The 69,946-nt window shown below is 40.3% G+C and overlaps 1 protein-coding gene across 1 annotated transcript; it reads right to left on the minus strand.

The window, feature by feature from the left end:
- Nucleotides 1–7,960: 7,960 nt before the first annotated feature.
- LOC134437733 (C-type lectin domain family 4 member M-like) lies at nucleotides 7,961–58,550 on the minus strand. Its single transcript, XM_063187251.1, has 14 exons — nucleotides 58,511–58,550; nucleotides 58,128–58,160; nucleotides 33,103–33,144; nucleotides 32,879–32,932; nucleotides 32,124–32,165; nucleotides 31,378–31,461; nucleotides 31,156–31,239; nucleotides 27,624–27,707; nucleotides 25,499–25,582; nucleotides 18,662–18,745; nucleotides 16,264–16,347; nucleotides 15,667–15,827; nucleotides 15,069–15,175; nucleotides 7,961–8,868 (listed from the first exon to the last, which is right to left on the minus strand). The coding sequence occupies exons 6-14, from the start codon at nucleotides 31,415–31,417 to the stop codon at nucleotides 8,703–8,705; spliced, it is 894 nt and encodes a 297-aa protein (XP_063043321.1). The 5' UTR covers nucleotides 31,418–31,461; nucleotides 32,124–32,165; nucleotides 32,879–32,932; nucleotides 33,103–33,144; nucleotides 58,128–58,160; nucleotides 58,511–58,550; the 3' UTR covers nucleotides 7,961–8,702.
- Nucleotides 58,551–69,946: the final 11,396 nt, after the last annotated feature.

Consider the following 69,946-nt stretch of genomic DNA (forward strand, 5'->3'; position numbering starts at 1 on the left):
TATGTGTATGTATGAATTTATATGGTCTGCATTCCTTTGTCCATGCTTCAGACAGGGTAGAATGGTAATGGTAAATGGTAATGGTGTCAACAATAATCGCTTCAACGAAGCATCGCAATGCAAGGCTGGACAATTCAATTATCGACTTGCCAAATGCCATAATCGATGCTGCATATTTGTTCAAGTTTCAGGTTCTTCCATGGGCATTTCCAGAGCAAATGAACTTTAAAGCATTGAACACTGCAGGACTGAAACACACAACAGCTAATAAAATGTTGTTTTCTATCTGACTACTTGTATTGCCTTATGACTTCCGAAAAAATTCCCTTGCTTTTAGTAGAAATTTAATACATTGCAATGCATCGTAGAATCGGACTGAATCGATTCGAATGGAATCGCTACCACCCGAATCGTAATCGAATCGCAAGGGCAGTGCCAATGCACACCACTAGTGAATAGTAAACTTTGATGGTACGTACATCACTGCATTTTCTCTGCGTGTGTGTTTTCTCAGTCTTGTGAGCCAAAGATATGGTGATTCAAAATGGTGGATTTGCAGTGCATATACATGTCAAAGGTATAGTACATGGGAAAGATCCACTTATGCTGTAAAATTCAGCTGGTTCGTGGGGAACCCAAACGTTCCTTGACAGACCCTAATGTTTTGTCAGAAGAACTAAAAAGTTCTAAAGAGAACACTTATTCTTCCACAGTGACAATCGAGGGGTTTCCAAAAGAACCTTTAAAGGGTTCTTCAGTTTGCCACTATGCAGGAACCCTTGAAGGTTATCTCAGGAAACTTTTAGAGAACCTTGGTGTTCTTCCGAACACCTATAGCTTCATCAGAGAACCTTTGAGTGCCTACACAGTGGCACCTGAGATCCCTTTGAAGGAGCTTTGAATGCATTTTTAGTAGTGGTGTCAACAATAATCGATTAGGCGATGCAATGCAATGCGGGGCATGGACGATTCATTTCAATGCGGCAAGTTCCAGAATCGATGTGGCAATTTTTTTACGTTTCAATTACTTCCGTGGATATTTCAGGAGCAAATGAATGTTAAATTAAATAAAAGCACTTCAAAGCATTGAAAATCTGAATCTTATGTATGTTATTTAGGCTATGTTATACACACATGTAAATCTATTACATGTGTGACAGTGACAGGAGAGTGGGACTGAAACTTACATTGGAGCTCGGTCTGGATATTGGACCTCTCTTTTTTGATTGCAGTAATCAGAGTTTGTATATCGTTCCAGTCTTCCCTGGGTTCTATTTGAACACATGAACATTCAAGTTTTAATATCTACAGTTAAGCCAGTGTGTCCGCCTTCCTCTATACTGACTCTGACACATCAACCCAGTCTCACTCTATCCGTCACATTTTGCCTTCTGGTCATTCTGCCCAGATGTCAAGAACTGAAGTAGAGGGTGATCCCTTACCGTCGTTTGACAACAAATCTTGTCCAATTCTTTTTAATGACCAAAACGGAAAAAACTCTATTGTTTATGTCGCCTTAACTTAAATCTGTTCCTAATGCAAACCGTCCATGGCTAATTTTTATTGTCACAACATTAACCCGTTAAGACACTGCTTTATAAATCTGCTGTTACCAGAATGGCAATGACCAAGTCGTGTAGTGCATTACTTGAGGCCCAGTGTTATGTCATAGTATTGTAGTACTATGGTAGTTAATTATTCAATGACTATTACAGTGTGCCACTGGAGGTACGGTGTGAATTTAGGGGATTTTTGTCGGGAAAAGCAGTGAATGAAATCATGAGAACAGCAAGCATATTGTATATATCAACAATAACCCTTTCTATACTATCTGACTTGTGTGGGGATCTTCATTGCTTGTGAATGGAGGACCAACACACGTTGTAGAAATGTTACTGTAATTTCATGTCGGTGGAGACAAACCCTTCAAGTGTCTCCCAGTCACCCTCCATGATCAAAAGTGAAAAATCAGCGGATTTAGTCATGCTAAGTTAACGTCAGCTAAATTAGCTTAGTTTAGCATAGTCGCTGTAATCTAATGAAACCAATTCAAAAATTCTGCCAGATTCAAGCAGTGGCTTGGTCACCTGTAAAACACTCCTGCTCACTTATCAAACTCTAGGGACTGCGGAGAGTGAATCAATGTTGCCTGGAGGTGGGCTATCCCTTTAAGCCTAGTGTAAAAAGCCCAGCATCAGGTAGCGCCAAAGTGTTAAAATGGCCAAAAGCCTACAGCATATAAGGAATTATGTTATGTCAGTATTAAACCTTGTTATATATTGATATATAATACTTATAGGCCTATACTGATATTATATACTTAGATACTATTAATACTTCTCTCCACTAGTTGTTGGTCATGCTCAGACTTACTACATCCTCTTTGTAAATTTGTCAAGCTATTTGGAGTGAGCCACTGAGGCCGAACCCATGTGGTGACCCATGTGGTTAAATTTGGGTGGTATATCATGCTGCATTTTGCAGCTAACCAACAACTGATTGACCATCAAGTTTTAGAACTTTAGCCATTCCTGTGTTCCAATCAATTGGGCCAGGAATGTGCATGTTTAGCTTCTGATATCTTGAGCTCAGAGCTGGCGACTCTGCCATTGAAGGTCACCCAGAACACTTTGTTCTTGATACCAGAAGTATCCTAGGCTATTTTTTTATCCTTAGCGATATGGGTTTTTATGATTCGTCACCCCTGGGGACATGGAGACAACATCTTTCCTAACTAAGATCATCCTTGCATACTTGTAACCTGTTGACATGAGGAAGACGGTATAAAAAACATTGCCACCATTTTGTCAGCTGTCGGTTGATTTGTCTGTCATTTGCCAGAGATAGGATGCTGCCTAGTTAGTGAGACGCTGTGAGATTTGGTCTCCTTTTTTATTTCTTTTTAACCTTTATTTTTCTTCTGCTTTTACTTCTTTTATTGTCTTCTTATTCTTTTTGTAATCTCACTTTTTCTATAATAAATTGTATCCTGATCGATCCTTTTAATTACGAAGTCAAGACTTATTTTATTTTTGCAAGTGAATCAACTAAAACATAACGCAGAGCATTCATCCTTCAATTTCTATTGGAATAAACTCCAAAATGCACCCCAAAGGTAAACTGTCATGTTATAGTTATGTTTATAGATAACATATTTATCTCCTAAATGGCATTATAGGCTATGTAAAGGAATGCATGATTGGTTTCTTATCTTTGCCAAACATGGAGATGCACAGCGATGCAACTGAAACGCAACCAGAACTAAACAGACCAAAACAGTGTTTTTTCACTGTATGCCAAGGTTGAGGTTTTACAAAGCAGGACAAAATCTGATTGGTGTAAACGTGTTGATCAATGGCAGGAGGGTGGTCAGAGTGGCTGTGGGAAAGACACAGATGTTAGATATGACCTAAGACTATACGTGTTTTTGGTTGAATCATGCTGCTGTGCCTTTCAAAGCAACCATTGGTAAGTTTTCCTGTTGACATATTATATGTAAAGCCTTGATTCTGGGATTTTGGAAGTTGTACATGAGTTTTTAGAACACCTGAAGTTAAAAATGACTTAATCTGATGTTGCAAAATGCAGTAACATTTTAGCAGTTTCTGCTCAATGAGATTCTAGCAACAACGTTAGTGTTACCAGTTACTTCGAAAATGTAATGGACGTTACTTCGAAAACGTAGTCAATACTTCCTCATCCAAAAAAGTAACAGTTATTCCACGAGAGAAGTAGCTACTGTAGTTCAAAGGACCATTAAGTATTGCGCTACATTTTGTATTTTTTTGCTTACGTTAGTACAGTATTTCCTACTTTTAACACTGTTATTTCCATCACTGACTGTTACACAATATGGATATGTTTTGCTTGGTTACGTTTAGGTCTAGGTAAATTAAACAATAAATGGAAATGTTTAGTGAGTTTAGATTTAGGAATTCATATAGGTCAAAGGGACTTAACCAATGAACATCACAGTCACCAAGCGGCCATTGACAAAACCGTGGCAACAACATTAATATTATGCAATAATGCTATATTTTGTTTGGTCATGCTAATGGCACAGTTAAGGTCTTGGCAACCTAAAAAATAAACGTGTTAAGTGAAATTAGTTGAGTGGTGTTGTTGATTCAGTCTGGTTTGTGTTTCCATTACAAACCGAGTATGGTTGGAATTACGTTTTTGGCGTTGTCACGTAGCATTACTTTACGTAGGCTAGTTGACTACCGTAAGGCCGTAAAATATCTAATCTATCGGTTCAAGGCTTTACATAGTTTGAGTGACATCATACTTGTATACTACAATGCTGATTTCTGACTTTTATTATAATATCAAAGTTATAAAGTGTCAAGGTAAAGAGAAGTCTAACGGTAGGGACACATAAACACGAATTTGGCCAAGCAAAGTGTAGCAGAGTGGACCTCACTTGTTTAATCTAATAAGACCATAAAGATTAATTTCGATCTTTGTAGCACCGACTACGCCAAATGTAACCGAGTGGAGGTACACTGAGCAACTAATTTGATTAGATATAGTGAAAAGTGACTACGCCAGTCTCATTGTAGGGCGAGACAACCCAGATGCTTTACATGACACAATTTTCCCCGAGAGGTTCGGAATGATCTTGTTGGACACAGCTGTTGGTTTTAGAGCTCGAGTTTTTTTTCTTTTGTTTTGTGCTTGGGGAAGACGGTGGCTGCCCTCCCTGCAGCGATCAACGCCACAGCGGACACCCAGGCTCAACACTGCTGACAACTGTGCAGTGAGTGCAACATGGAGGGGCTGTCAGAGCTGAAAGAGATGGCTGCACATCAGCAGGGCCAGCTTGAAGTTCTGACTCGTTGGCTGGATGCATCGCAGCGGCCTCAATCAGGGTCGTATGGGGCTGACGTTACTTGCTGGCGCTGCCAGCAGCCGGGCCACCTGGCAAGAGACTGTGATGGACCACGGGTCCCTGCTGGTCAACAGACCTCGCCGACAGCCCGCTCAGGGGGCAATGGACGTGCCTCCACTCGCCGGTCAACCGGAGGACTGCCATCTACTGGGCTAGGAAGCCACAGTCCGGGCAGAGGGTTGCCGGATTCTTGGGGACAGTCCATGCCCATTCAGCCCAGCGTGACTCCATCCTGTCTCGTCCTCCACTGTCTGTCTCTATGTGTGTACATGTGTATGTTAATGTTGCTGAATCTGAATCTGTTGGGCACATTCTAGTGGGGGTGCGTGCGCCTGTGGGGGTTGCTCAGCTTGCTGGGTGTGTTCTGGTGTGTACGTGTGTGTGCCTGAGTGTTGATGGGAAGAAAGAAAGGTAATGATGACAATGTGGTGAGGTGACTTTGGATTGGCACCGGGACGGTGCCATTTTAAAGGGGGGATGAGTGTAACAGGTGGGACTGTGTAGTCCTTAGAGTTGCAAATTGATGGTGAATTCTAGACTCTTGTTTCTCCTCTGGAGGCATGACTGGCCTGTGGGCTTAGCAGAGCGGGGCACTAGGACCCAGCGAGCTGGGGTGGGCAGGGGCACATCTCTAGCGGGTAGTATAAATTGCACTTCCGGATTAGCTGGTGAGGCGAGACCGGTGTTTGCTCACCTGGGCTAACCGGAGCTGTGGGCTGTGTTCGTGGACGCCTTGATGCTGTGGGTTGAAGAAAGACCCTCGGGGTGTTTATTAGGAGCGTTGAGTTTACTGGAGAAGCTTGCTCGCTTCCAAGGTCCAGGGGGAACGTCTCCGAACTATTCGCCCGCTCTGCTATGTCAACAGAGGTCGGAGACACCATAACAGGTGTTTCTAGTGGAGCTTTCCATTGGGGGTGGGTGGGGACACCACCGTCTTCCCTACGTGGGTTTTTTATTTTTGTTTTATAGAAAAAAACTACGAGCTGTTTAGCCAGGCGGATCACGGTGCACTGTAGTTGGGAGTTCTGTGTTGGAATAGTGAATGGTAATGGTAAGCCTGGTAGTTACTGGGCTGATCGGTAACTTCTTGTGTAACACTAATGGCCTGATTGGCGCCTCTATATTGTGAACCATTAGGCCTATATTGTGTGCTGTGATTTCCTTTTGTCAAGTTATTTATATTTATTTTGTTTTAGTGTGTATTCTGTTTATTTTTGTACTTTTGGTTTGGTTTGCCGTGCTTTAGGGTTCACAATCTAAGTAGTTTCAGACTGCTGGTTGGTTCAACCAAGTATCAGTGTACACTGTTTAACTATCCAGCCAGTGGGCTAAAGTGGCTTACTGTTGTCAATTTCCCTATAGGCCTACTGAGTTGCCAAGATCCGCTTGTGCTTGATTTTTATACAAATGGAATATTGAGCATGAAAAGAGAAAATAAAGAAAGATTTCTGTTGAAACAGCTGTGTCCTCAAGATCATTCCGAACCTCTCGGGGAAAATTGTGTCATGTAAAGCATCTGGGTTGTCTCGCCCTACAATGAGACTGGCGTAGTCACTTTTCACTATATCTAATCAAATTAGTTGCTCAGTGTACCTCCACTCGGTTACAAAAGCAAACTTTGGCATTCATTCTTATGAGGGAGGTGAAAGCAAGTGAACTGGAGCGAAGCGAAGCAAAATGATTAAACCAGGCTTAATATTATGCAAATGAGGAGCGAATTTTGCCTGCGGCAGCCAATCAGATCCACACCATATCTGTTTCATTCCATTTGATTCACCATGACAACCTGATGACGGTTGAGCTGTCAGAATGGAAAACTGAATTTTGCCTCTCTTCGCCTCCCTCGTTACCAGGGTCGGATTAAGAAGGCCTGGGGCCCCTAAGCTATGGTTGCTGTGGGGCCCACCAGAAAACAAATTTTGTGACAAATTTACATAGACAGTGACATATTTACGTGCTAGGAATTAAGGATAACACGTCTACCAACTCTACTGAACATGACAGATGAAGTTTTCAATATTGCATCTTGTCATAATTCTGCAATTTTTCACTTTTTAACAAACAGGGGCCCCCTGACAGGTGGGGGCCCCTAGGCTGCAGCCATATCTAGCCTGTGCATTAATACGGCCCTGCTCGTTACGTCTACTATGTGTCCCTAGCGTAAGGTAGTTGATCGGATGGCCGCCATGATTGTTTTTTGATTCACCATTGAGGGCGAGCTGACAAATGCCATTCTGGGTAATAGGCAGCGACAGTACCTACTCAGCTTAGTCCAGCGGGCATAAATAACAAGGGCTGGATGTCGAGCTGTGCCGTGCCACATGAGGCATGACTAACCAAAACGCAATAAACAGCGGCCGAGTTGTGATGTGTCAAGCTGTACCGGGTACAAAACGGGCAGTGGAAAAAGGCCTTAAGAAGACATTGACAATTGTTTGCATTATGAGGCGACACAAGTGGGAGACCAATATTTAGAAACCTTCAACATATGATGCATTGATTACGAGACTGGGTTGGTATCTGCCCAGAACACTGTTTTTTAAAAATCGTACTTGGTGTTTCGGATTTGAACACAGCTAATGGGGGGGCTGAGGTGACTCAATGAGCTAAGACGCCATAACATTATGCCAGCAACTTGGGCTCGACTCTGGCCTGAGGCCCTTTGCTGACCCTTCCCTTCTCTCTCTCCCACTCGTTTCCTGTCATTCTCTTTCACTATCCTGTCCTGAATAAAGGAATAAATGTCCAAAAAACACATCTTTAAAAAAAGAATACAGCAAGTGTTTGGAACTAAACCACACTTATCCTACAAACACCCCTGGGCAGAATAGGATAAAACCTAACTACTTGTTAAACTATATCTAGCCATATTGTGTAACAGCATTGTATATCATGGTCACATCGAAAAAGCAATAGCCAAAATATCGTTTGATAATAGTTCTCTGTTGTTGTTATCGTGACTATCGGACAATACTATACATTGTCAAATGGCGGAAAGGGAGTGCCCTTTCAGGACCAAAGATTTGTCCGCAAACAGCGAAACATTGAACAGGCAGAACAACAAAAGGCTAAAGGAGTGACAAAGCACAATTCCTCCCTTTATTGAAGACACAACAATGGAAAAACACTGAAACAATACTCATTTACAGTATTTACAAAAGTTTGAGCTTGTATAAAAAATACACAACATCAACAGTAAACAGAGGTAGGGAGTGTATCGTTTTTTTGGTACAAGTGGTTGAAAATCATGGGTGGTTGCAATGACAAGTTAATACAAGAATATGATAACCATATCATACAAGACAACAGGATGCATTTCAGAACCACGCAACACTGCCCTCTGCAATTGTTCCATTATGAAGATTGAGCTATTTTCATTTCAGTTGTGCATGTTCTGTCGAAATGAGCTGCTTCATCAAAAAAACTACCAGCTGCAGGTCAACATAGCCCAAATCATAACCATTGATTCTGGGGTGCGTTTCTTGACAACATTGGTACTAAAGTTGGCAACTTGTTTGGTTGCAATGCAATTTTCCATTAGCAACCTATAAGTTGCTAAGCTGTTAGCAACAGCGCTTTAAAGAAAGGTGGTCCAGGAATAGTTTGTAACTCTGTTTGATGGGTAGACCATGAGTGTATCTCAATTATCCTGGCCTTGCTAGGACACAAAATGCACAGTGATTGGATAATCCGCGGAGTTCGCCAAAGAGTATCCAATCACTAACAAGGCCAGGATCCTTGACTTACAGCCCATATCGACAGAACAACTGGTCCTAAAATGCCCAACTGTTACACCAGCCCTCTACCGCATCTAGTCTACCGCCTTGCTTTCACATATCCTCTTGTGCTGGGCCGTGCAAGAGATATCGTCCCAGTCTTTATTCTTCCAGGTGATCATCACGCAGTCGTTATCGTTGTCGAAGTAATCGGTGTATTCGCCTTCGTAATCCTTATGTGGCTCCCCCTCTTCCCAGAATCTATGTGGGAACAGAGCCAAGAAAGTATCTATTAGAAATTTTACTTTATTTTACTTTCTTTTACCAATTGAGGATTCAAACTTTTGACTGACTGCAAGTTACACACATTTGCCTTTTGAGGCGAACACTGCAAATGCTGTTGTTTAAGTGTTTGGTTCGGTTTTTAACGTGTTCACTGAAACTTTGTCATACACATATGTGATTCGTAATCAGAAAAAGTGCACAACAAGATCCTATAGTGTGTAGAACATCAAGAACTGGGTGACTACGACTTACTTGAGACAGAAATTGAAATAATAATAGTCTCGGCAGGATATTGGAAAATGTGCTTATCGCGTTGCGCAATTCTTGGTACACAGCAAAAATGTTGAACGGGTATTCAAGGGTTCTGAATCCAACTGCGTTGCATACAAGGCTAAAAACAATGTCCCTTAATGTGAACCGTAACCAGAGCAGGATGAAGGCTCAGGCTAGATATGGCTACAGCCAAGGTTCCTCCACCTGCCAGGGGGCCACCGAAGGGGGAGGGAATCTGGTATTGAAAAATGTCTGCCATGCTGACTAGAGTTTTAAATTATTAATACTCATGTTATCCTTAATTCCTAGCCAGGTTGTGCCCTCCTAGTGACGCAACACTTTCAGCATTGCAACAAGTCAGGTCACTAGCAAAGCAAGTTCTTTCTGAGTCCCTGCAAATATGGGAACTCCTCCCACTTTGTCGATAAGCAAACCAAGGGAGGCAGGACAACCATGCCGTTTGGGAAATGTTAATTGTACTGTAAATGCTCTTAGTCAGACCAAGTCTCGAAGAGATTTGAACGTCGATGATAATCAGGCTACTTAATTCCTAGCTCAAGACTCTATGCAATTTTGATGCACTATTAGTCGAATACGTCTATGGCCAAAACCTACCCAACCCCCAAAAAATTGATACATAAGGTTTTTCAACTGATCTCAATACATCTAGGTGTCCTTACTAACATACTAAAAATCTAGGAAAATCTAACTTCAGGAAAGGTGTCATTTTCAAGATGGACATTTTTAAAATAAAGGTTATTACGTGATAATTACATTATTAGCTAACTCCAAAAGACCTTTTCTTTCATATTGGAAACCCAGAAATGTTATGTATGTTCATATGTTTTTGTCAGCAATATATATTTGTCAAAATTGCCAGATGCTAACTTCCTTGTACTCCCTATGTCATGCTATTTGCACTATTGGCATGAATTAACATAATCACCTGTATGGCCTGTTTTCATGATCTGTTTGGTTGGAGTGCTCTTAGGCTGGATAAAGACACTATTGCTTTGGTAATGTCCATGTACTGTTTGTCAGGGCACATCATCAGTGATGAATCATGGTGTCCTTGGGTGTTTTGGGTCTTTCAGCAGCTGAACTGAACAGACAAGAGCCACTACTTGTGTAAGTAAGGGCAAGGTGAAACGGTTGGTACTGGAGGAAGACAATGTCCTGGAAGGAACATAGGGCTTTCATACTGTAGCTTTCAGGTACGCCAGAGTAGGGCCTGTTGTAACTTTGTAGGCAAGGGTCAGGGCCTTGTATTCAATTCGGGCATGAAAAAGAGGAGTGACATACCGTGACATTTGCAAAGGTATTATTGCACAAGCTGGAAGACCAGTTAGGAGGGAGTTGTAGTAGTTGAGGTCAGATGGACAGTACCAGTCGTTTAGGTCAGCTACAGTCTGATGTTATGTAGGCCTATATTGAAGTTAGTGAGAAGCGACATGACTGGGAAGTAGTGTTGCTGTCGTCAACGACAACGAGGACGACATATCTCAGTCAACGAACATTTTGCAAGCCAATTGTCATGACGAAGACGTTGACTGCTTGACGTTTTTGAAACCAGAGCTGACTTAAATGCATGGCCACATGAGGAAATCTTAGAGGAAACGCAACGCAAATACTTGCTGCATGACGATGACTATGACTAAACATGTTGTCGAAATAAAAAATCACGACGTCATCTAAAACAAAACAAAAAGAGAAACGAAACATTTTCATGCACCATTGCGCGCCCCACTTCTGAGACTACCGCTGCTTGGATAGACGTTTTCTTTCCGACAAGGCTAAGTAATCTGTGCACAAATACAACGGAGCCCAGACACATTAACATGGCATTATGTGAAATGCTCATTAATGATACGAAAGTATTGTTTGTGTGAGAAGTCAGCGAACAGAACAGCAGAAAATAATGCATTACGCACGCAGTGAACAAGTGCGAGAAGTATTTTTTCCCGATGCTCCATCTGACCTGTCAATTAGTCCATCCGTCAATCTTCCATCGCCAATGAATTATTTGACGTTGATGCAGCAACATTGGAAACCCAACCCCACAGAAAGAGCGACTTCTAGGCTATAAGAATAATGAAATAATTGACAACATTCCCATGCAGATGGCGCAAAGTGGCACAATCAACTTATCTTTGAAAACGTAGCCTATAGTGAAACATGAACCTTTTTGCCGTAATGTGTTGTGCGTTATGCGGCTGACACGGGGCAATAATAATTTGAATCTGGATTAACCTCCAAAGAAGTGCATATCGTCGTATTATTGAATGTTTGGAAGACAGGATCTTCTAAGAAACGTGCGTCTCTCTCCCCCCCCCTCTCTCTCTCTCTGTACTCCGAGACAGCAACAAGTCCACGTTAACATGAAACTGGTCCGTCATTCTGTCGAATTTCAGTTTAAGTGCATTTAGACAAAGGTTAATATTTCTATTAATTATTGCAGTCATGGGCATGTCACAGGCACCGGCAGCTCTGCGCTTATCGTTAATACATTGGAAGGGACACGTCTTTCAAACTGAAAGTGAACTAACCATTTTATTGAACAAACATAAAATATGTCCATCAATATCATTTTGATAAAGAACAAGATTGCCTGCCTGCATTCTCCTTCGCCACAATATGATGGATTCAAGTTGATGTATAAGCTAAGGCCAGACTGCTATTAAGACATTTCATAGTCAAAAAAAAAAATCCCATGGCTATAAAAAAAATCCAACGCCTCGCGGGCTGCATTGTTTCCGCGATGTATAGGGCCTATTGACGAATTAAAACTAGGCCTACTATTACGCATAGCCTACTATCATTTTTATTATTTTTTATTATTATTATTATTATTATTATTATTATTATTATTATGATTAGACTAATAATAATGATGATGCCAATTCGAATCGTGCATAACTGAGTAGGAAGGTGTCCATATTCAGCAGACCGCACTAGCCTACATTGTTGACGCAATGCACCTGCTGACGAATAACACTTCTCCTCTACTCTTACCAAAGATTCTCTGTTCATTAAGAACGTCTCTGCTCTTACTCCTGCTTCTCATTATTAATGATTCATACATACTTGAACAAAGTTCATTTAACTTCTGTTAGTTGTGTTGATATAGCCTAAGCTTTGTCTGTACACACAACATTCAAATTAATTTGATTCCTGACCTGCAATTGGTGTAAGGAAACCTGCCCCCCCTTCCCTCCCCTCTCCTCCCCTCCATAACTGAGGTAGCCTACCCTGATCATGGTTCTGTCCCCCCTCCCATCCCTCACCGTGACTGAAGCACTCTTAGCATGGAACCACTCTGCCACTGCTCTCTTTAGCTACTTTTCAGAGCTGTCTCTCACCAGCATGAGATCTTGATAATTTTATTGGAGACTTGTGCCACAATCATAATAAGTATTGGTCGGACTTGATATCACTTTGTCATCATTAACATTGTCGGGAGGGCCGTAAAACCAATTGTCTGACATGCAGATGGTTCTTCCTTTAGAACCTCTCACCTACATGACATGTGCAATGCAGCAAGCTAGTTAATAAGTCATGCTACAAGCTAGCTCACAAAGCAATGCATGATGTGCCTAGCAAGTTAACAAAAGCCATGAGCTAAAATTGCCACAGGCTGCCTCGGATAGAATACCCACAAAGCAGTCAAGCAAGCACTTTGCTGAACCATGCCAGTAGGCAGTCAGGTAAGCAACTCAGGCACTGTGGCAGTCCAGCTTTATATACAGGTGAAAGCGTGTCATGTGACCAGAGTGATGAGGAATTTGCAGGTGCAAGCAGTAATTGATTCATGACCTACCAGTCCTTAGTAATCAGGTGCCAGGCACTGATTTAGAGATAGGTTGGGATGAGGCTGCTTGATGCCGGATTTTTTTTCTCAAAAGGTTTCAATGTATCATTTTTGTTATGACACGTTGTGTTGTGTGACAAACTTTAAGATCAACCCAACAAAGTGAAGTTAAATGAATGGACGGTTGAGATTTTTTTCCTTGATGCTAAATGTGCTTGATTTAATCTGGTGGAAATATTTTCCACAATTTTCCAATAAATCTTTTTTCGTTATATCCTCGTTATGGATACTGCCAACAACGATGCTGTTGTACTGTTTGAGTGGCAAAAAGCTGTCATTAAATAAAAAAAGGAAAAAAAAACTCAATGTCAAATATGTTCATTGGTGCATCTGCAAGATAATCATTACTTAACAAAAACTAGAACGCAACTGTAGTCAGTTCTCATCATCATAAATGTATGACAAAAAGCAGGCTATGCAACATTAATTGTGAGGAAAAGTATGTGACATTTTAGTCTAGCCATTGTAGTCAGAGGAACATTTTAGTCTTACTAGCCGACTAAAATGTTTAAGACTAAAAGGCCCTGTGACTTGACTAGACTAAAACAAGTAACAACAAAGCTCTCAAAGACAGGACTAGCTAAAGACTAAAAGTCTTGTGACTTGACTAGACTAAAACAACGCAACAAAAAACACTGTCAAAACAAGACTAACCAAGACTAAAAATAAAATGTGCTGCCAAAAGCAACACTACTGGGAAACTGTGGGAAACTGGGAAACATGACTGTGGTCAGAGAATGATAGATGGTCATCAATAATGACACATAGGTTTCTCGTGACCTTATTTGTGGCAGAGTCTATGTTGAGTTTGATATCATAGCAGCCAGCAGATAATCTTTGCCTGGGATCACCAGCAGTGCTGTTTTAGCGAGGCTCAACTGAAGGTGGCATTCCTTCATACTTGTGGATAGTTCAGAGAGGCAAGTGGTAATAGGTCTGTCCGTAGACCGTGGAGTCATCTGGCACAAATTACAGATATGACTGTGCTTTATCAGTGTTACAGTAGTATGAGAAGCTGTGAGAACAGATAACATGGCCCAGTGACGTGGTGTACATGGCAAATAGGAGCCCCAGCACCAGCCCTTGGACACCCCTGTGGAGAGGCTATGAGTTGAGGACAGCTGCGACCTTACCATGATACATGCTAAGAATGTCTGGAAGAACTTCAGAAACATAAAACTCAATCATTTCAATCTAAGAGAGGAGTTATATAACCATGTTTTGAAAAAAGAAATGTAGTGGCGTGTCTGCACAAAGATTTTTAGATTTACTACAAAACAAAAAGAGATGTCCATAACCTCTTCTGAAGATATCTTTTGTCTTACTAGAAACAAAATAAAGGAGTAATTTTGAGCCTGTTTTTTTTCAGATTTTGAGTTTTTGCATTTTTAAGTGTAATGGCTATTTAATTAGATATAGTCTAATTAGCATATTAAAACATGTAAGTAGTGAGTAGTGAGTAATCACCGGGTTAAGTTTCATGGTGATATGGGCAAGCTAAATGTTTTGGCATATTCACCTGGAATGTCTCTCAGCCCTTATAATAAGCCTATGGTAGGCATGTTGAAAATAACTCATTTCCCAAAGTCAGATTTTACTAGATGTTTAGTATGTCATTTAGCAGGTCCAATAGTAATAGAATCCATGAAAAAACCTTTTGTATCAATTTTTTGGGGGTTAAACCCTAAATGTACTTGCCTATATATGTGCGGGCCAGGGGGGGCAACAGCAAGTTGTAGCCTGGGTTCTCTTAATCAGGCCCTGACGTTAATGGTGAAAAATCCAATAGCGCTATTGCCATCAAAGCCAACATTTCATTAATGACATTTCTTTTTACAAAACGTCTACATGTTTTGTACATGTTTTTTTTTCTTTATGTTTTCTCACATAGCCATTCCAATGCTGCCATCAGCTGCTCAGATGTGAAGAAAATCCTTAATCCAAATGAAACAATGCAAGATAGTTGGTAGTACTCAAGATAGGCATAGTATAATGTAATACCATAGTTTGTGTGAAGTTCAGGGATATCACCTACAATGTGTCTTCACGTATCTGTGTGTTGTCCATCCAGCGCCAGTCACCCTCGTTCTCCAGGTCACTTAAGCCAATCCAGAACCCCCCGCCAAACTGCCTCACAAGATCCTAGATAGATAGATAGATAGATGGATGGATAGATAGATAGATAGATAGATAGATAGATAGATAGATGGAGGATGGATTCACTTATTGATTTTTGAGGCTCAGTGACAAGGACCCAATATTTGATATTTGTTTGACACCTATGATTTTGAAGGAGAAAAAAAATATTGAGCAGAACATGATCAATTTGCTGTTAGGCCCCTTGTTTCGTAACTGGTGCAGGAACGGGCCACAGCACCTTTCTGGGGTTTGTATCTCGACAGCATCGTTGCAAACTATGTAAGCTAGATTCCAGGTCAAATCAGAGGAAAGGAAGTAATAACTAAACAGGGCTCTGACATGGAACACACAGGGAAATAGAAGGAGAGGAAGACTGGGAACCACCTGCAGAAGAACTGAAGATGAGCAAAGAAGAGCTATCATGGCAACAATTGGAGCACAAAGACCTTTGTTCCTATGGTAATTTAAAGGCCTACGTAATTATAATACTGTACCTGTTCTTCCTTCTTGTCTATTATCATAAGATGGCCACCTTGGGTCACGCAGGCGTCTCTGCTGGCCGTCCAGTTCAAGTAGTCATTCGAGAAGTAGTAGCACTTCCCACTGAAGTACTGCCAGTCGTCTGGACAGTTCTTGTTTTTACCACTTAGCACTGCTGATGGCGGAAAGGCAAGAATGTTCACAATTGGGGTAGGCCTACTGTATGCGGTATATTCATATTCAGACATAGGCTACTACAGGAAGTTCAAAGAGTAATGGTAAACTTTGACATGGTTATGCATCACTGGATTTTCTTTTTCTTTTTAATCTGTTGTGCCTTTGAGTGCCAGTAAATGGTAAGTGGACTGCATCGAAATAAAGTGCTTTTCCACTTCTTCGACCACTCAATCCCACTCACATTTATACACCGGTGGTCATGGCTTCCACATGACGCAGGGTAGCACCCTGCCACCAGGAGCAATAACAGTAGCAGTAGCCAATAACAGGAGCAGTAACCAAATTAACCAGATAAGTAAAAGATTGAAAGCATATTACATACTTCTCTGCTTTAATACAGTATATTATATGTCTGTCAAATGATTGGAACTTACATCGAAGCTCACTCTGGATAGCGGACTTCTCTTTTTTGATTGCAGTATACATATCTTGTACATCATTCCAGTTGTCCCTGGTTTCTATCGGAACACAATGATAGTCAAGTTTAAAGTGTACTGATCAGCCTTTGAGCCCCTTAGAAACTGTCTGTGTTACATCAACCCAGTGTCATTTCCTATTCACCACTTTCTGCTTACTGGTCATTTTGTCCAGTTGAGATTTTACGCTGAGGGCAACCCCTGTTTCACCATCCTCTCGTACTAATTTCCTTCGTACAGACAGTCTGGACCTGGAGTTCTGGGAGGGGGTTGGTGGTCTTACCACAACATTGGCCAAGTACTAACCCCAACTCCGATGAAGTTGGGACGTTTGGTAAACAGTGAATAAAATCAAAATGCTATCATTTTCAAAACACTCAATCTATTCATTAGATGGAGAATAGTGAAAAGACAACATATTAAGTGTTAAAACCGAGAACAAATATTGTTTTGGGGGACATATGTACTCATTTCTAATTTGAAAAATCCAACACGTCTCAAAAGAGTTGGGACGGGGACAATAAATGGCAGCAAATGTCGAGGAAGACTAAAAACAAAACAAAAGACAACACTTAACAGTTAAATACATTAACCGATGAGATGATTTTATATAAAAAACAGTGTTAATTCCTATCTTGGACATGATTTCACCAGCTTAAATGGTGGGTGTATTCCTTGTCATGTTTTGCAATGTTTTCCTTTCTGTAGTGCTTACAGTGTGACAGGTCTTGACCAAAAACCCACCATTTTATCACATGCTGGTCCTTATGATGGAGCCAAACTGTTAAAACATAGTAGAGAATGCAATTTGACCTTACTATGTGGCATTAATCGAAGATCTCCCTTCAAAATATAATGCATGAGTGGCTTTTCATGCTGTTTAAACCCCATTTATACCATTCATCACTGTCTTTAACTCTACAGATGAGTGAGAACATCTTAACCAATGCACTACTGCATCCGCATGCCATCATGGAGGCTGACTTTTGAAGCTAGCACTAACACAAGTTGGATGGTCCATTTTCACTGTAGCACAGGATGTGCAATGCTCTATTATTGTCAAAAAGAATGGACTTCTACAACTTCTGCTGACTTCTGTAAGCAAAGGACAGTTTCCCATGTCTTCTGGGTCTATTTCAAGTGAGCTCAGGTGCTTAGGAGAATGTTAAACCCCTGTGTCATTTTCATGCATTAAGCATTCTTAATATGGTCAATTTTCAATAGCTCTAGCACTCCAGGAATTAGAGTGAGACTACAGCCAATATATATTTCATGATGTCATGAACATATACAATGATTTTATTAACAAAAATATGTCTTATATACACTCAATCGTGGTAAATCAAAGGGAATTCAAAAATGTATGTAATAACTATGGTAATTATTCCCTTTGCATCTTTAATTCTGAGTGACTCAGCCTCTCTGTGATGATCTTATACCTGGACACCTATATTGTCCGTCAGTACAATTCATTTTGAAATGTTCTTCTTTGTTGTTTTATCTTATTTGGATGTTTACTAAATTTCACTGATCCCCGTCCCAACTCTTTTGAGACGTGTTGGATTTATCAAATTAGAAATGAGTACATATGTCCCCCAAAACAATATTTTTTCTCGGTTTTAACACTTAATATGTTGTCTTTTCACTATTCTCCATCTAATGAATAGATTGAATGTTTTGAAAATGATAGCATTTTGATTTTATTCACTGTTTACCAAACGTCCCAACTTCATCGGAGTTGGGGTTTGTACAATACTAGCACATGACATTACATAGATGTTACAACAGTTATTCCATTGTCCCTAATGATGTTGCTAGATGTTGTTGTTACTGAAAAAAAAACTAAAAACCTTAAAAGAAAGCCCCAAAATTTGATTCAACCAGTGCAGAATCAGACACATCTCTCTGTTGAATTTACAAAATACTCTTTACAAATTAGTACCTTAAATTAGTATGAGGGGGTGGTAAAACCAGGCTAATCCCTTACCATCGAATATATATATATTTTTTTGTAGATTGTTTTATGTCTATCAGATGACCCTATAAGTTGTCAAATGATGGAAAGGGAGCGTCCTCAAAATGACATCTCAACGTCTGTGAGTCTAATGACCAGAAGGTAGAATGTGATGAACAGGAGGGTCAGATTCTGTTGCACATTGTTATGTCTCAGATAGACAGACAGACAGACAGACAGACAGACAGACAGACAGATAGACAGACAGACAGACAGACAGACAGACAGACAGACAGACAGACAGACAGACAGACAGACAGACAGATAGATAGATAGATAGATAGATAGATAGATAGATAGATAGATAGATAGATAGATAGATAGATAGATAGATAGACTTACCATTTAGCTGTTTTTCAAGTACTGTACTCTCTTCATGCAGCTTTGTATGGTTTAGTTTGAGCTCTTCCAACTCCTTTTCTGACTCTGTTCAATACAGACACAAGTGTGGTGCGAGCAAATCAATACGGTAACCAAGATGAGGCGTGCAACGGGGTTCACCAATGCAACACAGTGGGATCAGGTCCACTCTCCCAAATGGGCCATGACTTTCTCATTGAACTCTGTTCATTCTCCAAGTCTCCTAGTCCACCGAAGGGGCATGGCTGCCATAGGATATCAGCCTTACATTACATCACATTACACTTACACTTAGTAGATAACATTTTTATCCAAGTCAACTTACAGTTATTTACAGGGTATTCATTACAGTCCCTGGAGCAGTATGGGGTTTGGTGTGCCTTGCCCAACATCACCTCAGCCATGGAGTGGGGTGGGGAGTGGAAGGGTGGGATGCGAACCTGCAACCCTCTGAGGTAAGCCCATCTCAACCATTAGGCTACTTCCAACCTGACGTCGTATTGATTCTGGAAGAAACTCCTTCTGAATCGCCTCTTCCTTATCAATAGTCTCTGGTGCAAGCTGACTATCTGGGATACCTGCCTGAAAATGTATTCTACACGGCAGGCACGTGCACTCCAATACGGCAGGGGAGGCACGGCCTCACCAGCCACCTGAGAATGATGAGCTGCAGTAAATGTGAATAATAGTAACAATAACAGCTATTGTTTTCGAGCATCTGCACCAAAACTACCATTTGAGCAGTATTTAAACAGTTTCACACATTTTCAATCATTTCCGTGGCCAAAATCGTAATATTTCATATATTCATGTCAAATTGCTCCGAATACGCTGAATTTGGGGCAACTCTGAACTGGCCTCACCCCGGATTGCGCAATCCCTCGTTATCCCTCGCATGCGCCATTTTGCTCGTTCTGTGAATGCAACCTGGTAATATTGTATTAAACGTTTTTATACACTTAATAGAAGTATGTATGGTGTGCCCTCAATTCCTGATAATGTTCTACTATTTTCTACGGGTGATTATCATTTCTTTACTCTGAACGCTTTGGCATAACGCCCACTGAAAGATACAGTTGTGAGGCGAGCAGTAGCCTGGCCGCAGACTCCTTCTGGCGTTGAGGGTCTTGCTGGCCAGTTACGTCATAGCGAATCTGAAGTTCACAATACAGTCAGTCGGTGTTGTTGGCTAGCTTGTTCACTTTGACTGCTACAAGTGGATTTCATAACGAAACTATAAGAGCATTCTCAAAGTTGGATTTCTAAGGGGAATATATGTGATAAAGAATGGAGGACCGACAGAGCTGAAGGGTTTGCTACTGCAGGTGACCGGTCAGAAGATTAGAACTACCCGATCATTTCAAAGTGAGTGGTAGGCCTACAACAGAAAATATTTTTTGTTTCCCCTGTGTCTTGTTTGCAACCGGCGAGAATGTGTGGAAGACCATACGCATGGGATTTTACGACTTAACAATTCACTAAGGAGCCTCACGAAACACAAATTCTCGCGGCTACTCATATTCAATGCCAAATTGCTTTGGAGACGTTTGGGGCGTCTCAAACAGATGTGGTTTTGGATGAACAGCACCGGCTAAACTAACGTTAGCATGCACAACGCCAAAGTGATGGAGAACCGTGAAAGAGCGGCGCATGGACCCGATTTACGAGTTAAGGTAAGACCAGTGTTTCCTATGTGTGTGAAGCCTGTGTTTGTGAGACCCGTGGGGAGAGAGAGAATCCGCCGTGATTCTGTCCGGTGTGGTAGCTTTTGTGATAGGCACCGGATTCTCATGTGCCCTGTAACTGTTTGTAAAGTTGAGTAGGCCTACAGGGTACCGTTGAGGTAAATCAAATATACCCGTGTAACTACAAGACTCTGATTTAATTATATCCCCGAAACGCGGAGCGTCGGGGATGTAATGGTTTTGCGTGCACCGCCGCCGCCGCCGCGTCCGCCGCCGCCGCCGCGTCCGCCGCCGCGTAAGGTCTTTCGTGTTAACGCGATAACTTTTGAACGGATGTTTGGATTTGTCCCAGATTTGGTGTGTGAATGCTCTAGGGCAGGTTCATGAACTGATTCGAGTTTGGAGGTCAACAATTTCAAGATGGCCGAATTCAAGATGGCCGAATTTTTGTTTGGCCCATTACTTCTGACCGGGTGGATGGATTTGTCCCAGATTTGGTGTGTGAATGCTCTAGGGTGGGTTCATGAACTGATTAGAGTTTGGAGGTTAACACTTTCAAGATGGCCGAATTCAAGATGGCCGATTTTTTGTTTGGTCCATAACTTCTGACCGGGTAGATGGATTTGTCCCAGATTTGGTGTGTGAATGTTCTAGGGTGGGTTCATGAACTGATTCGAGTTTGGAGGTCAACAATTTCAAGATGGCCGAATTTTTGTTTGGTCCATTACTTCTGACCGGGTGGATGGATTTGTCCCAGATTTGGTGTGTGAATGCTCTAGGGTGGGTTCATGAACTGATTACAGTTTGGAGGTTAACACTTTCAAGATGGCCGAAATCAAGATGGCCGAATTTTTGTTTGGTCCATAACTTCTGACCGGGTGGATGGATTTGTCCCAGATTTGGTGTGTGAATGTTCTAGGGTAGGTTCATGAACTGATTCGAGTTTGGAGGTCAACAATTTCAAGATGGCCGAATTCAAGATGGCCGAATTTTTGTTTGGCCCATCACTTCTGACCGGGTGGATGGATTTGTCCCAGATTTGGTGTGTGAATGCTCTAGGGTGGGTTCATGAACTGATTACAGTTTAGAGGTTAACACTTTCAAGATGGCCGAATTCAAGATGGCCGAATTTTTGTTTGGTCCTTAACTTCTGACCGGGTGGATGGATTTGTCCCAGATTTGGTGTGTGAATGTTCTAGGGTAGGTTCATGAACTGATTCGAGTTTGGAGGTCAACAATTTCAAGATGGCCGAATTCAAGTTGGCCGAATTTTTGTTTGGCCCATTACTTCTGACCGGGTGGATGGATTTGTCCCAGATTTGGTGTGTGAATGCTGCAGGGTAGGTTCATGAACTGATTCGAGTTTGGAGGTCAACACTTTCAAAATGGTGGAATTTTTATTTGGCCCATAACTTCTGACTGGGTGGATTGATTTGCCCGGTAACTCCTTAATTTAATGGTTCACCATTTCAGTGAATCTACCATATCAGGTAGGCCTACAGTGTAATAACCAGTGTAACAATATTTAATACCATGTAATACTAGTGTAATACCAGTGTAAAAATAGGCAATACCAGGTACAGTGTAATAACCAGTGTAACAATATGTAATACCATGTAATACTAGTGTAATACCAGTGTACAAATATGCAATACCATGTAATACCACTTACACACAAATAGCCTACATGATATAAGTACAAAATTGGTACATGGTGTCACACTGGTATGACGTGGTATTAAATATTGTTACACTGGTTATTACATTGTACCTAATGTGGTATATCCACTGTAATAGTGAACCATTAAAACAGTGTTACCATTTGCCCCATTTTTCCCTTCATTTTCACAATAGTCATTTGGTTTTAAGCCTATGCACGTCATTGATCTATGTATAGATATTAAATAGATTTATTTTATATTTTGTATTTATCATAAACGTTCATGAAAAGGTGGACGGGAGTGGTAGGAATGATTGGGGACTGGAAGCGTCGCGTTTCGGGGATATACCTTAAGCAGTCGAAGGCGACTGCACAGGCAGTCTAGTTCCAAAGTGTAGGCATAACAGAAATGACAGTCCCAAAATATTTGGTGACCATATCGAAGCTTGTGTAATATCTGTTTATGTTGACATTCGCTTCCTGCCACACCTTTGTCCCACATCGCTTGCCGTAGCCTCGTACAAGTAGATGTAGGCCTACATTTGCACGAGAATCCAGTGCGTATCACAAAAGCTATCACACCGGTTTGTTCGCCGTGGTGCTCAGCGGTCTATATGACACCATGTTTTGAATCCTGTGTGTCTTTCATTGAGCATCCGCCGTGATGCTCAGTCCACATTGGTGCTGCTGTGTGGCTTATGTGAGATCACTGTTTGAATCCTGTGTGTGTGTGTGAGAGAGCAGGGGCTGTGAAGGAGCTCACACTCTCCACTACTCTCCCCTCCCCTCCCCTCCCCTCCTCCTCTCCTCTCCTCTCCCCTCCTCCTCTCCTCTCCTCTCCTCTCCTCTCCTTTCCTTTCCTCTCCTCTCCTCTCCTTTCCTCTCCCCCTCTCCTCTCTTCTCTCCTTTCCTCTCCCCCTCTCCTCTCCTCTCTTTTCCCATCTCCTCTCCTCTTCTCTCTTCTCCTCTCCCTCTCCTCACCTCTCCTTGAGCTCCTCTCCACTCCTCCTTTCTCCTCTCATCTCCTCTCCTCTCCTCTCTCCTCTTCTCTCCTCCTCTCCTCTCCCCTCCCCTTCTCTCCTCTCCTCTCCTCTTCTCTCCTCTCCTCTGCTCTGCTCTGCTGTCCACATTGGTGCTGTATGGTTTATGTGAGACCACTGTTTGAATCCTGTGTGTGTGTGTGTGTGTGTGTGTGTGTGTGTGTGTGTGTGTGTGTGTGTGTGTGTGTGTGTGTGTGTGTGTGTGTGTGTGTGTGTGTGATAGAGAGAGAGATATCTAATAGCATTTTCTCTGCGGAAATGCAGTATGTCAAAATATGTAGGCCTACCTTATGTTAAGAAAGCTGCTATGACATATGGAACTTGTCGGTAGGCCTATTTGGCAATTATTTATTTGAAAATCTGATATTGAAAAAGTTACTGCCTCACCAGCCATAAATCCCACCGCACGTCACTGCTACACGGTCATATTTTCCCCTCACATGCTGAATGCTTTTCCTCCTAGTGTGCCAACAGTCGATACAAATGTAATCATTTCAACTGAAGCACATAAATTCCTGAACTACTTGAAATTGATGGTTGTGAAAAAAAAACTTGGAGCAACTGGCTTTGTTAGTTGAGAACTTGTGTTTATAAATTGTATTCACATTGTGGGCAAGACAAGAAGCATGTTGACTCCCCCTCTAACACTTCATTCACATTGCCATTGTCTGCGTGCATAGGGGCGTGCATGGATTTACCCGGCTTCTCTCTGCAAAAGTTAGTACATGAAAGCAGAAGGAGAGCATGAAAACGGGTAAGTCCTTCCACACCAAACAGTTCCATCTGTGCGGTGTCATGAGACTGGTCCGTGTCCATTAAATGAAAAACATGAACACGCCTTCAAGCAGACTGTACAGGGTGAAAGGCAGATGTGAACACACCGCTGTGTCCCAGGTAACCTTTATGACAATATATTATTTTTCGAAAATAGAAAATAGACCTTTTGTCTGCGACATTGGCCACATGCGGTGCTGTGACATCCTCCTGTGATAATGCCCGCCCTCTCCCTTGTTCAAATGTGTTCTGTGGTCTATGTATATAGCCATGCTTAATGCAATTAGCGGGTTGAAGTCAGGCTCTACCAACATGTCCAGCCGCGTTATTGATCACATGTTCAGTGATGTGTTTTCTAATGCCCGTCGCAGCAAGAGCAAGCAGGCGACAGTGGTGTGGTTTTGTAACTCGGCCTGCTTGCTGCCTGCTTGCTGTGCTGTTAAACATGGGAACCATGAAAGAAAATAGGGAGGGGGAGGGGCAGTGGGATTTAGGTTGTCTGCGTTGGGTCAAGTAATGCCAGAATTTAGGCACACTTCTTCACACACTATGGATACTTACTTACATTACACTTAGCTGACGCTTCGATATCCAAAGCGACTTACATTTAAAGGGTATAGGCCTACTGGTTACCATCCCTTGAGCAATGTGAGGTTAGATGCCTTGCTCAAGGGCACTTCAGCCATGGATGGAGGTGTAGGGAGGATGTGTAAGTGAGGTATTCAGGTATTCTGATCTAAAAGGAACACTTCTGCCAATTTCAATATGCTGTCATTTTACTCATGCTACACTTGACTTGTCAGTACCCGGTGATGTTGCATTTTTCGGCTCAGCCCTGTCCGAGATCTGAGCTATTCTAATGGGGTCAGACTTTGTTCACATTAAAAACCTTCTTAACATAGCCCTACTCCAAATATTATATCACTGTTGTATTGCTGTTTGCTAGTTGTCTGCTGATCTTGCATAACATTTTAGATGTTATAGGGAATAAATCAAGATGTTTTTTTAAATGTAAACAAACTCTGTCCAGGAAATGACTAGGAAAAGGCTGAAGATTAAAAAAAAAAAAAACCTCTCAGGTACTGACAAGTCCAGGATAGTGTGAGCATTACGACTGCATGTCGAAATTGGCAGAAGTTATGCTTTAAAGGAACAGACCACCCTTTTTTGATTTTCACATAATTGCAGTATTTCCAAGCATTATTCATGAATGTGCATATCATTTTCGTCTATGTGTTTGCATTGCCCTGTTTGACAGTATACCCAAATTAGGCATAGTAATGCAAGTCTATGGTACAAAATAAAACATCATCAAATGTACTTATAAACCACTTTAAAATTAATGTAACATTCACCAGAGTATAAAACAGCAATTTAATTCGGTTCAGTGATCACTTGTGGCTTGATGCTAAAGATACCAGTTACTTTCAGTGATTATGCTAAGCTATGCTAATAATTCTGATCCAATAAATCTAAGTACTGAAAACAAAGAGAAGAAAATGATATGCACATTCATGAACAATGCTGGGAAATACTGCAAATATGTGAAAATCAAAAAAGGGTGGTCTGTTCCTTTAAGCCCACCTCCTTAACCACTAGGCCATGGCTGCCCCATGGTTAATAATTGATTAATGAGTTATGAGTGGGAGGCAAAACTTACTGCGGAGCTCATCCTCTGTTTCTTTCTTTTCGCCCATTATACTCCAGTACTCCATCTTTAGCTCTTCCAAGTCTTCATAGATCTCTGGAGGAGAAGATGAAAGACCACTGGATGAACATCCACCCCATTTCAACATTCAACTATTCAGTCTACTACACAGGAAATTCTACAGTGTTAATTTAACACTCAGAGAGTAGAACTGACACTATTTGGGTTCAAATGAACTCTTTAACCCTATCCAGACTGGGGGGGGGCTAAAAGTGCCCGCACCAACTTTGATGTCGTATAATTCCTTAACGACTTAAGCTATGACTACGAAACTTAATGACTTTTCCTAAAATTTTGTTGGCTACAGTTTAGTCCCAAAAGATTATGTTTATCATTTTTGCCGTTGCCATGGCAACGGTTTTCTGACAGGTATGTCTGACCAAAAATCACTAATCTAAGTCTCATTATTGTTCCTTTTTCATATTTTTTTGTTTCTTCCATCAGCATCAGCCAACCTTGTGAGCATTTAAGTGGTCTGAAGCATATAATCATTAAAATTTAAGTGCATTACCTACATTTGATGGAAAATACATTATGGCGATATTTTAGGCATTATAATCAGATGATGTCATAATGATGTCATAATACCAGATAATGACACAAAAATGATGTCAGTCATAGATGTCCATATGTAGATCATCTCCCCAAAGATTGGTGGTCATACCGTATTCCGTTCATGAGTTATGAGGGGGGGGTCAAAAGAGCCCCCCCCCAGGCCCAGGAATGCCAAAAAAGCCCAGTCTGAATAGGGTTAAGTGTTGATATCACTGCTGAATTTACTGTGTAGTTCCGGTGACGCTGTCCTCCATAGCCCTTCTGAATGCTTTTAGTTTGCATTACTAGCAAAATGGTAATGGTGACGCTTTTGTAACCATGGATTATAAGTGTTCTGTGAAGATGGTCTGGTGCGTCGATACAAGGAAGCACAGATAGCTTCAGCCAGTTACCTGTAGTATAGATATGAACACTATATGTGCATTCCAATATGTAGACTTGCGTCCTCCACTTGTGCTTGTGGCCTCGTACCAGGAAGTAATACGTCGTGATGACATCACTGACAAAAGCATTGTATTACTAGCCTGGCCGCGCCAAAAACCCCTACAGCAAAGCCCGGGAGCAAATTCATTTTGCGGCCACTAGGGGCGTCTAGATTTCTAGGCTATTGTATTACAATATCTCGCAAAAGCTCAATTGTTAATCATTTTCTCATTTGCAAACTGGATGGTGAATGAAGAAATTGTTGTGGCTAGGCTGACAGCGGGGAAACTTGATTGTTTTCTACTCTGAGGCGGGGCATCAGCAAAACGTGAGGCCACAAGCACAAGTGGAGGACACAAGGTCGCATATTGGAATGCACCCTATAGATGTCACATTGACAGCTCCTTTGTGTTGGAATGAATGGCTGAAGTCAGATCGCCGCCATGTTATGTAAGCTGGTGATGATACACTAAGGTATAGGTGGCGTTAACAGTACATCTATGAAAAACATGAGATACCGATGCAATTCTGAAGAATTTAACCCATGTTGACAGAAAGGTTTACACAGATAATGCTGTTCACCACTTGCTTAAAAGACTCGACTACATCCTTATAGGGATGGGATTTTCGGCTCTTTTCTGAGATGCAGTTATTTTGGCTCTTCTTACTATGGCGAGCAGGCTCTTTCGGCTCCCCATACAGACGTATTTTTCGCTTTGTTTGACTGCTCCTTGACTGTAACCCCTGCCGATGCCCATTATACATTATGTGCTGTTTTCACACAAACAAATTGAGAACAAAAAGGCTTTCCCGCACCAACAAGGGAAAATCCTTGGCTCTGTGGAAGTTGCAGAGCATATGTGCAAGAGTAGGGAGGGGGAGAGACGGTGAGGCACCCGAAAAAGGCACCGGTTTCCTGTCGTTCGCACCCGACACATCACTACATCCTAACAACATAGATATGACATTACAGACACAGCAGTTAAGTAGGCCTTAACAGAATAATACTTGGACATAACAGTGACAATAAGGCTATAACAGTGGATCTGTGCAAAGGGGTTAAGACATATAACAGCAGATTTCAATACTGAAGACTCACGATGCATTTGGGAACTCAGGTCTTGCTTCTCTCCAGTCAGAGTGATGTGATCACTCATTATCTCTTCCAAACTGTTCTTGGTAGCTGTTTTTTTGTCCACAAAAGAAACATGTTGTCATGCAAGCATCTACATGTAAATATTTCAAAATTGTATTGAAAGATGAATACAAAAATGTTTCACTACAGCCATACAATTGAGCAGTATGAGATTTAGGTATAGGCTTGAAACATGAAATCGATATAGTAAATGTCAAATGTATGATTTGAATTCATTTATCTTTTACATATCACCATGTGGCAGTAGCCATACTAGTGGATTCTAAAGTGCCATTTATGAGTGTGTGTTTCACTCATAAACCAGTGAACGTCACATCATGACATCTAACCAGCAACATCCCAACCTGACCCGTTCAGTCTGATTCCCCAGTCTTTAGTTTGTTGAACCTAGGGTGACCATCTCCGTGACAGGAAAAAGGAGGACATATTTTAGGATTGGGGGATTTGGGGGTCCTCCCCCAAGAAAATGTGCGTTTCTTAGGTGCTATTCCATGCATTTTAAGGCACTTTTGTCCGGCTTAATGCTGTGCCTTACGCTGGACAAGGCACTGAAAAGACGGACGGTCCGTCTTAAAGACGGACGTCTGGCCACCCTAGCTGAACCACCTAACAATCTTCTCTCTCCACTCAGAAGTGGTACAGTAAGTATGCGGTGGACATTTTCTCAATACCCATACTGAGACGGCTTGTGAGAAATGGGGCCTTTAGAGAGAGGTCTGAAAAATACCAGTCAGCGCAAACAAATGTGCTCAGCTATCTTTTAAATGTGCCCAGCTATCTTTAGCCCGCTTGCTTGGCTTAGTGAATGAATGGAATATCTAACAGAAGTTTGTTTGTTCTTTTAAAAAAGAAATCAGCATTAATACTATACATGAGGCAGAAAGAAGTGAGCAGGGCTGCTGACAGCTTTGACTGGGCAAGGGACAAAGTCGTCTGAAAGGCCTCCCCCTTCTAATACATACAATATAACAGGGACCCAATTCTGGCCTCCCCTCTCTCTGGGCCCGGGCCAACTGACCCCCGTCGGCTTCCCTGAGGGTAAGTACAATCTCCTCCTGTCACCCTGGCGTTGCCGTCACTGTTATCCCTTAGAACCCCAGGGCATTGTTACGGGGGATTGTTGGTACCTTTCTCTTCAAGTGATTATCTTAATTATTTAGGTCATCTGTGAAGGCTATGTACTTGTCCAACATCTAATCCTTTCCAGGACACTCTAAGCTACTGAAATAGGACTTTGTTTTTGTGTCCTTGTTTCGTGTCCTTGTGTTTGTGCTGGATTTATACAGAGTCACAAATAAGGCCAAAAGTAATTGTGTATTGTTATTGTTTTTAAAAATATATATATATATATATATATATTTCACAAGTATTATCTCTTATTATCTATAACATACTTACATGTATGTGTAGGGGAGTCTTTGTGAAATCTGGACAATGGAGCTAAGATGTGGAGATAACTTTCTGACTTACCAAATATTCCGAAACATGTAGTGTCTCCCTGACGGAAATATAATAATGTTATGATATAGATATTATGAAAATCAAAAATTCTCAAAAAAATTGCATACTTTTCCTCACTGATTTGATTTGATTAACGTAAACATGAAATATATGGATATAAATCCCAGCTGGTGGAAAGATTAACAATAACGAATTATGAATATCTCTTTAGCATAAACTTTTGAATTTGTATTTCTATTGACATTACCTCAGCGCATTATGTATTATGCGGCATCCTTTGAAAACACTCTTTCTGATCTTTACAGTGGTGTATATAACATATCTGTACATTTGTGAATAGATATCTGTGAGTTTGTGAACAGTTTACATAAAGTCACGCTCACATGATTATCTGCTTATTGGATGGTATCTATATCGATTTTAAGGCAAGTTCACGATCATATCTCTCATCTGTGTTTAGCGAGAAAGGCACTTGCCATATACAGTACATCATTGGAAAGCTCTGTGTTTGTTCTTTATTATGTTATGTTTAACCGTCCACTTTACTGTGCCTTTCAGGAGTGACATAACATAGAAGGAAGGATATGTTTTTGGATGTGCCACACATCGCTGGGGTTCCAGGGGTTATACTGTAGTCAAGGGGGCATGTACAGTATGTTGAAATGTTTACCCCCACCTGTGTTATGAGAGATTTTATGATACATAATGCAGGGCTGGTAAGTGACTATAAACCGCCCCCGGCATTTTTGCAGATGTCTTTCAATTGTAGACCGGCCTTTCAGATAATACAAGAAATCCAACAGCATCGGCCTCTAAGGACTGTCAGCCCACTGGGAAATGCCCTGCAAAACAGATTACCAGTCCAAGCCTGACACAATGGTGGGACTGGGCAAATTAAAAAAAAGATCCAACAATCATAAGTTGATTCAAACATTTATCAAGCAAATGAATAGAAGTTGTGAGCTTGCTTCTTCCTGTTTTGTGCATTCCAAAGTGTGTGTTCCTTGAAATCACACTGTTTGTCTTGTCATGCGATTCCAACCCAGTCAAGTCAACGAAAGACCATTTTCAATTGAAATTCTAATGTTCCGCCCTAATCGTAGCAAAAATATCACTATTGTGATAGTTATCTGCCATATTACGCTTATGGCTTCTAGTTCCACAAGCACATTCACCTACATGCACGCACACACGCACTCAAGCACTGACGAGCACACACACGCACACATTCCTACACAATACCTTGTTAAGCAACCTTCAGTGTTTTGAAAGGTGCTATATAAAACAAAAGTATTATTATTATTATTATTATTATATTGCCCAGCCTTATGCATTGAGGATTCGTCCTGATCAAACACCACATTATACCAAGGATAGATTGGGATGTTCTCCAGGTTGGATGGTATTGGTGACTACATGACAAAAGGAAACAATGCTACTCTACTATTTTTGAGTACCGAGTGATGATGATGATGATGATGATGGGTGTTCTCATACAGAAGTAAATTCCCATCAGTAAAGTACTTTCATGTAGCCAGATATAGCATCCCCTTGTACTGAACTTCATGTCATACGGAGTGTTTGGCTGTGAGAATTTGGCATTGGTCAAAACGCCTTTAACCAATTACTAATGTCTATTTACAACGTACTGCATGTATGCAATTCATATGTCTGTAGGTCACGCTAAATAAGCAACTACAGTTGCAGCAAACTATAATGCACGTGCACACACACACACATGCGCACGTCCTCGACAATTGTTCCCGAATGCTGCATCGGAGTGCACCAATCATGCTAATTCACTCATTTTTCGAGTTCGCTATCGAATACTGTACCAGAAGTGTTGCAGCTCTCAAGCACGGCTAAACCCCTCTATACAAGAGGAAGTGTAGTAGCAGGGGATACTATATGAATCACTATATGTCTCCAAAGGCATGAAAGGGCAGACAAATACTGCTACGTATTCCTGGAAGCAGGGAAGGGATATGGTGGGTGTAAGGGGGGTAACACTCACAATATAGCTCAATCTGGAGGTCAGTCTTTGCTTTGAAGAGATCAGTATACTCAATATGGAGCTCATCCCAGTTTTTCTTCATCTCTGTTCAAACAAGTGGAATTCATGTACATAAAAAATATACGACTTCTGCCTATATATTGTATATATGTGAACTCAACAGGAAATCAGGTCTGACAAAATATCTCTTCGTTCGATGACGGTATTGGAACTGGGACTCACGGATAATTTGGTTCTGCATTTCTGTCTTTTCTTTTGTCATAGAGGCGTGCTCTTTCTGCAAATCCTCAAGCCGTCTCTTGGCCTCTGTTCAAGAGATGGAAGAGGAGTTTCACAGTCTCGGTTTGGGTGACCTCAAAGGAATTAGGGTTACTGTGCTATACTACATTGAAGTTAAACTGGGGATGATAAGGGTGAACAAATAGGATCGTGTGGATTGGCTGCAGCGGTTGTACTACACCCTTGTCTTGACCTCAATTTTTGAAGACACTTTTTTAGTTTCAATTGTACGAAGGTCCCATGCGTAAGATTTCTCTTCCTTTCCTCAAACTTGATAAGGCTTAAGAAGTGATAATATGATGATCGCTGTTTTGAACGCAGAAATGTCAATGCGAGGGAAATATTGTTCAAATTGTTGAAATTTGTATCAGATCGTTCATGGAATGTCCATGCAAAGTAACTCAATGCCCATGCAAATGTGGAAATGGGGAGCCAATAGCAATGCTTGAATTGTATTGACAAGTTTGTGAATGGGCATAAATTGGGGTAATGGACACCTGAAATGTTACACAGCGGACCTTAACGTAACTTCATTCACACAAATTGTAGATTCCACTGGTGTAGCTACCATCCCTTGGTGGACATTTGGGGACCATACAAAATCCTGTAGTGGATTTTGTTTTACAAAAAACATGATTGTTGGAATATCCATACCACTATATCCATACCAGTACAATCTCATACATTACCCTTGAGCTCCTGAGATAGTGTGCTAACTTCTGCTAGTGCATCTGTGAAAGCAGATATAACAGTTCATTAGCAGATTAATTAAGATTGATCCATTTAGAAGCCTTTTGCACGAATATGGATATTTCTCAAAAGCGCATCAATTTTGGCCACTTGTTTACATGTAAACAGAGCGTTAGTAATCCTGCATTGTAAAATGTATGCATACCTATAACCGGCAATTTTAGGCGATGTTTACATGTATGAAAATATTTTGTAAATGTGGATATTTTTTTTACCCGTTTTCATATAAGCACTACAAGTGGATAAAAAATAAAACCTTCATTGTGACAGGTGCATTTTTACATAAATGGGATGGTTTAAACCAGAGTTTTGAAATAAGCATTCTAAAACTCTTTGTAAGTGTAAACGAGAGGCCAAAACAGATGTGTTTTCCAAAATATCCATATACTGTACTACCTGTAAACAGCTTCTTAGTGCGTTTGTCTTGTCATGAATACTGATGCATCCACAAACACATAATGGGCATTATAGTAATAGCAATATGTACTCATATAGCACAATATAACAACTATACAATTAATTGAAAGTGATCAAAGTGCAAAGTGCTCAAATACACGTACACATACAGACATACACATTCCCACATCCATCCACACACCAGCTCTGGAAGCTGTGGCAGCAATTGTCCAGGGTTCACGTGAGAAAGTTATTGATTATGGATATGTGAGTATTGTGGATGTGTGGGTGCATTTACCATTTAGCTCCTTTTCTAATGCCAAGTTCTCCTTTGAGTATTTTGTCTTGGAGTCTGGAAAAACACAATTAGCAGAAAGACAGCCTATGAAATTCAGCCTGGCCTTGCCATTTGTTAACTGCAGAACTTTGAAGAAAACCTTGAGGTCCTTCCATAGTGTGGAATGGGGTCTGTTTTTCATTCATTTAAATTCTTAAAGTTGCATTAATAAGAAGATACATTACCGTCAAATTCATCTGAAGCTGCCTGGAGTTCTGCTCTCGTGTCTGTGAAGAGAGACATAACAGTTTGTTGGCTGATTAAGATTTATACATTTAATTATTGTTCATCTGTCGATCTGTTCTTTAGATAGATAGATAGACAGATCTTTGTTTTATATAGCGCCTTTCAAAACACCCAAGGTCGCTTTACATAATATCAGTGTAAGTGAGTGTAAGTATGTAGGTGTGTGCTTGTGAGTTCTGATACATCCACATACTGTATATTGTGCTTCATAGAAGCATGTTTTTGACAACTGTTTTTTGTGATGCCGTACCAGTTATCTTCTTTTCTAAACCCAAATAATCTTCTGCAGAGTATCTGGATTTAGCATATAGATAGAGCATATATAGGTTTATGTCAGAGAGAGACATTTTATTTACTTTGTAAAGAATGCTTTGCATAGGTCTACAGTATTTAAACACAAATTCTTCCTATTACAAGCATTGTAACGGCCATTGCCACAACAACTACTACTAGAGCAATTTCGATACTTGAAAATTGGTGGTGTTGAATATTCAAGGGGAAACAATCATGAAAAGACCTGAAAATAAGAAGTTTGAGAAGTGTAACCACACGCCAGCTCAGCATTGGAGCAGTGTAGCCAGACTTTTTTGCGAGAAAAAAACAACTGGCATCCTGAAAACAAGCCCAAAAGAAGCAACCGACTGCGGTCTGATAATTTCAGGTCCTGAAAACAAGCCCAAAAGAAGTGACAGAACACACACACAAAAATGTGGGGTGGGTTGTCAGTCACGTGTCTTGTCAGAGAAGACCTTGCTCTTTGCAAGCGTTTGTGTGGTAGATAAAACCCACTTAAATGACTGAGGCAGACACAGAGAATAGGACTTACAGTAACAGTGTTGTTGTGGGTTAACTTGTAAAAATGAGCGAGTTGTCATTGAGAAACAATAAGTTACATACATCCAATCACATACAACTCACAGACAGAGCAGGAACAAATATCAAGCCCAACCCTCAAAAGGACAAGTCCAAAAAAGACACAACCAAGACTGCACGAAATTTAAAGCGACCCCACAGAGTCGCTTAAAATAAGTGGAAGTGACAACTCTGCGTGGGAGGCACAGTACAACACCACTGAACTAAAGGTCCAGACAGATATTTCAGTGCTACCAAACTTTTACTATTGTTTACTATTGTTCTACCGCCGAACTCTGCTAGCTGCCATCCGTTACTCTCACCCCCCTAAACCTCACTCCCATCGGGGTTCTAACAACACCCGTGCAACCAAGATTATCCTGCGCATGGGAGGCACAGTACGATACCACTGAGGTAAAGGTCCAGACTGATAGCTCAGCATTATAGCATCTATATGAGGTTTTGGGAGGGAGGTTTACTAACGTTCTACTGCCAAACTTTGCTAGTTGTCAACCATATGAGGAATACCTAAAATTTTCAAACACTAACTGCATTCATGCACACAACTCATGGGTTCCAGTGGTGGCCTATTGAAATTAATAGATCACCCTGGAATCCATTTTGTTCTCTCCGAGTCCATACCACTACATTAATCTAAATATGCATTACCCTCAAGTCCCTCTAAAGCTGTGTTAAGTTCTGCACCCTTGACTGCGAAGAGACATAACAGTTTATTTGCAAGCTGAAAAGCACTGATCAAATTAATTGGTCATGAACACACACACACACACACACACACACACACACACACCTTTCCAAGCATCTTACTACTATTACTAATAATAATTCATTTACGGAAAGGGTACTTTGAATAACCAAGCAGCTGTATTAATCTGACATATTACCCTCAAGTGCCTCTGAAGCTGTCTTAAGTTCCACACGTGTGTCTGTGAATAAAACGCAACAATTGATTGACAAGTAGTGATCAGCTATATCCCTGAAACGAATGTGTGCATGATAGAATAGTCACCTACAGTTAAAACAAAAACTCAAAAAAGGTACTGAATTTGGTATTGGTCGTAGGTTGGGTAATGTAGTTACTGCACATTTGATAACAATATCTCTAAAACAGGACACATTCGGACCACCTTTCCAAGCATCTTTCTATCCTGACCTAATTTATTACATACATACAGAAATGGTAATTACGGAAAGGGTACTTTGAGTAACCATGCAGCTATATTAATCTGGCATATTACCCTCAAGTGCCTCTGAAGCTGTCCTAAGTTCCACACGTGTGTCTGTGAATAAAACGTAAAAGTTGATTGACAAGTAGCGATCCGTGATATCCCTGAAACGAATGTGTGCATGATAGAATAGTCACCTACAGTTAAAACAAAAACTCAAAAAAGGTACTGAATTTGGTATTGGTCGTAGGTTGGGTAATGTAGTTACTGCACATTTGACAACAATATCTCTAAAACAGGACACATTCGGACCACCTTTCCAAGCATCTTTCTATCCTGACCTAATTTATTACATACAGTAGATACAGAAATGGTAATTATTACTTATAATACTTGTGTCAGAAAAAAATATTACGAATATTACTATATATATTACTATACTATATTACTAAATATTACTATACCACCATTACTACTAATAATAATCAATTTACGAAAAGGGTACTTTGAATATCCCTGCATGCTATATTAATCTGACATATTACCCTCCAGTGCCTCTGAAGCTGTCCTAAGTTCCACACGTGTGTCTGTGAATGAAACATAACAGTTGACTGACGAGTTGACAATTAGTGATCAGTTATATCCCTGAAACGAATGTGTGCGGGATAGAATCGTCACCTCGTGTTAAGACAAAAACTCCAAAAATGTACTTAATTTGGGTTTTGTTATTTTCTAAAAAATACAGACCACCATACTGCTCTACAACGGCAAAGTGCAGTTACTACCCAAGTTTGAAACAGAGAAAAATGCCTTCTAAGTAGCGTATTGGTATTAGGTTGGGTAGTGTAGTTACTGCCAATTTGACAACAATTTCTCTGAAACAGGACGCATTCGGACCATAAGGCTTTATTCCAACATAATGGAGGTGTTATGGAAACCATTTTCAGGCTGAAGTCAGTTTTAACGAAATACGCCTTTGTACAGCAGCATAGGGGGAATGATTTTTTATTCCATGGTTGAACACTAGGGGCAGCACTTCCGCTGACAAATTAAATATTTGCCATGATCTCGTCAACCAGTGGTCTGGAGTGCGATAATGATGTATCGCAACGCAAACAATTAGCCTTTTTAGTCAATTACGTCAAACACATTCCAGTTTGAGGCAAAGGAGAAAAAAACAACTTCCGTTTTCCATAGAGAGAAGTGGGGTGTACGTTTATTTCTATGCCTCCGGATGCTACAAATGCTTCAAATGCATTGAATCGGAAGTGTCTGACATCACATTAAAAAAGGCTCATTCTTTCCCTGAATTATCTTAGATTTCAACTCCTGTCAGACCACATCCATGCACAGCTCCCCAGATCTTTCTTAGAGGGCCTTGTCCACTAGCCTGGCGACGCCATCCTATGCACTCCACCCAAAGATTTTGGCTCGGCACTTAGTCTGGCGAAACCCTACTAGCTTGGTTCGCTCACTGTTCTGCCAATCAGCGAACAGTTGAGAGTGGTGTCGCAGAACTCACCTGCGAATTTCGTTACTGATTGGTTAAGGTAACACTATTCACACTTTTTTTCCCACTTTATCGTAATAGTCATGCTAATAAAGCACAATATGTTTTTGGTAACACTTCCAAATAAGGGGCCATAATTAACAGTAAAGTAGCTACAACCTAATACTTAAGTAAGGGTTAATAACCATTACTTAATGCCACATTAGACACATATTAATTGTTATTAATGCATATGTTGAACATTAGTAAGCAGTTACTTAACTATTAGATAACTATTACATTGTGTTACAAGTTAATAGCATATTATTATTTAACTAATAGATAAGTAAGGGCACAGTTAATAGTTAAGTAGCTATCAGGTCATACTTAACTAAGGACCAAAATTAACACTTACATAATACAAAAGTAAGGCATAACTAATGGTTAATTAATACTTAAATATTGGGTTTTGGGACCCTTATATTAGAGTTGGCTGAGGATAACTAATGGTTAATTAATAGATAGATATTGTTGTTTGGGACCCTTATATTAGAGTTGGCTGCGGATAACTAATGGTTAATTAATCGATAGATATTGGTGTTTGGGACCCTTATATTAGAGTTGGCTGAGCATACCTAATAGTTAATTAATTAATCTACTGTGACATCTAGTTTTCAGCCGTTCAAATCACTGTAATAGTGGCAACAGGAGCCATTATATAGCAAGGATTAGACGTACACTTCTCAATGATGGTGGGGTGATGAGATGTAATTTTTTCATGTACCACTTATTAGTTTTAATGGTAAAAACCCTGCAATAAATGCAGAACATTATGAAGAGTAATAGTTTTGAAGCGAGACTAAACCATTCCTCTGTGATAATTAGGTTAATGTTTGAGAATATTAGCTCCAAGAAGAGCAGTGCATGATGGGTACCCAATCTACAGACAACAATATTTCTGTATTATTTAATCATTAGATATGCCTTGCTTTTGTATTAAGTAAGTGTTAATTAAGGTCCTTAGTTAAGTATGACCTAATAGCTACTTAACTATTAACTGTACCTAATCTAATGATTAAATAATACCGAAATATTGTTGTCTGTAGATTGCGTACCCATCATGCACTGCACTTCTTGGAGCTAATATTCTCAAACATTAACTTAATTATCACAAAGCAATGGTTTAGTTTTGCTTCAAAACTATTACTCTTCATAATGTTCTGCATTTATTGTAGGGTTTTTACCATTACAATTAATAAATGGTACATGAAAAAATTACATCTCATCACCCCACCATCATTGAGAAGTGTACGTCCAATCCTTGCTATATAATGGCTCCTGTTGCAACTATTATAGTGATTTGAACGAGTGAAAACTAGATGTCACAGTAGATTAATTAATTAACTATTAGGTATGCTCAGCCAACTCTATTATAAGGGTCCCAAACACCAATATCTATCGATTAATTAACCATTAGTTATCCGCAGCCAACTCTAATATAAGGGTCCCAAACAACAACATCTATCTATTAATTAACCATTAGTTATCCTCAGCCAACTCTAATATAAGGGTCCCAAAACTCAATATTTAAGTATTAATTAACCATTAGTTATGCCTTACTTTTGTATTAAGTAAGTGTTAATTTTGGTCCTTAGTTAAGTATGACCTGATAGCTACTTAACTATTAACTGTGCCCTTACTTATCTATTAGTTAAATAATAATATGCTATTAACTTGTAACACAAGGTAATAGTTATCTAATAGTTAAGTAACTGCTTGCTAATGCATTAATAACAATTAATATGTGTCTAATGTGGCATTAAGTAATGATTATTAACCCTTACTTAAGTATTAGGTTGTAGCTACTTTACTGTTAATTATGGTCCCTTATTTGGAAGTGTTACCATGTTTTTTAATTTGAATTCGAAACTCCAATGAATTTAAATAGCAGAGTAAAATCACGCAATCTCCCACCCTCCAAGGAGACGGATTCCTCTTAGCTGTGGCCAGACTGTTTGACGGAGTCAACAGTCGGCTTTGCCCAGGCTACATTACCAGCAGATAATAGCGTGGAATCAGTCTCATAAGTCAATCACAAAATTCAATTGGTGCATTGATGCCAAGTGCTATATATTTTGTAACAATGACATAGCAGTGCACAGAGAAGTCAGTGTCAGCTTCTAAAATCCAGCCTCAAAATCGTATCATCAACAGTCTGATGTTAAACTGGAGCAAGCAAGCATGCACAGTAAATATATGAGTTTGACCAAGCCTCAATCCACCTTATTACCCTACTCACTATCCCTGCCCATCACAACGTTTTCACGCACAGTATACCCACAACATTTCCAGTCTGCTAGCTCCGGTTAGGCTGCCCATAGCCCTTCTGAATAATTTAGCACTAGCAACTGCTACCAAAATCATTCATGGTATCGCTCTTGTAACTGTGGATTATAAACCATGATGCTATATGATGTTCCATTTTTACTTCCAGGCCCTGGAACACCAGTTTGGGAGCAAAGAGCACAACAGTCATACAAACTTCAAGATTTGAGGCTTTAAGGATTTGGTCTTCATAAAAGCATACATGTTCACATGAGAAATGTATTTTACTAACTTCGGGACTTGAGGCCTTTGGGGATGACTCTCTTTATAGATGTTTACATTTTCACTTTGAAAAATGTACTGTATTTCAGAGTGCTTGTACTAACTTTGGGACTTTGGAATGGCTCTCATTATAGACATACATTTTCACATGAGAACTGTATTTGTCAGTGCCTGTACTAACTACGGCGAAAACACGGGCCGCAACGACATTCAAGCGACAGAGAATCACTTCTGTACAGCAAGAGTGATATGAGCGATTGAAGCGACTAGAGTATGTCCGTTAAAAGCAGAATGCAAGCATTCCAACATTCCCATTGGCTGTGGCCACTGACCTCTATACAGTCATTGGCTTGTGGCGGCTGTCGCCGAACCGCGTCATAGCTAATTTGCGTAATATTAGCGTTTTGGAGAGCGCGCACATCCACATTAAACAGGTGCCAGACTTAAACACGATTAAACATGAAAAGAAGGAAGGTCCGCACACTGTTGCTGCTCCCGGTTTGTTAACACAACGTTTCGACCATGCAGTGGTCGTTTCGACCCAGGAGTTCAACTACAAACTGTCGGTCTCGTCACGCGAATCGCCTTTGGTCGCGCGACTCAATACAAAGCCAATTACTTCCGTCGCTCGCCTCGCTCATGTCACGGCCGGTGTATTCGTGCAGTTAGAGATTTGAAGTGTCTGGGGTGTCTCTTGATAGGTGCATACATACATATTCACATTTTAAATGTTTTGTGAATGCCTTACCATGTAGTATCTTTTCTAAAGCCAAATACTCCTCAGTGTACTTTGTATTAACCTCTAGAAAGAGAAACACACATTTCAATTAAACAGATCAAAGTGTTTAATTGTTCACATTAAAGTGTATACTAAGTGTATACTGTGTAGCTACTGTAATACTGGGGTAATATCTACTAGAGTGATATAGTAATATCTACTAATTTCTTGGTAATTATCACTTTTAACCACATACGACAAGCAATTACCATTCAGATTCCAGAATAATTTGACAGTATTTCAAGGATTTTGTAGCTACATGTGCACAAATGCTTGTAATTATAGTATGTGGTTAAAATAAGCCCCATCATTACCATGAAATTATTAATGTCCACTGAAGTAGTTAAAAGTGCTTCCACTATTACCATTACTACCGCTACTATTAATTATTAATGCTACTACTACTAAAGCCGGGCATACACTGAGCATTTTTTAGCATTTTTAGAGTCAGTCGCACAACTTCTTGGAAATCGTTTGATTTTTGGCTCAATCGGAGGTCAATAGTGAGTCTCGCATCGTGTAGTGTACATGGGGAAAGTGATTTCCCCTCAAGACCAGCTTGCGATCAGCAATCGTATGGTCATGAGAAAATCAAAACGGCTTGAAATTCTGGATGCCCCTGGTGAGTGAATCGCCCAGTTGAAGCAGTGCTATTTCACAATGTCCATGCACAAATTGCTGGGGCAGTGCCATTCACTCTTGAGCACATCCTCGTCTCCACCTCAGGTGCACGTTTCCCTTCCGCGCTTTTGTCATCTGCAGTTCCAGAAAACAAGTCTGTCATGTCGCAGAGTGTGAGCGCACTAGTCGCATGCAACCCTCGGGTCGTATAGTGTGAGGACGTCATGAGATGTGAACTTTTAAACCTTGTGATTCACTCCTACAGTGTGAAAAGGAGATGAATACCCATGACTGAAAAAAATGCAAAGTGTATGCCCGGCATAATACAACACAATACCAAAAACACTGAAGAATAGTTAAGTCCACAAGGGCTCCTTTGCACAAGACAAAAGTAATGTAGGTGAATGTGTGAGGGAGACACACCAAATCCAGAACTGAACTGAACTGAACTGAACTGAACTGATAAAGCACTACATCGGTGTAACCTGGTTGGCTTCAAATTTACAGTTGTTTGGAAACCAGATATGTATTTGACACTAATAGCGCATTCAGGCCGATTGAGAACCTTGTCAGTGCCCGTTCCCACACCTAATTGCGAACCGGCCGTCGTGTTCATGCCATAGATTTAAGCGTTCGCCAACCGGAAAGTTCATCCGGGTAACACAGTCACGTGCGGATAAGGTTCAGGGCCCGGTATGAACACGGGAGGTTCGCAGATAAGCACATTAGTGCCGAACAGAACTGGTGCCGGCACCGGCACCGGCTCCATTCTGGTCAGCCTGAAAGCCCTATAAGAGGCAATTAACTGAATACTAAAAGCCCAACTTACTGTAGTACTGTAAAGCTCACTTGACTAACTAATATGTCCAAGCAATTAAGATATGTTACACAACCTTCAGTTGTGTGGATTTAACTTCAAATTATTAATTGAATGATCAGACTACATCTACAGCTACAATCTACAGCAATATAGACTCTTTCTGCAGATGGGCCCGCCGAAGGGCCGGTGCACTCACTGCTGAAAAGACTCTGACCATGGTAATATCAAATATTTTCTTGGTAGAGTAAGATGATTCAAACTCTGCCCACCCACTGCAAAGGAATGTGCTCAAGTTTGGTCTCCTAAGGGTGTGTTGTCCCCTCCTTCTTCTTCTTTTTTTGTGGTGTTTGGTAATGACTTGCACAAACTTTGCGCTATTGACAACTACAGCGCCAAGGGAACTCCATTTATTCTCAACCTAAGGTCTCAAAAGGTCTCCTAAACGAACATCTGCAAAAGGGGCATTCACATGACATCACCTAGATCCAGGAAATGCCCAGGCTTGAATCATCTTACTCTATACTCTCCTTGGTAATATCTTGGATGGGAGTCCAGGGCCCGCATTTATCATGTGTAATTACAGTCATTTTATGGGTAAAGTGTGCGTGCGAACATTCCTGAGCAAAGCGTGGGATTTATGAACATGTATTTGAAATCTACGAACACCTCAGACCATGCGTGCAAGTGGAAGAAACATGAAATTGCAAATAATATTGACTGTGCCGTATACAGTTTGCTTTGAATTGCAGTGGACTATGACGTGTGCTATTTGACAGTGTTTACGTCCATGTGTGTCTCCTTCTTTTACTTTCGCCTTGTGTCGAAAGCACCTCCATTTCTGCCGCAGAATTTTCTATCTATGCACTTCCCACCAGCGTTTCATGTGACTTGTCAATCTGCATTTGTCCAAACAGGGTGATGCTTTCAAATTAACATTGCATTTGAATGTATTTTAAAACCATAAATGGTGACTTGGAGGCATTTCGAGATGCAAATTAACCAGAGTGTGTGCGTGCTCAGTGATTTGGAAGGTATGGGATTTATCATGCAGAGGTGTCTGTAGGAGCAGTCAACGCATGTTGGATAAATCCCTTTTTTTTACAGTGTAAGAGTTTAAAATAACACATTTTTTTACTGCATGTATTGGAATGTATTTCTTTTTCATTCATTTACACAAGTGAATGCTTACAGCTTTCATTCATGTGTACAAGTGAATGCTGACAGCTAATCTACTTTGAATAAACATAACCTGGATCACATATGCATTTCCATGCTGTGGTTATCTGAGTACAGCCTACATTACCCTTAAGTTCCTCTGACTTTTTGCCAAGCTCTGCCTTTGTGTCTGTGGAAGAGATGTACGGTAACAGTTCATTGGCAGTATGAATGTGCGCGATCAATTTCATTATTTTTTACTTGTCTTTTAAGTTGGAAGATATTGGCTTTGGTGATGTTGGGTGATATCCATGAAACAACTTCGTACAAGCAAGTACATGCATGGTAACTATATATGACATGACACTAATGCCTCTTTTCCACAGCAGGTTTTCTGGTTAGCCTACAGCTCGACACGCGCGACTCCAATGTCGCTTTTTGCTTCATGATTGAGCTATGTCGAATCCTTTTGAAAAGCAAAAGGAGTTGGCCAAGTCACGCTTTGTTGAGCTGTCGACCTACCAGAAGACTGGCAGTGGAAAAGAGGAATAATTGCACTATAAATGTGCAGTGAATGTATTTGGTTTGAAACATCAGATGAGAACAATGTTGCAAACTCTAACTAAGCCAACACACTTAATGATTGAATGGTATCACTGTCGTGGATTGATGATGTCATCAGCAATGGAAACTCACAAGAAATTGTTTAATGCATAGCCTGGATGTTTCAAACCAAAAACATTCACCACTCATTATTAGTGCTATCATAATTTAAAAAAACTGAAAATAGCATTTTTGGTGCCTGCATCTACTTGCATTTGCGAAGGCGTTTCGTGTATATCACCCAACACCACCAAACCTAGTATCACTAAACCTTTAATATGTCCACATGCACTCTATAGATGTACAGTGTAAAATTGTATTTCAGATATCTTACTATTAAGTTCGTTTAATAAGTCCAAGTATTCTTCCGCACTGTATCTTGTGTTAGCTTCTAGAAATAGATAGTGAAGAGAATTGTGTCAGGCAAAGTGAACATGTTTAGTCGTATCCATATTACAAATGTACTGCAACTTTTGTTTTTACCTCTACACACTGTACGTTTACAAACAGTAAAAAAATGCAGTGTCAATTCATCACTTAGAGACTCAATTTCACATCTTTTATATTGTGTTTTGACCCATAGTGCTTTCTTAGCGTTGAATCAAATTAATCAGATTAACATGTCATTTGAATGAATTTTAATACCAAATATGGTTACTTGGAGGCATTTCGGCATACAAATTACCCTGAGTGCGTGCGTGCACAGTAATTTGGAAGTTGTGGGATTTATCATGCAGAGGTGTCTGTGGGAGCAGTCAATGCATGTTGGATACATCTCGATTTTTTTTACAGTGTAAGAGTTTAAAATAACACATTTTTTTACTGTCTATATTGGAATGTATTTTCTTCTTCATTCATTTACACAAGTGAAGGCTTACAGCTTTCATTCATGTGTACAAGTGAATGCTGACAGCTAATCTACTTTGAATAAACATAACCTGGATCACATATGCATTTCCATACTGTGGCTATCTGAGTATAGCCTACATTACCCTTAAGTTCCTCCAACTTTTTGCCAAGCTCTGCCTTTGTGTCTGTGGAAGAGACGTACAGTAACAGTTCATTGGCAGGATGAATGAGCGTGATCAATTTAATTATTTTTTGCTTGTCTTTTAAGTTGGAAGATATTGGCTTTGGTGATGTTGTGTGAGATCCATGAAACACCTTCGTACAAGCAAGTAGATGCTTGCACTATATATGATATGACACTAAAGCCTCTTTTCCACTGCAGTTTTTCTGGTTAGCCTACAGCTCGACACAGCACGATTCGTCCGTGGATTTTTGCTTCATGTTTGAGCTGTGTCGAATCCTATTCGAAAAGCAAAAGGAGTTGGCCGAGTCACGCTTTGTCGAGCTGTAGGCCTACCAGAAATCAGGCAGTGGAAAAGAGTCATAATTGCACTATAAATGTAGGGTGACCAGATTTGGGTTTGTAAAAAGGAGGACACTTTTTTTGGGGGGGGGGTCATCGGTGTATCTGTGTATCTACAGGTATGAAAGTATATATGGGTATGAGGTATGACAGTAGGCCTATAAAGTATCAACGCATCCAAAATGGTCATTTGTTTAAAAGCCACTCGAACTTTTTGGCATGCACATTCATTTGTCTACCATAAATGACAATTAAAATCTCTTCAGTTACGCCTATGGGCCTATCACATAATTTGTGTGATCATATGATGCAGAGTGTGCCTTTGTTACAATCCTAGATAGTAGGCCTAACACCTATATTGGAGTAGCTTAACAGCATAACAATGCAGCTCAATTTCATAGGCCTATTCTAATTTCTGCATTAGGTTTTTAAAAATAGATTCACCATCATGTAGGCCCATCTCAGCCATTCCCCACAAAGATGAACAGCATTAGGCTATATAAAATTGGAAACTAAATATAAAAAACACAACATTTGTGGTTTTCAACTGAATTGATAATGAAGTTCTATTAGGCTACATTTTAGGCTTAATATGTTTATAAGACACCTCACAATTTACCCCTCCACTGCCATCCATTAGGCCTATTTAGCTAGGCTATTTGTAGTGGCATGGTGCTCAGAGATTAGCAATGGGCACTGCAGCCATTAAAAGAGGAACTGGAGTTTTACCTACCATTAATAAGATAACCCATACAGCGTTATCAATAACTGCAAAGGCAATAGACAGAAGAAGAAGCTTAATTTCTTAACTCAGGAATGAGTCCTTCTAGCTCCGAGAAATTGCTTTTGCAAATAACTTGGAAATGTCAGATCATGACAGAATTTTTAGGCTAAGTCTTGTAACAAGGTGTAACAAAACTTGTACCTCCCTAAATGATGGATTTGGTGGTGCTACTAGGCTTACTCCTTAGATTACCTTCATACCTGGCTTCAAACGCAGGATTTTTTTTTTCAACTCCACCGCGAACGTGCATTTACGTTTCTATCGGCATTGCAGTCCGTAGAACCGGCGGACAGATGCGCTTTCGCTTGTAAACATGGGGCGCACTGGTTAGTCCCCAAGGCTACGTCTTTCGGACACACGGTACGAAGTGGCTAGATTTGATGAGAAGGGCGTGACTAATTTGTGAACGGTAGAGAGAAACCTGCAGTGGAGTCAAATGGAACGGAGTGAAAATTACAGTGCAGATGAATTAGGTGGGTCTATATTTCAGGCAGTCCAACAAACTCCCGGACATTTCTGAAATTCCCCCCGGACATTTTTTTAGGTCTCAAAAGTAGGACATGTCCGGGGAAAACCGGACGTCTGGTCACCCTATATAAATGTGCAGTGAATGTGTTTGGTTTGAAACCTCAGATGAGAACAATGTTGCAAACTCTAACTAAGTCAACACGCTTAATGATTGAATGGTAGCACTGTCGTGGATTGATGATGTCATCAGCACTGGAAACTCACAAGAAATTGTTTAACACCCATAGCCTGGATGTTTCAAACCAAAAACATTCACCACTTATTATTAGTCCTATCATAATAAAAAAAATGGAAATAGCATTTTTAGTGCCTGCATTTACTTGCATTTGCGAAGGCGTTTCGTGTAGATCACCCAACATCACCAAACCTAATATCTTGACCTTTAATATGTCCACATGCACTTCATAGATGTACCGTGTAAAATTGTATTTTAGATGTCTTACTATTAAGTTCGTTTAATAAGTCCCAGTATTCTTCTGCACTGTATCTTGTCTTAGCTTCTACAAATAGATAGTGAAGAGAATTGTGTCAGGCAAAGTGAACATGTTTAGTCGTATCCATAATACAAATGTACTGCAACTTTTGTTTTTACCTCTACACACTGTACATTTACAAACAGTAAAAAAATGCAGTGTCAATTCATCACTTAGAGACTCGATTTCACATCTTTTATATTGTATTTTGACCCATAGTGCTTTCTTAGCGTTGAATCAAATTAATCAAATTAACATGTAATTTGAATGAATTTTAATACCATATATGGTTACTTGGAAGCATTTCGGGATACAAATTACCCTGACTGAGTGCGTGCGTGCTCAGTGATTTGGAAGTTGTGAGATTTATCATGCAGAGGTGTCTGTGGGAGCAGTCAATGCATGTTGGATAAATCCTGATTTTTTTTTTACAGAGTTTAAAATAACACATTTTTTACTGTCTATATTGGAATGTCTTTTCTTCTTCATTCATTTACACAAGTGAATGCTTACAGCTTTCAATCATTTGTACAAGTGAATGCTGACAGCTAATCTACTTTGAATAAACATAACCTGGATCACATATGCATTTCCATACTGTGGCTATCTCAGTATAGCCTACATTACCCTCAAGTTCCTCAGACTTTTTGCCAAGCTCTGCCTTTGTGTCTGTGGAAGAGACATACAGTAACAGTTCATTGGCAGGATGAATGAGCGTGATCAATTTAATTATTTTTTGCTTGTCTTTTAAGTTGGAATATATTGACTTTGGTGATGTTGGGTGAAATCCATGAAACACCTTCGTACAAGCAAGTAGATGCTTGCACTATATATGATATGACACTAAAGCCTCTTTTCCACTGCAGTTTTTCTGATTTGCCTACAACTCGACACAGCACGATTCGTCGTGGCTTTTTGCTTCATGTTTGAGCTGTGTCGAATCCTATTCGAAAGGCAAAAGGAGTTGGCCGAGTCACGCTTTGTCGAGCTGTAGGCCTACCAGACATCCGGCAGTGGAAAAGAGTCATAATTGCACTGTAAATGTGCAGTGAATGTGTTTGGTTTGAAACCTCAGATGAGAATAAATTTGCAAACTGTAACTAAGTCAACACGCTTAATGATTGAATGGAAGCACTGTCGTGGATTGATGATGTCATCAGCACTGGAAACTCACAAGAAATTGTTTAATACCCATAGCCCGGATGTTTCAAACCAAAAACGTTCACCACTTATTATTAGTCCTATCATGATTAAAAAAAACTAAAAATAGCATTTTTGGTGCCCGCATTTACTCGCATTTGCGAAGGCTTTTCGTGCATATCACCCAACATCACCAAACCTATTATCACCAAACCTTTAATATGTCCACATGCACTTTATAGATGTACAGTGTAAAATTTTATTTCAGATGTCTTACTGTTTAGTTCCTTTATTAAGTCCAAATATTCTTCCGCACTGTATCTTGTCTTAGTTTCTACAAATAGATAGCGAAGGGAATTGTGTCAGGCAAAGTCAACATGTTTAGTCGTATCCATCAGGCTTGTACGAAATTCCGAATTGGATGAATTTGAATTCAAAGTGAGGCCATAATACGAACACTAGGTAGTGTCATTACTTTGAATTTCTTTGAATTTAAGCTACACCACCCATTGAGAGTACATAGAACACCACCACCTAGTGTTCATATTTTGGCATTACTTTGAATTCAAAGTCATTCAATTCGGAATTTTGTACAAGCCTGGTATCCATTAGCCTGATAAACCAGCCTAAATGTGAGACCGGAGCAATTTAGTCTGGCCCCGATGAACGATACCTCCGAAGATTGTTGATGAGAACAACCTGTTGTTTTTTCAAACCGTGCTGGCGCTCTGACCAATCGGCGATCTTTGCCGTTGATGTGCTTTCCCAACGGTGTTGCGAGATTCGTCCTCACTCTCTCAAAACCCTGCCCGCTTTGATTCAAAACAAATCTCTCCGTTGTGATAGGGTTTGCCAGACTCAGGGCACAGTGTTCAAAACATTCTCAAATCCGAGGCCAGACCCACTCGCAGGTTTACCAGGCTAGGTATCCATATCACAAATGTACTGCAACTTTTGTATTTACCTCTACACACTGTACATTTACAAACAGTAAAAAAATGCAGTGTCAATTCATCACTTAGAGACTCGATTTCACATCTTTTATATTGTATTTTTATCCCATAGTGCTTTCTTAACGTTGAATAAAATTAATCAAATTAACATGTCATTTGAATGAATTTTAATACCAAATATGGTTACTTGGAGGCATTTCGGGATGCAAATTACCCCGAGTGCGTGCGAGCTCAGTGATTTGGAAGGTGTGGGATTCATCATGCAGAGGTGACTGTAGGAGCAGTCAATGCATGTTGGATAAATCTCGATTTTTTTTTACAGTGTAAACGTTTAAAATAACACATTTTTTTACTGTGTATATTGGAATGTATTTTCTTCTTCATTCATTTACACAAGTGAATGCTTACAGCTTTCAGTCATGTGTACAAGTGAATGCTGACATCTAATATACTTTGAATAAACCTGGATCACATATGCATTTCCATACTGTGGCTATCTAAGTATAGCCTACATTACCCTTAAGTTCCTCTGACTTTTTGCCAAGCTCTGCCTTTGTGTCTGTGGAAGAGACGTACGGTAACAGTTCATTGGCAGGATGAATGAGCGTGATCAATTTAATTCTTTTTTGCTTGTCTTTTAAGTTGGAAGATATTGGCTTTGGTGATGTTGGGTGATATCCATGAAACAACTTCATACAAGCAAGTAGATGCATGTAATATATATGATATGACACTAATGCCTCTTCTCCACTGCAGGTTTTCTGGTTAGCCTACAGCTCGACATCACACGACTCCAACGTTGCTTTTTGCTTCATGATTGAGCTGTGTCGCATCCTTTTTTTGATAAGCAAAAGGAGTTGGCCGAGTCACGCTTTGTCGAGCTGTAGGACTACCAGAAATCCGGCAGTGGAAAAGAGTCATAATTGCACTATAAATGTGCAGTGAACGTTTTTGGTTTGAAACCTCAGATGAGAACAATGTTGCAAACTCTAACTTAGCCAACACGCTTAAAGGTTGAATGGTAGCACTGTCGTGGATTGATGATGTCATCAGCACTGGAAACTCACAAGAAATTGTTTAATACCCATAGCCTGGATGTTTCAAACCAAAAACATTCACCACTTATTATTAGTGCTATCATAATAAAAAAAAAACCCCTGAAAATAGCATTTTTAGTGCCTGCATTGACTTGCATTTGCGAAGGCGTTTCGTGTATATCACCCAACACCACCAAACCTAATATCTTCACCTTTAATATGTCCACATGCACTTAAGATACAGTGTAAAATTGTATTTCAGATGTCTTACTATTTAGTTCCTTTATTAAGTCCAAGTATTCGTCCGCACTGGATGTTGTCTTAGCTTCTACAAATAGATAGTGAAGAGAATTTTGTCAGGCAAAGTCAACATGTTTAGTCGTATCCATATTACAAATATACTGCAACTTTTGTTTTGACCTCTACACACTGTACGTTTACAAACAGTAAAAAGTGTTCATTCAACACTTAGAGACTCAATTCCACATCTTTTATATTGTACTTTGTCCCAGAGTGCTTTCTTAGTGTTGAATTAAATTAACATTGCATTTGAATGTATTTTAAAACCATAAATGGTAACTTGGAGGCATTTCGGGATACAAATTACCCCGAGTGCGTGCGTGCTCAGTGATTTGGAAGGTGTGGGATTTATCATGCAGAGGTGACTGTAGGAGCAGTCAACGCATGTTGGATAAATCCCAATTTTTCTTTTACAGTGTAAGAGTTTAAAATAACATTTTTACTGTGTATATTGGAATGTATTTTCTTCTTCATTCATTTACACAAGTGAATGCTTACTGCTTTCATTCATGTGTACACATGAATTTCTGACGGCTAATCTACTTTGAATAAACATAACCTGGATCACATATGCATTTTCATACAGTGGTTGTCAGAGTATAGCCTACATTACCCTTAAGTTCCTCTGACTTTTTGCCAAGCTCTGCCTTTGTGTCTGTGGAAGAGACGTACGGTAACAGTTCATTGACAGGTTGAATGAGCATGATCAATTTAATTATTTTTTGCTTGTCTTTTAAGTTGGAAGATATTGGCTTTGGTGATGTTGGGTGATATCCATGAAACACCTTCGTACAAGCAAGTAGATGCATGTACTATATATGATATGACACAAATGCCTCTTTTCAACTGCAGGTTTTCTGGTTGGCCTACAGCCAATCCTATTCGAAAAGCAAAAGGATTTGGCTGAGTCACGCTTTGTCGAGCTGTAGGCCTACCAGAAAACCGGCAGTGGAAAAGAAGCAAAATTGCACTATAAATGTGTAGTGAATGTATTTGGTTTGAAACATCAGAGGATAACAATGTTGCAAAGTCTATATAAGCCAACACGCTTAATGATTGAATGGTAGCACTGTCACTGATTCATGATGTCATCAGCACTGGAAACTCACAAGAAATTGTTTAATACACATAGCCTGGATGTTTCAAACCAAAAACATTCACCACTCATTATTAGTGCTATCATAATTTTAAAAATTGAAAATAGCATTTTTAGTGCCTGCATTTACTTGCATTTGCGAAGGCGTTTCGTGTATATCACCCAACATCACCAAACCTAATATCTTGACCTTTAATATGTCCACATGCACTTTAAAGATGTACAGTGTAAAATTGTATTTCAGATGTCTTACTATTTAGTTCCTTTATTAAGTCCAAGTATTCTTCCGCACTGTATCTTGTCTTAGCTTCTACAAATAGATAGCGAAGGGAATTGTGTCAGGCAAAGTCAACATGTTTAGTCGTATCCATATTACAAATGTACTACGACTTTTGAGTTTACCTCTACACACTGTACGTTTACAAACAGTAAAAAATGTAGTGTTAATTCATCACTTAGAGACTCGATTTCACATCTTTTATATTTTCCCAGAGTGCTTTCTTAGTGTTGATTCAAATGAATCAATGAACAAGGCATTTGAATGTATTTTCATACAATATAATGGTTACTTGGGGGCATTTCGGGATGCAAATTAACCAGAGTGCGTGCGTGCTCAGTGATTTGGAAGTTGTGGGATTTATCATGCAGAGGTGTCTGTGGGAGCAGTCAACGCATGTTGGATAAATCACTTTTCTTTACAGTGTAAGAGTTTAAAATAAAAAAAATGTTACCGTCTATATTGGATTGTATTTTCTGTTTCATTCATTTATACAAGTGAATGCGTACAGCTTTCATTCATGTGTACAAGTGAATGCTGACAGCTAATCTACTTTGAATAAACATAACCTAGATTACATGTGCTTTTCCATACTGTGGCTATCTGAGTATAGCCTACATTACCCTTAAGTTCCTTTGACTTTGTGCCAAGCTCTGCCATTGTGTCTGTGGAAGAGACGTATGGTCACAATTTATTGGCAGGATGATTGAGCGCGATCACTTTCATTCTTGTTTGCTTGTCTTTTAAGTTGGAAGATATTGACTTTGATGATTTTGGGTGATATCCATGAACTACCTTCATACAAGCAAGTAGATGATTGCACTATATATGATATGACACTAATGCCTCTTTTCCAATGCAGGTTTTCTGGTTTGCCTACAGCTCGACACAGCACAATTCGGCCGTCGCCTACCAGAAAACCGGCAGTGGAAAAGAGGCATAATTGCACTATAAATGTGTAGTGAATGTATTTGGTTTGAAACATCAGAGGAGAACAATGTTGCTAACTCTAACTAAGCCAACACGCTGATTGAATGGTGGCACTGTCGTGGGTTGATGATGTCATCAGCACTGGAAACTCACAAGAAATTGTTTAATATACATAGACTGGATGTTTCAAACCAAAAACATTCACCACTCATTATTAGGGCCAACATAATTTTTAAAAAATGAAAATAGCATTTTTAGTGCCTGTATTTACTTGCATTTGTGAATATAACCCAACATCACCAAACCTAATATCTTGTCTTTTAATATGTCCACATGAACTTTATAGATACACAGTGTGAAATTGTATTTCAGATGTCTTACTATTTAGTTTCTTTAATAGGTCCAAGTATTCTTCCGCACTGTATCTTGTCTTAGCTTCAACAAATAGATAGTGAAGAGAATTGTGTCAGGCAAAGTCAACATGTTTAGTCGTATCCATATTACAAATATACTGAAACTTTTGTTTTGACCTCTACACACTGTACGTTTACAAACAGTAAAAAGTGTTCATTCAACACTTAGAGACTAAATTCCACATCTTTTATATTGTACTTTGTCCCAGAGTGCTTTCTTAGTGTTGAATCAAATGAACATTGCATTTGAATGTAAAAAAAAAAAGAAAAAAAACATAAATGGTAACTTGGAGGCATTTCGGGATACAAATTACCCCGAGTGCGTGCGTGCTCAGTGATTTGGAAGGTGTGGGATTTATCATGCAGAGGTGACTGTAGGAGCAGTCAACGCATGTTGGATAAATCCCAATTTTTCTTTGACAGTGTAAGAGTTTAAAATAACATGTTTACTCTGTATATTGGAATGTATTTTCTTCTTCATTCATTTACACAAGTGAATGCTTACTGCTTTCATTCCTGTGTATATGTGAATTTCTGAAGGCTAATCTACTTTGAATAAACATAACCTGGATCACATATGCATTTCCATACTGTGGTTATCTGAGTATAGCCTACATTACCCTTAAGTTCCTCTGACTTTTTGCCAAGCTCTGCCTTTGTGTCTGTGGAAGAGACGTACGGTAACAGTTCATTGACAGGTTGAATGAGTGTGATCAATTTCATTATTTTTTGCTTGTCTTTTAAGTTGGAAGATATTGGCATTGATGATGTTGGGTGATATCCATGAAATACCTTCGTACAAGCAAGTATATACATGTACTATATATGATATGACACAAATGCCTCTTTTCAACTGCAGGTTTTCTGGTTGGCCTACAGCCAATCCTATTCGAAAAGCAAAAGGAGTTGGCTGAGTCACGCTTTGTCGAGCTGTAGGCCTACCAGAAAACCGGCAGTGGAAAAGAAGCATCATTGCACTATAAATGTGTAGTGAATGTATTTGGTTTGAAACATTAGAGGAGAACAATGTTGCAAAGTCTAAATAAGCCAACACGCTTAATGATTGAATGGTAGCACTGTCGCTGATTCATGATGTCATCAGCACTGGAAACTCACAAGAAATTGTTTAATACACATAGCCTGGATGTTTCAAACCAAAAACATTCACCACTCATTACTAGTGCTATCATAATTTAAAAAATTGAAAATAGCATTTTTAGTGCCTGCATTGACTTGCATTTGCGAAGGCGTTTCGTGTATATCACCCAACATCACCAAACCTAATATCTTGACCTTTAATATGTCCACATGCACTTTATAGATGTACAGTGTGAAATTGTATTTCAGATGTCTTACAATTTAGTTCCTTTATTAAGTCCAAGTATTCTTCCGCACTGTATCTTGTCTTAGCTTCTACAAATAGAAAGTGAAGAGATTGTGTCAGGCAAAGTCAACATGTTTAGTCGTATCCATTTTACAAATGTGCTGCAACTTTAGCTTTTACCTCTACACACTATACCTTTACAAACAGTAAAAAAACAGTGTTAATTCAACACTTAGAGGCTCGATTTCACATCTTTTATGTTGTATTATGTCCCAGAGTGCATTTTTAGTGTTGAATGAAATTAATCAAATTAACATGGCATTTGAATGTTTTTTAATACCATATATGGTTACTTGGAGGCATTTCGGGAGGTAAATTACCCCGAGTGCGTGCGTGCTCAGTGTTTTAGAAGGTGTGGGATTTATCATGCAGAGTTGTCTGTACGAGCAGTCAACGCATGTTGGATAAATCACTTTTCTTTACAGTGTAAGAGTTTAAAATAACATTTTTGACTGTGTATATTGGAATGTATTTTCTGTTTCATTCATTTACACAAGTGAATGCGTACAGCTTTCATTAATGTGTACAAGTGAATGCTGACAGCTAATCTACTTTGAATAAACATAACCTGGATCACATATGCATTTCCATACTGTGGTTATCTGAGTATAGCCTACATTACCCTCAAGTTCCTCTGACTTTGTGCCAAGCTCTGCCTTTGTGTCTGTGGAAGAGATATACGGTAACAGTTCATTGGCAGGATGAATGAGCGCGATCAATTTCATTTTCATTTGCTTGTCTTTTAAGTTGGAAGATAATGACTTTGGTGATGTTAGGTGATATCCATGAAACACCTTCGTACAAGCAAGGAGATGCATGCACTATACATATGATATGACACCAATGCCTCTTTTCCACAGCAGGTTTTCTGGTCGGCCTACAGCTCGAAACAGCGCGACTCGGACGTCGCTTTTTGCTTCATGATTGAGCAGTGTCGAATCCTATTCGAAAAGCTAAAGGAGTTGGCAGAGTGACGCTTTGTCGAGCTGTAGGCCTACCAGAAAACCGACAGTGGAAAAGAGGCATAATTGCACTATAAATGTGTAGTGAATGTACAGTATTTGATTTGAAACATCGGATGAGAACAATGTTGCAAACTCTGCAAGCCAACACGCTTAATGATTGAATGGTAGCACTGTCGTGGATTGATGATGTCATCAGCACTGGAAACGCACAAGAAATTGTTTAATACACATAGCCTGGATGTTTCAAACCAAAAACATTCACCACTCATTATTAATGCTATCATAATTTTAAAAAACATTGAAAATAGCATTTTTAGAGCCTGCATTTACTTGCATTTGCAAAGGCGTTTCTTGTATATCACCCAACATCACCAAACCTAATATCTTGACCTTTAATATATCCACATGCACTTTATAGATGTACAGTGTAAAATTGTATTTCAGTCTTACTATTTAGTTCGTTTAATAAGTCCAAGTATTCTTCCGCACTGTATCTTGTCTTAGCTTCTACAAATAGATAGTGAAGAGAATTGTGTCAGGCAAAGTCAACATGTTTAGTCGTATCCATATTGCAAATATACTGCTACTTTTGCAATGCAGTGTTAATTCAACACTTAGAGACTCAATTTCACATATTGTATATTCTATTTTGTCCTGAAGTGCTTTCTTAGTGTTGAATCAACAGTGCATTTATTATTTTGCCACTTCTATAGAAGTATTACTAGCAGTTTTGTGTTGGTTGAAATTAAAGATCCAGTAAGTAAGCATTAAAGGTGCACTGGATGGTGGCCAGAGTTGGTATTGTAACTATGCTGATTATTGAAACGTCTACTGCAAAATTTGATCTTTTCCTGAATATTTGCTAAATAATGAATTCATATTTACTAGTATGACCAAAGTACAGTATGTTTTGCAGCTAAAATTGTCTGTTTCTGGACATTCCAAATGGCACACAATGGAGAAGATCCCCCTATTCGTGTATGAAAACTGCAATTTTCCCAATCTTAGTGAACACTTAGAATTTGATGGTGGTAGTGTGCATTAGTGAAAAAGGTAACATTTATGAATGGGCAGCATAAATTCTGGAATGAAACAGCTAAAAATATTACACAGTGCACCTTTAACTTAAAGTAAAATTTATAGCATGAGAATACTCACAGTGAATGTTGGTAGTAAATCTTAGTTAAAAATTGTGAACAGCCAACACAAATGTTGATCCTGTTGCACACGTCGCACAGACCTTTAAGTTGACCTTTAGACATTAAGAGCCCGGGAAATGCTTGCTGTTTGAGTCTATCGCGACCTCAACATGGAAGTTCTGAAGATCACCCCTCCCGTAAGCACCCATCTGCGTACCTTGGGCTCAGTTGAGCAAAATTGATATAAAAATGCATGGCAATGCTAAATGTGTACGCTCACGTGTATCCTGCAGCAAGCATAACCCAGGTCTAAATTGTACACTCCAGTGTTGTAGCTATCATCTTCTTGTGGCCGTTTGCAGACTATAGACTATCACGTCAGTCATTTACCAAAAAACTACTTGGAAAATCCATTGGCCCATCACTAGAGTCGCATTCAGGCCGACAGAGAACCGTGCCAGGGCCTGTTCCCACACCTAGTCTCGAACTACCGCTCAGCAAGGCTAAGTGTTCAGGAACTGGATAGTTTGTTCGCGATGCAAACTGAGAACACATCAGAACACATCACATAACAAATCGACACATACGGAAAAGTGCAAGGGTGGTTCGCAGGTATGAGGTATGAACACGGGTGGTTCGCATGTAAGCACTGTAGTTCCGAACGTAACTGGTGTGGGAATGGACACAGTACCGTTCTGGTGGGCCTGAAAACACTATATGTTAACGGGAGTATACATTACCGTCAAGTTCATCTGATTTCGTCTTGAGCTGTTTACGTGTGTCTGTGAAAGACACCAATAAAATTAACAGTTCACTGGCTGATTGAATAAAGAGTGATTAATTTCATTATACGGTAGATTGTTTGTCCAGTAGTTTGCCGTGAGTATTGATACACACTTTATATGTACGTAAATGTCCATAAATCAGGGAAAATCACCATACACTGGTCAGCTTTGATTTCCTGAATATTTATTTTCATCATTTTAGGGATTAAAATGCACATTTGGAGCACCTGGACATTGGCTGTGCATGGGAACTTTTTTTTTAAAAATGAGAACTACCTTTGAAAGTGCCTTACCATTTAACTGCCTTTGTAAGTTTAAGTATTGTTCTGCAGTATATCCTGTGCCAGCATCAAGAAATCAATAATAAATATGATTAGATCACAAAAAGACACGTTTAATTTCTTTACAGCGTTTAAGTCAAGACCGCCTAGTCTGAGAAGTTACCAAGAAGTTACCAAAGCCGGAGGGCATCAAGACCAATACCAAGATCAAGACCAAGACAGACCAGTCGAGACCAAGACCAAGAGATGTCAAGAGCAAAAACCAACTAGTGATGCAGCCGACAGAAAGACAAGACGAGCCGAGTGAGGTGAAGACCGAGACAAGACCAAGACCACATAAAATTGGTCTTGACACCATTCTCGAGTCCTACAACACAGTTCGTACTATAATTAAATTGCAAGTCCATGGACCACAAGTTGCATGTCCACATTGAATCCATATACTCTAGCAAATCTGTATACTCTATACGCTACTTTTTACAAAAAATATATAGAGAGTGAGATATAGAACAGTATATAGAACAGAAGAGAGAAATAGAACCGGTCAAGAAGATAACTTTGTGAAAAGTTGCGTATGCAACTGTTGCATTTGAATAAGAGCATAACACATAGTATATGATTATGTACAAATTTATTGAAGACCGCTATGACTAAGACTAACTACTACTACTATTACTACTTCTACTACTACTACTACTACTATTAATGATATTAACAATAATAATGATAATAATAATAACAATATTGATAATTATAATTATAATGATAAATATAATGATGATTATGATGATTGTAATATGAACTTTATACATTTATCCAAATCTGTATGTTGCATATACCATTACAATACATGTGTTTATTTTTCACTCTCAACTCCTACCAGCATGTTTTATATACTTACCACTTCTTCACATGTTTTACTGTACATATTTATACATTTTGTTACACTCTAATGTAACATAAAATTAAATTTGTAAATCATGCAACATACTCACCACTGTAAACCTTTGCGCATCTTTTTCGAAATTCTACATGAAAAAACATGACAATCTTTACCACCAGGAATCATCCTGTAATCGCTGAGCAACTGAGACATAAGCAAAGACAATATGGTAACCAAGATGAATAATCCACTCAAATTAGAGATTGGCAGGAATTTGAAATGCATGCTTTCGAAAATGCATGATTCCAAAATGGCACAGGGTTCAGTTACATTATGGTTGGTTTTGGGGAATGGAAATTTACCACATTTACCATTATTGCATTACAATTAACAAACCCAACTCTTACCCTAATTCCCACCGTATACTACTACATACTGTAGAGTAGCACCTAATTCAGAGTGAAATAGTAAAAAAAAAAAAAACAGCATACTCACCAGTGCTATTGTAGTTTATTTTGTCAAGATTCGATTCACATTTTTTGCCAAAAAGATCTGTAAAAAAAATAATAAACAAACAAACAACTGGTCATTCATAGTAGCAGTCACCCTGATGACTGGTCATCAGTGATAGGGAAACCTGGATTCAGAAACTGCCATCAAGTGCCACATATTCCAAAGTACCTGATTTTACTTCGGCTTTTTTTCGCACACCTCAGCTGGCAGGTGCGTTGGAGATGGCACCATTACATGGGTCACTCAGCAATAGTTCAAAGAAACTCCCGCACACTGGAGATTGCCTGATGAAGGTCTAGCACCGAAACGTCGTTTATTAAAGAAAGAACAGCGAAATGGTCAGTGTGCGGGAGTTTCTTTGAAAGTACCTGATTTTACCTGCCCAGATGTTTAACTGGACAGTTGAAACTAGGTAACTAGGAATATGTGGCACTGGATCGTAGCTACTGAATCCAGGTTGTCCATCCCTGTTGGGCGTATAGTAGAGACCTGTCATGGCAGTCCCCTGGTATGGCAGTCCCTGGTATGATAAATATTTTGTCACCAGAAGGGTTAGGATCATGTCTGATGTATGACTCCGCGCAAAGTCGAACAAGTAGAATAGTACTATGTAAAAAGAATTCCGCTGTCAGAACAGGTACGCGTTACAAGGCTACAATGTTCGATTCACGACATTACTTGCTTAGGATTGAAATTCAGCTTTCCGAATCGATTTCACAGAGATTTTGCAGGATTTGCCAGTATAGATGAGGAGGGTGGGTGAAAACACAAAGCAGTAACAGCTATGTAGAAGTTCACACTAAACAAAGTACATCACTATCGTCCAGTCTAGTCCAATAAAACTTAAATAAACAGCGTCAAAGCCGCGACGTAGTGTGCAGTACGAAAGTCGTGTTTTTGCACTCACGGGAATAGATGAACATGAAGAACATGGTGGCTACGAACAGCGCGGCTAGGCCGGGGAGGTACAGTTTGCCCAGCTTGATGAGCAGTCTCTTGGTCTCCCTGTGCCTGGCCTCCGCCCGGGCCACAGAGGGGCTGACCGCCTCACCCACAGGCACCTGCACCGTCCTAGTGTCATCTGGTAGAGTAGAGTAGAGTAGAGTAGAGTAGAGTAGAGTAGAGTAGAGTAGAGTACTTTTATTAATCCCGAGGGAAATTAAGGTGGCTGACAGCTTACACAGATACATAGATACAGGACATAGACAAAGACGTAATACACATTATTGCCCCTTGCAGTAAACAGATAGCAAAATTTGAGTATACATACACATAATCAGACACACACACACACACAACACACACACACACACACACACACACACACACACACACACACACACACACACACACACACACACACACACACACACACACACACACACACACACACAGCGCTGGTGGTTACCAGCAACAGGACACGAAACAAGGAGGGGACAGACAGACAGACAGGGGTTTAATACATTAGCATGGACGGACAAGCACCTTTTGTTAGTGTCACAGAAGGAGAGACAATGCGTCGACATGGACAGACAAAAAAACAGATATACAGGCACACACACACGCTCACACTCGCACCTGTACACGTATCATTCACGCTCATACACATGCACACACACATACACACAAACATGCTGGCAGGGCAGGCACACACTGGCCTGCTGTCATCTATTCATAGCAGTTGAGACAAGGCGGAGATAGGGGTTTACAACACTGGTATGGACACACACACACACACACACACACACACACACACACACACACACACACACACACACACACACACACACACATAAAGAGACACGCACACACGTCCATGCAGGCATGCATACTTATACACACACGCCCATACTGTACGCACGCACACACGTACAAACGCACGCACGCACGCACGCTCACTATTCGGGCTTGCTAAAACATGCATACTGTAGGTCCTGTAGGAAATTAATTGGACTTGGTTAGTCATTAGGAATGAATAACTGTAGGTGCGACAATAGATGATGTGGAAACTGACTGATGGATTTTAATGGACATTTAAATGGAAGTAAACACACTGACTGAGCCATGCACACGTGCATGCATACACGCACAGAGTGAGAGAGAGTGAATGAATGCATGGCATTCCCAGACAAACATGCGTAAGTGCACACACCACAGACACACAGACAGGCATGCACGTGTGCGTGCGCACACACACACACACACACACACACACACACACACACACACACACACACACACACACACACACACACACACACACACACACACACACAAAGAGAATGCATGGTATTCCCACATACACGTGCATAAGTGCAGGCATGGTTTTAGACAGGGGCCAGCGTGGGCCAGGGCCCCTGTAGAATTGTTCTCACCCCCCCCCTTTGGCACCTGCGCCAACCAGCCAATGATATAGCATCTCAGTTAATTGAATGCTTTTTATGGCCTCAGATGCTGAAGCACTTGTTTTTGAAGGCGTTTATGCAACACACACACACACACACACACACACACACACACACACACACACACACACACACACACACACACACACACACACACACACACACACACACACACACACACACACACACACACACAGATTAACCCATTTAAGCCTCATGCTGCGTATACGCTGCATTGAAGAGTCTGGAGCACACATACACATACACACTCCATGTACTGCAACAAACATTGTATTTGGATAAGGGATCCGTTTCTTTCCCACATACAGTATAATATTTGTATAACCATGTACATTTTGTAATACCTGTATGATTTGCCCATATGACACACACAAACTCACAGTAAGTCATTAAAGGCACAATGCACTAACAGGCTATGCACATATGCACATGCAGATGCACACACAGACGCGCAAATATACACGCCCGCCTGCATGCACGCGCCCACACACACACACACACACACACACACACACACACACAGGCCCGTTGCGTTAAGGTAAGCAAAGTAGGCAGCTGCCTAGGGCCCCCGAGTAGGAGGGGCCCCCACGGACGACATGTTTTGTATTCAACCGCAATGACGATTTTAAAGCGATCCTATGCAACTTTGACATAAACACATAGATATAAACAACTTTATAGCGGCCTCTAGTGGTTCTGCCGAAAATGTGCATTGAACTAAATTAGACAGACATTGGCTTCGAGATTATGTGCGAATTAAATTTCGTCGTCTTCTGTAATTAACCAGATTCCCTTCCTTGCATTCAGTTCTCTCCACTTCTAAGGGGCTTTATCATATGTGAGATTCCCCCCCTTGCTTATGAGTTGGCTGCTTCGTAATTCACTTCACACAACTGCAATCATGTTTGCACTTCCCTCAGATGGATATTATTTGATCCACTTGTTCTCGGCAGATATCCCCGTCTTTATTTCACATTTCCAGTAACTATAAAGTACCTGTAGCCTACATTAGAAGAACGAGGAAACAAACGGCTATTTTGTTGTCATAATAACGATTTCGAAGTCGAGGTGACAAGACGCGGTTTTATCTCCTGTGGTGTTGAAAGTGAAAGTGGACATCCATATGCCGACTAGAGATCACGTTTCGTCTCCTCTTGATCGGCAACAACATATATTTTTAGCCTCGCTCGACTGATTGTGTCCTTTGACATCAAATAAAATGTGCGACATCAGATTTCAACTCGTATACATTTGTGTATCTTTGTAAACTAAACGAGGTGGCGTGGGTTTTGAGAATGCTAATGCATACATCCCAGTGTAGTGAATGAATGATAAAATCCCCATCTTTTGGCGTTCGGCTCTCTCCGGTTTGAAGCCCTTTTCCAATGTTCACACAAGCGATTTATTTGCCTGTCCAAACCTTTCATCTCAATTATCTCGTGATTTATTTGCAGTCCCATTCGTTGTTTTCACTGCATGCCAGCTTGATATTTTACAATCAGCTAGCCAGTAGCCAGTAGCCAGCTTTCAGCAAGCTGCTGCCTTATGTAGACCTCCTTGGCTGCTGCTTAGTTAGCAAACGAAGGAATAGGTCTCGCTCCGCTCATACAGCATAGAAATCTAGACGCCCCTAACGGCCACAAATTGCACAACAACAAAAGGCACGGCGCCGCCAGGCAAAACTGCAAGTGCTGTTTCGGAGCAGGAGCACTAGGCGGTGATGGAAATATTGCCATTTTCCCCATTACGGGTCAGTCAAGCAAAATCTTGAGTACCAAGCCATTTCATGACTATGAAAAAGTTGCATAGTGTTTCTTTAAATAGCTTTATAATACGCTACTGTCATCTGTATGAACGGCTCTGCTGCGAGGGCAGCAACAGCGCCTCCCGAATACCCCCTGCTCGAGGGGCCCCCCTTCAAATTGGTTAGCATCAGCGACAGCGTGAGGTCAAGTGCCGAAAAGCCCAACGACAGTATAGTCAAAATACCCCCAGCTGAAGGGCCCCCCCTTCCAATTGGTTGGCAGCGACAGAATCATGCACAATACAAACTGAAAAGAAAGCGAAAATATCTCTCTCAGAGGATGTTGCACAGACGCCAGTTTACTTTACATTTATTGGCTCAAGCCAGTTGCTTTTATAATAAAAGTTATATCGAAGACAACATATTACTCTCTGTACTGCAATCAAACTGTCCCAGGTCAGTGACATCGCACTGACAATCCGCTGTAACAACAAGCACTGGGCAAACGTCTTGAGATTGTTCAATAACGCGCCTTTTGTCGAAGCAGAACTATTTTGGATGTGGTCAAATGTGCAATATTTCGGATAACACGAGTGAGTTGAGAGGAATTGCCAAATTGTAGCACAATAGTCCCTCTCTTGCTCTTAGATATGGTGTGGATTACAAGGTGGAAGTGAACGTGGAAGATGGTTATGGTCGGAAACGCATGGATAACAGTGAAAGGTCGGGATACATTATACGCGGTCAAGACAACGTTTAAGGTAAGGGCACTGGGTTAATATTTGTCCCTTGTCACAACTGCAATCACGGAGTAACGCAGGTGGTTGAGTGTCCCTTGGTCGCTATTCGTGGTTTGACTTCATTTATTACCAGAATATTACCTGGTCCAGAAGAACACACCCTTTCTGGAATGATGATTGCGCTTCGGTGATGTGTTATTTTTGAATGCCATTAATGTGAGTTGTTGCTGTAATGGTAGCCTATTACAATGCAAACATTTCGTGGGGTGAATGATGCAATACGAAACGCAGCGTGCAAGAAAAATGACTGAGCAGAAGGAGGGAGGTTGTCTGAATTCTCGTCTGGGGAACACACAGAATTCTTGCTTACCAATATCACCCGCCACTGTGCCTGCAACTGTTCATTAGTTTATTTTAGCCATGGGTTTCTGTACTGTTCTGCTGTTTTATGAGTCAATAGTTCTTTTCACAAATGGTGCACCCTCTGTTGGATTTTAAAAGTGGTTGGAAAGATTAGACCTAATTATTTGTGATTGGCAATGCAGATCATGATTTTGGTTGGGTTCGAAAAACCTGATTGGGCCATATGCTCTCATGTGATGTTAAGATAGGTGCACCCTCTGTTGGATTTTAAAAGTGGTTGGAAAGATTAGACCTAATTCTTTGTGATTGGCAATGCAGATCATGACTTTGGTCGGGTCAAAAAACCTGATTGGGCCATATGCTCTCATGTGATGTTAAGATAGGCAAGGTTACATAGCCTATAGGCCTACACAACAGAACATTACTTCATGAAATCATGAGACTATTGAATTGAATGGGCTGTATTTGCCCAGGTTCAGGTCCAGGTTTGCCCATATTATAATAACTAGGCTACAGGTAGATTGCATTCTATTAGGTTTACATGGATTCTGTGACATTATGTTGTAATGGTATGTGAGAATGACTGAAGTGCCACCCAAAAGCGGTCCCATGTGCCGTGGCTTCCCAGAGCACCCCCACCCCACCCCCGGGCCCCCAACAGCCCCTTTGCCTAGGGCCCCCAAAATTCTAGAAACGGGCCTGCACACACAGACACACAGACACAGACACAGACACACACACACACACACACACACACACACACACACACACACACACACACACACACACACACACACACACACACACACACACACACACACACACACACACACACACAGTTTACACTTCTCAAGAAACCAAAAGATCCAACACATTATAACAACCCCAAGGTTTAAAATCAACTATGTTATCATTGTAAGCAAAGCCCACCACAGATGCCATGACTTTGTGGACTTAACAGTGAGTGAGTGAGTGAGTGAGTGCCTCTTTATCTGAGCTCGTTTGACATACAGTACTTGACATGGCACATGTCAACAAAAGTCAATAGGGTCATGCAGTGATGGTCCGCATCAGGTTAAGTAATGAACATGACCTCTAAATGCACAAGACTGACTCTAAGATGAGCGTAATCTTGGATGACTGAGAGAGAAAAGTGCTGTTTAGAACCACATTTCTGAATTAGAAGCATTATTTATAGGTCAGTACAATTTTTGTTATAATGCATTATAAATAATTTGTTATAATGCATTATAAATAATTTATTTACCAATTTTCAAAGATAGCCCCTTAAGAGGATTCATCTCTTTCTCGGGGAGTTCTTGCAGAATAATATAATATAATATAATATAATATAATATAATATAATATAATATAATATAATATAATATAATATAATATAATATAATAAACAAAGGTCTAGTATACATTTCCACTTTTAGTTTTTCAGTTTTAATGTATATGGTTGTAAAGAGCACTTTTTGTAATACACTTAATGTTGAGGTCTGCATGCAGTATTGGTGGGACAGAAGCGTTAGTCGTCTATCTGTCCATTTTCAGTAAAGGATACTGCATTCTTACAGGTGTTCACAAATCAAACAATGCTGAAATATTAGGACATCTATCAGAAAACAAGGAAGAACCAACAAAAGGAATGGCAGAAACTGCCATGTACAACACTAGATTTTTGTAAGCTAATCAAACATACTCACTTTTTGAGTCCAAGTCGGAAACCAGTGTCACATCCCAAACTTTTATGAAAAACAAAAAAACAAAAAAAAATCAAACATTAAAAACTGATGCAAAGCACCACTATTTATGACTCATTCTCTTAGACAGATAAAGAGATGTGCAATTGTTTTATACATCTCTATAAAAACAGAAGATAAGTAACAATTAAGTAAGATACAAATGATACACAAATAGCATATAAAAAGGATTCAACTGTAAAAAATGTTAAAGTCAAGGCATTTAGCACATGGGACTGTTAATACAGTAAGGTTACGGTACTGCCACATTGCTGATATGCCCAATAATATGGGTTTTCTACATTTAAGGCCTTGTTTACAGGTATGCAGATATTTTATTTTATTTATTTTATATTAAAACATTTCTTTTAAATCCGTTTACATCTTATGATCCTGTTTACTCCGCATGTGGATCAGCATTGTTAAAGGTGCATTTAAAAATAGGCTATATATCCATTGTAGAGAGCTAGAACTCGTAAACAATACTAGTAAACAAAAGGCCCAAACCGATAGGCTACATTTTACAAAGAAGTATCCATATACATGTAAACAAGGTCTTATTTATGACTTGTTTTTGTTATTGTCGTGGTTGTTATATCACTCAGCCCGGCTGTGTTAGCTCTCCGTTAACATGCACACTTGACCTCTACTTGGTAACATCATCCAATTATATCTAGTAAGCCTCTACACAAAACGACACAACTCTTAAACCGAAAATGAATAAATAAAACAGCTAGTAATAAAAAAGTGTAATATTCTTCATTACCTTCTAGATCTTTCTGCTGTTTTGCAGAGAGGTCTTTCATCCCTGCTCCTGGAGATTTACACCATGTTCACTTGGGAAGTGAGTCATTCAAGAGCAACAGCTTTGTGGAAAGGCTCAGGTTCACTGGGGATAATCCCGTAAGCTTAGCGGTAATTAAAGGTTGATAGTTTGATGCCTGGTCGAGATAATACTGTCTGCCGCGTGGTGAAGTAGACAATAGCATATAGCAGAGGAACTACTGTTGCTCTAGCATCATGAGAGGCTATAGGCTACACTACAATACAGCCCATATAACCTAATAGAAATTAAAGAGTAGGAATTTGATGGTGTGATCTTTAAATCATGTCTACCGGTACCCAGGAAGCCGGCAGGGACAAAGAGGCCAGTTGTCCCGGGCCCAGGGAGAGAGGGGGCCCATACATGGGTTCTCATAGCATTGTATGTATTTGTAGAGGGGGCCTATAAGACGATTTTGTCCTGGGCCCGGTCAGAACTGTCAGTGGTCCTGACCGGTAGAGTCGACAGTAGCAGCTAATAGACCGTAGCAGCAAACTACTAATAGGCTACTGCATGATGTAATAAGAAATACTATAATCCAATGAGAACATTGAACATCAGACCACCAATTAAAAAAAAAAATACAGCACATTTTAAAACATGTTTTAAAATCATTTCTAATGATCCACAACATACATTTCATCTGAGGTGACATATGCCCATTTTTTTTAAATGTTCAATTGTGAACATTCATATACTTATTAGAGTACAAACAAGTAAAACTACCATCACAGTCAATACAGTAAAACACAATGAAGGGAGTTAAGACAGAGATGTTTACCATAGTGGACACAGTGAGGCCTGCTGTATCTAATCTACAGTAACAACTAAATACAGTAGCTCCACCCCACAGAAGCAGAGTAGGACAGGAACAGGAGGACAGTGCAGCAAATGCTTACCTGTCTAAAATCTCCTGAAGTCCACCCCATTCACGTGTAGCGCGCTGGCGAATTTAAGCACATGTAATGCCAAGGATGTTCAGATCAGTGGACGTATAAGGACTGGCCACCGCTGTCCCCAAACTAATCACAACACAAGGTAAACGAGATGAGGTGAGGAGGGCATAATTCCACATGAGCAGATAGAGCGAGAGAGAGAGAGAGAGAGAGAGAGAGAGAGAGAGAGAGGTAAATGAGATGAGGAGGGCATAATTCCACATGAGCAGATAGAGAGAGAGAGAGAGAGAGAGAGAGAGAGAGAGAGCGAGAGAGCGGAGAGAGAGAACTCCTGGGGCTAAGGCTGTCAAAGGCGATCCAGCTCCGCAGGTGGATTAATGGCCGGTTACTTCCAGGCCCACACCCAGAGCTCCAGAGGTCCCAGGGGGGCAGGCTAAATTGTTAGTGAACCACACACACACACACACACACACACACACACACACACACACACACACACACACACACACACACACACACACACAATATAATCGCCTTCCACAATGTACCTCATGCAACAAGTGTACTAATTGGTATGGAACGCCCAGGCGACCAATGTCATGTACAACATGGTATGACAAAGACAACATGGCAAAGAATGTTGCTGTCCAATTGATGCCCTAAGGTTTTGCTTTCATGATGAAAAAACTTGTTAATAAACAAGGTTTATCAAGTCAAAAGTCAAAGGTGAGAATTTGTGGATAATTTGATGTAAGAGAAAACAATCTGAACGCTCAAGTCTTGAACAGATTTCCGTTGTAGTGACCAATCATGTTCTAAAATAAATAAGTGGATGGACGTGTGGGTGGAAAAAGGTGAGTGGTTGCAAGACATTTCTTTTCGTTGCCCAGGAGGCATTAGATCACTTCATCCGTCCCTCCTTACCATCGCCATGGCACGCAAATGCGAGCTGCCAGATGCATGGGCCTGCACAAAGCAACACATCCAGGACAACAATGGCAGACACGCCCATGATGTAGAAAGACGGTAGACACAAAAGGACACCTGAGAGTCAGCAAAGGCTAACAAGTAGAGACGCGATTTGAGCATGGATTTGACGGAGGAGATGGAGTCGACAAATCCGATATCTGGTGGCAAAGCGGTTCAAACACGTGAAGCAGACACAGTGCCGTAAAGGACTGAAAACTAACGTGAGGAATCTGCGGCTATCGCAAAGACTCGCCATGTTTACTATTGAGATGTGCCCGTACCACAATAACAAGGCCAAGACACATCATTGCATAATGTTTGAGAGGACTTAGCTGCTGAATGACATTGTGACGTGTCTGAAATATGGCAAGGAGCCCATTCTGATTCGATGAAGAGGTGTGGATTCAACTTGAGTAACAGATTGACCTTCTTCGCTGCCAAATATTTTCAAAATGGTAAACCAACATAAGTCGTACGACGTGGCACCAGTGCAACAAAGAGGGATCAATTCCGGTCTCCTAAATGGGTGTGACTTGAAATCCATAGTTCTCCTAGTCTCCTTAGTGTCTTACAGGGGCATGGCTGCCATATGATTGCAGTTTACAGCCTTACGTCATGTGGATCCTGGAAGAAACTCCTCATGAATCGTCTCTACCTTGTCAATTGTCTGTACGACAGTGATCACCTCCCCCTTGCCAAAATGTCCATAGATCACCTCGTCACCACCTCGTTATCCCTGAATTAATTTGGTCACCTCGTCAGTACCTAATTAGCCTCTAATTAAACGCAATCCTGAAACTAGGGTGTCTGTTTCATGTCTCAGTCATGTACGGCTGTGTTGGATTGTTTTCCCATCTCCTTTACCATCGGGGAGGTCACGTGTCGAGCACTGAATTGTGGCTTTGCATGAGCCACATTCAATATGTTTACATGATGTTGATGAATTAATAATTCCGAATTAAATAGTTCTGTCGGGTTGGCTTTGATCTTTCTTTTAAGAGGTGTTTGCATGACGTTTTCAAAGCGGAATTAATCTTTATGCAGACTTAGTCAATTAATTCCGAATTACTATTTCCATGTTATTCCTGCTATAAACTAATAATAAGGGTTGGAATGGAACTGGGGCAGACAAAGATGGATGCCACTTACAATAATTCAGTTTGGACGCAGTGAAGGGAGGCAGGGCTCCTCCGGCATATTAACTGGCCCCCTGTACTGATGAACTGTCCTGCACAAAACAACACATCCAGGACAACAATGGCAGACACGCCCATGATGTAGAAAGACGGTAGACACAAAAGGACACCTAAGAGTCAGCAAAGGCTAACAAGTAGAGGCGTGATTTGAGCCTGGATTTGACGGAGGAGATGGAGGCGACAAAGCCGATGTCTGGGGGCAAAGCGGTTCAAACACGTGAAGCAGACACAGTGCCGTAAAGGACCGAAAACTAACGCGAAGAATCGGCGGCTATTGTAAGGGCTCGGTTATGCATACAGTGTAATTAAGTGGAGACGAGACAGAAGTATAAGGGAATTATACATGATCTCAAGGGCCGAGCTGCAAAATGAGGTTTTGAATGAATGTGGTAAGGATTGGCTGTCATTATACTGTAAAGGCTCCGTCACGTTTACGTTTCAGAAAGGAAAAGATCACAAGTAGCCTGCAAGGCCTCAGTCACCTGCTGACACAATGACCTTGCGACATGTCTGAAA

This window comes from Engraulis encrasicolus, chromosome 21 (genome assembly GCF_034702125.1).
Source record: "Engraulis encrasicolus isolate BLACKSEA-1 chromosome 21, IST_EnEncr_1.0, whole genome shotgun sequence".
In the NCBI taxonomy this organism is placed as follows: domain Eukaryota; kingdom Metazoa; phylum Chordata; class Actinopteri; order Clupeiformes; family Engraulidae; genus Engraulis; species Engraulis encrasicolus.

Coding starts and splice junctions, on each gene's coding strand:
- LOC134437733 (XM_063187251.1), bottom strand. CDS start 31,417: ATGACAAAAGAAAAGACAGAAATGCAGAACCAAATTATCC. Junction 18,746..25,498: donor AACAGAGGATGAGCTCCGCA/GTAAGTTTTGCC, acceptor TGTATTGAACAG/AGTCAGAAAAGGAGTTGGAA. Junction 8,869..15,068: donor CAGATACGTGAAGACACATT/GTAGGTGATATC, acceptor GTTCCCACATAG/ATTCTGGGAAGAGGGGGAGC.